This window comes from Staurois parvus, unplaced genomic scaffold (genome assembly GCF_062004578.1).
Source record: "Staurois parvus isolate SC_StPar_1 unplaced genomic scaffold, SC_StPar_1.0 ptg001231l, whole genome shotgun sequence".
NCBI lineage: Eukaryota > Metazoa > Chordata > Amphibia > Anura > Ranidae > Staurois > Staurois parvus.
This window is the reverse complement of record NW_028319027.1, coordinates 5,926-78,014: the sequence shown is the minus strand read 5'-3', so window position 1 is coordinate 78,014 and position 72,089 is coordinate 5,926. Positions and strand designations below refer to the sequence as shown.

The window sequence follows — 72,089 nt, the reverse complement described above, 5'->3', positions numbered from 1 at the left end:
AACATTCTTCCCTCTGACCATCACACGGATGTATAATGAGCTGTAGGTACAGTCATTCTTAGCAGGGATTCCCCAAGACCAAAAAGTCATTTCAAGGGTTCCTCTTTGTTGAAAAGGTTGAGAAAGGCTGCATTAGATCCTATTCCTATGAACTATCAATTACTGAAGACTGCTCAGAGAGCGTGCAAATTAGCTTTAGTTGATAAAACTAAGCGACATATCGGCATGGATGTCACTCCACTTCCTCAAACTCAATCTTTCCAAAACTGAGCTCTTAGTATTCCCCCCCAGCCCGTGTCCCCCCTGACTTCTCCATCAAGATCAATTACACAACCATCAGTCCCTCCCCTCATGCCAGGGTACAAGGTGTAATCCTAGACTCCCATCTGTCCTTTCACCCCCAAATCCAATCACTGTCCAAATCTTATAGACTTCACCTTCGCAACATCTCCAACCTCCGCAACATCTCCAACCTCCGCAACACCTCCAACCTCCACAACATCTCCAACCTCCGCAACATCTCCAACCTCCGCAACACCTCCAACCTCCGCAACACCTCCAACCTCCAAAACATCTCCAACCTCCAACACATCTCCAACCTCCGCAACACCTCCAACCTCCGCAACACCTCCAACCTCCAAAACATCTCCAACCTCCAACACACCTCCAACCTCCGCAACATCTCCAACCTCCACAACACCTCCAACCTCCACAACATCTCCAACCTCCGCAACACCTCCAACCTCCGCAACACCTCCAACCTCCACAACATCTCTAACCTCCGCAACACCTCCAACCTCTGCAACATCTCCAAGATACGCCCGTTCCTAACCTCGGAAACCACTAAGCAACTTATTCACTACCTTGTTATATCTCACCTTGACTATTGTAACTCCCTCCTCATTGGCCGACCTCATCGCAGGATATCCCCTCTTCAGTCTATCATGAATGCTGCTGCCAGACTCATCCACCTTACTAACCGCTCTGTGTGGCCTCCACTCAGTGTCCTCCACCCCTCTCTGCCAATCCCTCCACTGGCTTCCCATTGCCCAATGGATAAAATTCTAAACATTAACAATAAAATATATAACTCCGCCCCAAATTACATCACCAATCTTGTCTCCAAATATCACCCAAACTGTCCTCTCCGCTCCTTCCATGACCTCCTGCTCTCTAGCTCCCTTGTCTCCTCCTCCCATGCTCATCTCCAGGACTTCTCCAGAGCTTCCCCCATCCTCTGGAACTCTCTACCCCAATTTATCAGACTGTCGCCTACTCTGCTCACTTTTAGGCGATCTCTGAAAACCGATCTCTTCAGGGAAGCCTATCCTGCCCTCAGCTAACAATGGAATCTTCTACTCTTCCAACCAGTCCATCCCCCACAGTTACTACCTTTTGTACCACTAGCCCCTCCCTCCTAGATTGTAAGCTCCGAGGAGCAGCTCCTAACCCTCTTGTATTGAACTGTATTGTTGCTGTATTGTCTCCTGTTATATTGTAAAGTTCTGAGCACACTGTTGGCGCCATAAATCCTGTATAATAATAATAATAATATAATAATAATAATAATAATAATAATAAAACCGAAAAGAGGCTTTTATATCAAGCACAAAGGATATTTGAATCGGGGGATAGGAATGGCCATCTTCTAGCCTTTCTGGCCAAACCAACATCTGTCCCTGTTACTATTTCTTGTATCTATGATGGTGCTGCCATCCTCCGTTCCTCACAGGAACAAATTATGGATTCATTTGTCCAGAACACATTATACCCGGCCTGAGCTTTATGAATATGTGGACTCAATCCCGTTTCTCCGACACAAAGATTGACCCTTGATGCACCAATTACTATAGAAGAGATTGAGATGGCTATAAAAACCTTTGCTAAACATAAAACCTCGGGGCCTGACGGGTTTCCAATAGAGTGGTATTTAGCGCACCGAGACTCCCTTCTCCTTAGGTTACTTTCTCTTTACAAATCCATCTTTGAGGCACGAGCACTTCCCTCTTCTCTCCGAGAAGCCCTGATAGTTCTGCTCCCCAAGCCTAATAAGGACCCTTTATATTGTGACTCCTAAAGACCAATATTGCTAATAAATACGGATCTGAAACTTCTTTCCAAAATATTAACACTACGACTAAATTCAGTGATTACTTCTCTAATTAGCTCAGATCAAACCGGCTTTATCCTTGGCCGTCCTACACATATTAATATCCTAGATTGTAAGCTCCCAGGATCAGCCCCTCCCTCTTAGATTGTAAGCTGCCAGGATCAGCCCCTCCCTCTTAGATTGTAAACTGCCAGGATCAGCCCTTCCCTCTTAGATTGTAAACTCCCAGGATCAGCCCCTCCCTCTTAGATTGTAAGCTCCCAGGATCAGGGCCTCCCTCTTAGATTGTAAACTCCCAGGATCAGCCCCTCCCTCTTAGATTGTAAACTCCCAGGATCAGCCCTCCCTCTTAGATTGTAAGCTCCCAGGATCAGCCCCTCCCTCTTAGATTGTAAACTGCCAGGATCAGCCCCTCCCTCTTAGATTGTAAACTGCCAGGATCAGCCCCTCCCTCTTAGATTGTAAACTCCCAGGATCAGCCCCTCCCTCTTAGATTGTAAACTCCCAGGATCAGCCACTCCCTCTTAGATTGTAAACTGCCAGGATCAGCCCCTCCCTCCTAGATTGTAAACTCCCAAGATCAGCCCCTCCCTCTTAGATTGTAAGCTGACAGGATCAGCTCCTCCCTCTTAGATTGTAAACTCCCAGGATCAGCCCCTCCCTCTTAGATTGTAAACTGCCAGGATCAGCCCCTCCCTCCTAGATTGTAAACTCCCAAGATCAGCCCCTCCCTCTTAGATTGTAAACTGCCAGGATCAGCCCCTCCCTCTTAGATTGTAAACTGCCAGGATCAGCCCCTCCCTCTTAGATTGTAAACTCCCAGGATCAGCCCCTCCCTCTTAGATTGTAAGCTCCCAGGATCAGCCCCTCCCTCTTAGATTGTAAACTGCCAGGATCAGCCCCTCCCTCTTAGATTGTAAACTCCCAGGATCAGCCCTCCCTCTTAGATTGTAAACTCCCAGGATCAGCCCCTCCCTCTTAGATTGTAAACTCCCAGGATCAGCCCTCCCTCTTAGATTGTAAACTCCCAGGATCAGCCCCTCCCTCTTAGATTGTAAACTGCCAGGATCAGCCCCTCCCTCTTAGATTGTAAGCTCCCAGGATCAGGGCCCTCCTCTCCCTCTTGTATTGAACTGTATTGTTGCTGTATTGTCTCCCGTTATATTGTACAGCGCTGAGGACACTGTTGGTGCCATAAATCCTGTATAATAATAATAATAGGTTATTTACTCATCTTTAGGCTCAGGACACTCATGAAGTAGAGTGATAATGGTTCTTGACACACATAAACCTTTTTTATACCATTGAACGGCCTTATGTGCTTTATGTACTGGAAAGATTTGGTTTTGGAGATGCTTATCTCACCTGGGTTTGTATTTTATATGACCATCCGGAGGCTCGCCTCTATCAGTGGTACAATAATAAAAACATTCTAAACAGGAGCCGCCTAGGAGTCGTTTCCCAAGAACAGCTCTAGGAGGCAGAACAATACAGTCTATAAGTCGCTCAGAGAAACTCTGGGAACAGTAGAGTACAAGTGACTGCTTAGGGTTCCTTTGCAGCAACACCTCTCACAAAGGGGTAGAAGGTCCCTGACAGTCCAGGGGGCCGCTTGGAGGGTTCCTCAGATTTTTTCCACAGCAAATGGCATGAAGAGTCTCTGGCTTGGACACCTAAGTAAATGGCTGTAGACGTAGGACCACCTCACTGGGAATCTCAGCAACCTGGAGGAGGTTGAAGTATTGTCCTCCGCAGTGACTGGGTCTCCTGCAGATGCTATTGTGCCCTAAACTGGCTGCCTGCACACCGGATAAACTATGGTGGACCAGACACCTGGTGAAGGATCTCATGCCGTCTCCTCTGTCTCCTCTGTCATCTGTGTCTCCTCTGTCTCCTCTGTCATCTCTGTCTCCTCTGTCTCCTCTGTCATCTGTGTCTCCTCGGTCTCCTCTGTCATCTGTGTCTCCTCTGTCTCCTCTGTCATCTCTGTCTCCTCTGTCTCCTCTGTCATCTGTGTCTCCTCTGTCTCCTCTGTCATCTCTGTCTCCTCTGTCTCCTCTGTCATCTCTGTCTCCTCTGTCTCCTCTGTCATCTGTGTCTCCTCTGTCATCTGTGTCTCCTCTGTCTCCTCTGTCATCTGTGTCTCCTCTGTCTCCTCTGTCATCTGTGTCTCCTCTGTCATCTGTGTCTCCTCTGTCTCCTCTGTCATCTGTGTCTCCTCGGTCTCCTCTGTCATCTGTGTCTCCTCGGTCTCCTCTGTCATCTGTGTCTCCTCTGTCATCTGTGTCTCCTCTGTCTCCTCTGTCATCTGTGTCTCCTCTGTCTCCTCTGTCATCTGTGTCTCCTCTGTCATCTGTGTCTCCTCTGTCTCCTCTGTCATCTGTGTCTCCTCTGTCTCCTCTGTCATCTGTGTCTCCTCTGTCATCTGTGTCTCCTCTGTCATCTGTGTCTCCTCGGTCTCCTCTGTCATCTGTGTCTCCTCTGTCTCCTCTGTCATCTGTGTCTCCTCGGTCTCCTCTGTCATCTGTGTCTCCTCTGTCTCCTCTGTCATCTGTGTCTCCTCTGTCTCCTCTGTCATCTGTGTCTCCTCTGTCTCCTCTGTCATCTGTGTCTCCTCTGTCTCCTCTGTCATCTGTGTCTCCTCTGTCTCCTCTGTCATCTGTGTCTCCTCTGTCATCTGTGTCTCCTCGGTCTCCTCTGTCATCTGTGTCTCCTCTGTCTCCTCTGTCATCTGTGTCTCCTCTGTCTCCTCTGTCATCTGTGTCTCCTCTGTCTCCTCTGTCATCTGTGTCTCCTCTGTCTCCTCTGTCATCTGTGTCTCCTCTGTCTCCTCTGTCATCTGTGTCTCCTCTGTCTCCTCTGTCATCTGTGTCTCCTCTGTCTCCTCTGTCATCTGTGTCTCCTCTGTCTCCTCTGTCATCTGTGTCTCCTCTGTCTCCTCTGTCATCTGTGTCTCCTCGGTCTCCTCTGTCTCAAGTGGGCTCTCTTAGGACCAGGGGCGGACTGACCATTTGGAAACTCGGGCACTGCCCGAGGGCCCGGGGTCAGTAGAGGGCCCCATGAGATGCCCCTGGTACCTTTTTCATAGGCTTTTTTGAGTTTGGGTAAGGACACAGGGGCCCCATGATCCCCTATTGCCCGGGGGCCCCATGAGTTGTCAGTCCGCCCCTGCTTAGGACTAATGAGGGCTGGAATTACACTTATACAGAGCATCCAGAAAGTATTCCCGGTATATACAGAGCATCCAGAAAGTATTCCCGGTATATGCAGAGCATCCAGAAAGTATTCCCGGTATATACAGCGCATCCAGAAAGTATTCCTGGTATATGCAGAGCATCCAGAAAGTATTCCCGGTATATACAGAGCATCCAGAAAGTATTTCCGGTATATGCAGAGCATCCAGAAAGTATTCCCGGTATATACAGAGCATCCAGAAAGTATTCCCGGTATATACTATGTATCCAGAAAGTATTCCCGGTATATACAGCGCATCCATAAAGTATTCCCGGTATATGCAGAGCATCCAGAAAGTATTCCTGGTGTATACAGAGCATACAGAAAGTATTCCCGGTATATACTATGTATCCAGAAAGTATTCCCGGTATATACAGCGCATCCAGAAAGTATTCCCGGTATATGCAGAGCATCCAGAAAGTATTCCCGGTATATACAGAGCATCCAGAAAGTATTCCCGGTGTATACAGAGCGTCCAGAAAGTATTCCCAGTATATACAATGTATCCAGAAAGTATTCCCGGTATATACAGCGCATCCAGAAAGTATTCCCGGTATATACAGAGCATCCAGAAAGTATTCCCGGTATATACAGCGCATCCAGAAAGTATTCCCGGTATATACAGAGCATCCAGAAAGTATTCCCGGTATATACAGAGCATCCAGAAAGCATTCCCGGTACATACAGAGCATCCAGAAAGTATTCCCGGTATATACAGTGCATCCAGAAAGTATTCCCGGTATATACAGAACATCCAGAAAGTATTCCCGGTATATACAGAGCATCCAGAAAGTATTCCTGGTATATACAATGTATCCAGAAAGTATTCCCGGTATATACAGATCATCCAGAAAGTATTCCCGGTATATACAGAGCATCCAGAGAGTATTCCCGGTACATACAGAGCATCCAGAAAGTATTCCAGGTATATACAGATCATCCAGAAAGTATTCCAGGTATATACAACATCCAGAAAGTATTCCCGGTATATACAGAGCATTCAGAAAGTATTCCCGGTATATGCAGAGCATACAGAAAGTATTCCCGATATATACAGAGCATCCAGAAAGTATTCCCGGTATATACAGCGCATCCAGAAAGTATTCCCGGTATATACAGCGCATCCAGAAAGTATTCCCGGTATATACAGAGCATCCAGAAAGTATTCCCGGTATATACAGAGCATCCAGAAAGTATTCCCGATATATACAGCGCATCCAGAAAGTATTCCCGGTATATACAGAGCATCCAGAAAGTATTCCCGGTATATACAGCGCATCCAGAAAGTATTCCCGGTATATACAGAGCATCCAGAAAGTATTCCCGGTATATACAGTGCATCCAGAAAGTATTCCCGGTATATACAGAGCATCCAGAAAGTATTCCCGGTATATACAGAGCATCCAGAAAGTATTCCCGGTATATACAGAGCATCCAGAAAGTATTCCCAGTATATACAGAGCATCCAGAAAGTATTCCCGGTATATACAGAGCATCCAGAAAGTATTCCCGGTATATACAGAGCATCCAGAAAGTATTCCCGGTATATACAGAGCATCCAGAAAGTATTCCCGGTATATACAGAGCATCCAGAAAGTATTCCCGGTATATACAGAGCATCCAGAAAGTATTCACGGTATATACAGAGCATCCAGAAAGTATTCACGGTATATACAGAGCATCCAGAAAGTATTTCCGGTATATACAGAGCATCCAGAAAGTATTCCCGGTATATGCAGAGCATCCAGGAATGTACATAAGTATTCCAAGCCCCCTCCCCCCATGTACATAAGTATTCCCGTATTCCCAGCCCCTCCCCTCATGTACATAAGTATTCCCAGCCCCCCCCTCATGTACATAAATATTCCCAGCCCCTCCCCTCATGTACATAAGTATTCCCAGCCCCCCCCCCCCTCATGTACATAAATATTCCCAGCCCCTCCCCTCATGTACATAAGTATTCCCAGCCCCCCCCCCCCCTCATGTACATAAGTATTCCCGTATTCCCAGCCCCTCCCCTCATGTACATAAATATTCCCAGCCCCTCCCCTCATGTACATAATTATTCCCAGCCCCTCCCCTCATGTACATAAGTATTCCCAGCCCCCCCCCTCATGTACATAAGTATTCCCAGCCCCTCCCCTCATGTACATAAGTATTCCCAGCCCCCCCCCCCCCTCATGTACATAAGTATTCCCAGCCCCCCCCTCCCCTCATGTACATAAGTATTCCCAGCCCCTCCCCTCATGTACATAAGTATTCACAGCCCCCCCATGTACATAAGTATTCCCAGCCTTTGCTCAATCCTTTGTTGAAGCCCCTTTAGCCCCCATTCCAGCCTCCAGTCATTTGGAGTATGATGATACAAGCTCGGCACACCCATTTTGGGGCGATTTCTCCAGTTTTTCTTTGCAGTACCTCTCCAGCTCTATCAAGTTGGATGGGGGGCGTCAGTGCAGAGCCATTTTCAGATCTCTCCAGAGATGTTCAATTGGGATCAAGTCTGGGCTCTGGCTGGGCCACTCAAGGACATTCCCCGAGTCGGCCCGTAGCCACTCCTTTGTTATGTGGGCTGTGTGCTTAGGGTCGTTGTCCTGTTGGAAGATGAAAAGTCGCCCCAGTCTAAGGTCCAGAGCGCTCTGGAACAGGTTCTCATCAAGAATGTATCTGTACATTGCTGCATTCATCTTTCCTTCCATCCTGACTCGTCTCCCAGTCCCTGCCTCTGAAAAACATCCCCACAGCATGATGGTGCCACCACCATGCTTCACTGTAGGGATGGTATTGGTCAGGTGGTTAGTGGTTCCTGGTTTCCTCCAGACATGACGCTTGGCATTCAGGCTAAAGAGTTCAATCTTTGTTTCATCAGACCAGAGAGTTTTATTTCCCATAGTCTGAGAGTCCCTCAGGTTCCTTTTGGCAAACTCCAGGCGGGCTGCCATTTGCCTTTTACTGAGGAGTGGCTTCCGTCTGGCCATTCTACCATACAGGCCTGATTGGTGGAGTGCTGCAGAGATGGCTGTTCTTCTGGAAGGTTCTCCTCTCTCCACAGAGAAATGCTGGAGCTCTTTCAGAGTGACCATCGGGTGCTTGGTTACCTCCCTGGCTAGGGCCCTCCTCCCTCGAACGCTCATTTTGGCCCGGTGACCCGCTCTAGGAAGATTCCTGGAGGTTACAAACTTCTTCCATTTATGGATGATGGAGGCCACTGTGCTCATTGGGACCTTAAATGCTGCAGCGATGTTTCTGTACCCTTCCCCAGATCTGTGCCTTGATACAATCCTGTCTCGGAGGTCTACGGACAATTCCTTGGACTTCATAGCTTGGTTTGTGCTCTGACCTGCACTGTTACCTGTGGGACCTTCTATAGACAGGTTTATGCCTTTCCTAATCATGTCCAATCAACTGAACATCCCACAGGTGGACTCCAATCCACTGAATGTCCCACAGGTGGACTCCAATCCACTGAATGTCACACAGGTGGACTCCAATCGACTGAATGTCCCATAGGTGGACTCCAATCCACTGAATGTCCCGCAGGTGGACTCCAATCAAGTTGTGGAAACATCTCAAGGATGATCAGTGGGAACAGGATGCACCAGAGCTCCATTTTGAGTGTCATGGCAAAGGCTGGGAATACTTATGTACATGGGGGGTTTTTCGTTTTTTATTTTTAATAAATTGCAAAGATGTCCAAATGAACTTCTTTTGTGTTGTCATTATGGGGTATTGTTTGTGGAATGTTGAGGAAAAAAAATAATTTAATCCATTTTGGAATAAGGCTGTAACATAAAATGTGGAAAAAGGTAAGCGCTGGGAATACTTTTTGGATGCTCTGTATTTCCTGGACATGTCCAGGAGCCCAGGGAGTTGCATGAAAAGAAATTAAAGGAGCCTGCACACAACAATATACAAGGTGGATAAAGAGGGACTCCAATACATCTCCACTCAGGGCTACCAACCCAACAAATCTGACCTCGGCTTGCCTCTGACTATTCTCTGCCTGATCTCCTGGCGCTGACCTCGGCTCTCCTCTGACTACTCTCTGCCTGACCTCCTGGTGCTGACCTTGGCTTGCCTATGACTACTCTCTGCCTGATCTCCTGGTGCTGACCTTGGCTTGCCTATGACTATTCTATGCCTGACCTCCTGGTGCTGACCTCGGCTCTCCTCTGACTATTCTCTGCCTGATCTCCTGGTGCTGACCTTGGCTTGCCTATGACTATTCTCTGCCTGACCTCCTGGTGCTGACCTCGGCTCTCCTCTGACTATTCTCTGCCTGATCTCCTGGTGCTGACCTCGGCTCTCCTCTGACTATTCTCTGCCTGATCTCCTGGTGCTGACCTCGGCTCTCCTCTGACTAATCTCTGCCTGATCTCCTGGTGCTGACCTCGGCTCTCCTCTGACTAATCTCTGCCTGATCTCCTGGTGCTGACCTCGGCTGTCCTCTGACTATTCTATGCCTGATCTCCTGGTGCTGACCTTGGCTTGCCTATGACTATTCTCTACCTGATCTCCTGGTGCTGACCTCGGCTCTCCTCTGACTATTCTCTGCCTGATCTCCTGGTGCTGACCTCGGTTGCCTCTGACTATTCTCTGCCTGATCTCCTGGTGCTGACCTCGGTTGCCTCTGACTATTCTCTGCCTGATCTCCTGGTGCTGACCTCGGTTGCCTCTGACTATTCTCTGCCTGATCTCCTGGTGCTGACCTTGGCTTGCCTCTGACTATTCTCTGCCTGACCTCCTGGTGCTGACCTTGGCTTGCCTATGACTATTCTATGCCTGACCTCCTGGTGCTGACCTTGGCTTGCCTATGACTATTCTCTGCCTGACCTCCTGGTGCTGACCTTGGCTTGCCTATGACTATTCTATGCCTGACCTCCTGGTGCTGACCTCAGCTCTCCTCTGACTATTCTATGCCTGATCTCCTGGTGCTGACCTTGGCTTGCCTATGACTATTCTCTACCTGATCTCCTGGTGCTGACCTCGGCTCTCCTCTGACTATTCTCTGCCTGATCTCCTGGTGCTGACCTCGGTTGCCTCTGACTATTCTCTGCCTGATCTCCTGGTGCTGACCTCGGTTGCCTCTGACTATTCTCTGCCTGATCTCCTGGTGCTGACCTTGGCTTGCCTCTGACTATTCTCTGCCTGACCTCCTGGTGCTGACCTTGGCTTGCCTATGACTATTCTCTGCCTGACCTCCTGGTGCTGACCTTGGCTTGCCTATGACTATTCTATGCCTGACCTCCTGGTGCTGACCTCGGCTCTCCTCTGACTATTCTCTGCCTGACCTCCTGGTGCTGACCTTGGCTTGCCTATGACTATTCTCTGCCTGACCTCCTGGTGCTGACCTCGGCTCTCCTCTGACTATTCTATGCCTGATCTCCTGGTGCTGACCTTGGCTTGCCTATGACTATTCTCTACCTGATCTCCTGGTGCTGACCTCGGCTCTCCTCTGACTATTCTATGCCTGATCTCCGGGTGCTGACCTCGGTTGCCTCTGACTATTCTCTGCCTGATCTCCTGGTGCTGACCTTGGCTTGCCTCTGACTATTCTCTGCCTGATCTCCGGGTGCTGACCTTGGCTTGCCTATGACTATTCTCTGCCTGACCTCCTGGTGCTGACCTTGGCTTGCCTCTGTTTATTCTCTGCCTGACCTCCTGGTGCTGACCTTGGCTTGCCTCTGTCTATTCTCTGCCTGACCTCCTGGTGCTGACCTCGGCTTGCCTCTGACTATTCTCTGCCTGATCTCCTGGTGCTGACCTCGGTTGCCTCTGACTATTCTCTACCTGACCTCCTGGTGCTGACCTCGGCTTGCCTCTGACTATTCTCTGCCTGACCTCCTGGTGCTGACCTCGGCTTGCCTCTGACTATTCTCTGCCTGATCTCCTGGTGCTGACCTCGGCTTGCCTCTGACTATTCTCTGCCTGATCTCCTGGTGCTGACCTCGGTTGCCTCTGACTATTCTCTACCTGACCTCCTGGTGCTGACCTCGGTTGCCTCTGACTATTCTCTACCTGATCTCCTGGTGCTGACCTCAGCTTGCTACTGGAACTCAATCTGCTTGCTAACCTGGTACCGACACCAGCCTGCCTCCTGACCACACTGCTGTCTCACTGTGTATGACCCTGGCTCACCTTGACTACATCCCTGACCGTGGCAGTCACCTGCTATCAAGCTACCGGCACCCGTACTTCTATGAGCTTTGTATCTCTATCACCACATTCAGGGGTGCTCGGACCAGAATGGGAATGGAAACCCTCTTGTCAACCCGGCCTCCAACCTAGGTACATAAAAATGACACTGGCTGGGAAGAGGTTAGCATCAAGGGGAAATCAAGGGGTTAAATGTGTGCTGCTATTACTAATTACTATTGCTTGTCAGGGAGAAGAAAAAGCCAGATTGCTAATTTGTGTGCAGAGCCCTCTGTGTTTGTAAACACAGGGCTCTGTGCTGTGATTGGCTACAGCCCATCAGCAGGTCTCAGCCATAAATCATTGCCCTGGACCAGGGGCGGACAGACAATTCATGGGGCCCCCGGGCAATAGGGGATCATGGGGCCCCTGTGTCCTTGCCCAAACTCAAAAAAGCCTATGATAAAGGTACCAGGGGCATCTCATGGGGCCCCCTACTGACCCCGGGCCCTCGGGCAGTGCCCGAGTTTCCAAATGGTCAGTCCGCCCCTGCCCTGGACCTGCTGACTAAAACACGCAGTAGCCAGTGATGGCGGGGGCAGCAGGGGGCGTGCACATGCGCACCCCGGACTTTGAATGTGCATGTACGTGATCCCGTCTGCCTGTGCTGCCCGCCTGCAGCAAATGTACTGTGTGTGGGCAGCAAGCGGTTCACACGTATGATGAAAGTTTTGCAAAGAGTCTCTGCTAAGATAAAAGATTATGGTTAGCAATGGCTATGCATTGAAGGGATCTTCCATCAAACTGCAGGAAAGAATGCACTGGCGCCGCGCAGTAAGTTCAAAGGCTAACTCAAGTTTTCATTTATTTATTTAAATAAATAGTTCTGCCGGGTCTGAAAAATAAAACTCAGCAATTGGCGCAGTACTGGCCACATCTATGTCACAGATTCCACATTAAATCTTCTCCACCACTAGATGGTGCTGCTGTTGTGGGTTGAATGATGCCTAGAGTCGTCCAACCCTCTTCCTATGGCCCCTTCACACCATTGCAGTGGCTATGCATTAAGACAGCTCATGTATTTCAAGCTGCTTCCATCACACCATGAACTGGACAATAATGTTTTTTAAACACACCGACCACAACGCACACATTGTTCCCAATTGGGCAAAAGTTGTGAAGCTGGATTTATACTTCCTCCCCATGCCTGTGTTCTTTGGCTTTCTTCCTTGAGGAGCCTTACTGTATTAGAGGTTGAGGGTCAGGTGGTCGGGAGCTGTAGTGATCATTCCGGAAGCGTGGAAGACAGTTGTCCCACCCTATCGCCCTCATTTCTTGTACATCAAGTGGGTCATGGCAGCGTGGTGGGTGCGGGGTCTATGGAAGTCTATGGAAGAGTGGGAAGGTTACAAAATGTGATACCCATCTGATGACCCTTCCACTACTGGTATTGGTTGTCTATATTAGGGTTTGATCTCTAGGGAAGGGAAAGAAAAGTCCATTTAGAGATGTCCTTGAGCCGGTGGGGTGCGGCTGGGGACATCAGTGTATCACAGCCTATACCTAGACCAATGGACACTAAGGGCCCCATCTTAGAATCCACCAGTAGTCATGGTTTATTCTGTTTTTGGTTATTTATTGAATTATTGTTTCATTGGTTAAATAAAAAGTGTTCCCCATGACAGTACAGATCACTGGACCCCATGACAATATCTTCATCTGCTCTTCTCTCCAGTTTCTGTGTTGTATTAGTAGTGCAGATCCCAGGCCAGTCTTGCAGATTTGTCCCAGGCTCTATGTCCTATTGGGGGCACAGCAGCCAGGCACACAGCAGTTTCCCAGTCTCACAACACAATAACCAGGCAGCAAGTGTCTATTTGAAGTTTCAAGTGGAACTTTAGTCAGAAAACGAAGTCCTGCTAGATGACTTCAGGCTGGCCCCTTTTGCAGGTCTAGCTATTTAAAACATTAAAAATAAGTGCCTATACTGTGTACAATCCAGCAATACACAGGCTGTCCCTGCTCTGCACATGCTCAGTTGCTCTCTATTTTTAGACACTGTGCTGAATTTCTAGAGGCCGATCTGCTGAGAGCCTAAAGATTTACTTCTGCTCAGGGGCTCTGGGCTTCAGCAAAATGGCCACCTCCAGCAAGAAGAAACAGGAACAATGCTGCAGGCAATTTACAGCACACGCTGATTTTAGTAGCAGAATTAATAATCTAGAATGTATGTTTCTTGCTGAGGAACAATATTTTTTATCCAATTGTCATGGGTAAAGTTCCACTTTAATGCTGGTTAAACATGAATTGGGTGTGGGACAGGGGCGGACTGAGCATTCAGGCACTGCCCAAGGGCCCGGGGTCAGTAGGGGGCCCCATGAGATGCCCCTGGTAACTTTCATTGGCTTTTTCATAGGCTTTTTTGGGTATGGGGGAGGACATGGGGGCCCCATGATCCCCTATTGCCCGGGGGCTCCATGAGTTGTCAGTCCGCCCCTGGTGTGGGGACAGCCTTGGGATGCTGCAAATGTAGTGCAAACTGCAACAGAGGACACTCTGGTAGTAGCTAAACTCTTCAATATGGACCTCTTGTTGTAAGTAGTGGACATACAGCTTAGGGGACTCCCACTATAGAAGCAGCCCTAAGCAGGGGCAGACTGACCATTTGGAAACTGGAGCACTGCCCGAGGACCCGGGGTCAGTAGGGGGCCCCATGAGATGCCCTTGGTACCTTTTTCGTAGGTTTTTTTGAGTTTGGGCCAGGACACAGGGGCCCCATGATCCCCTATTGCCCGGGGGCCCCATGAGTTGTCAGTCTGCTCCTGGCCCTAAGCCAACAACTCTTCAGTCTTCAGCTGACTTGCCCAGGGGGGGAAGCTTCCCTTCAGGCTGGGTCCTTTTCCTCCAAGACAAAGGCCCTGCTGTTCCAGGCCCACAAATGGTCATCCCCTTGACTAGGGATTGGCTGAGAATGAATACTCAGCCCAGGACCTGCCTCTTCCAACCCACTGTATTCCAGAACTTACTAGAAGGCAGGGGGAAGTAGCTGAACCTGCAAGCAGAAGGACCCAGAACATCCAAAAACAATCAAACTTCTCTCCATTAGCTACAGAGGAGCCAAAATGAAATTTACCTAATTGCACCAGAAACCTAACTAGGAGGAGGCTACATATTGATCGGTACCAGAATGTCTTTTTTTACGTATGCTGACACTTAGTGGCTTAGGAAAAATAAAATGTGATGCAATGGAAACACAGAGAGGATTTTGTGAGCAAATAATTCCATAACAGGAGGCGGAGATGCATGGGCACAATGGACCAAGATGGCTGCAGCCTGAACCCTCTCAGCTCTGCCCATGGAAAAGATTGATAATTCCATTGATCTCACTTATACCACTATTTGGGCAGCACACTGGCTAAATGGTTGGCAGTACTCGGGTTATTGGTTCAAATCCCAGCCACGGCACCTTCTGCCTGGAGTTTGCATGTTCTCCCTGTGCCTGCGTGGGTTTCCTCTGGTTACTCCGGTTTCCTCCCACACTCCAAAGACATGCTGGTAGGTGAATTGGATCCTGTCTATATTGGCCCTAGTATGTGTATGTATGAATGTGAGTTAGGGACCTTAGATTGTACACCCCTTGAGGGTTAGGGACTGATGTGAATGTACAATATATATGTATGGATGTGAGTTAGGGACCTTAGATTGTACATCCCTTGAGGGTTAGGGACTGATGTGAATGTACAATATATATGTAAAGCGCTGCGTAAATTGACAGCGCTATATAAGTACCTGAAATAAAATAATATTTGGCTACCCAACAATTGGGAACACGTAACAATGTAGGAGAGTGTAGTTCCCATGGCCACCAGAAGTCACCATGATAACTGTGAGAGGTTTGGGCAGTAATTGTAATAAAGCCCTTATAAATGGCCCCCGCCTTATCTGGGAAGTCCCTGGAGGGCTATATTGGTGGGTTAGTGTAAGATGCCTGAGGGAAGTCTGAGGGAAGAAACAAACGGTATTTCTGAGGACCATCTTGTAAGGACAATGTAGCCAGAAGTCTTTCCACAAAACTTCCTCTTCAATTACTTTTCCCCAGTTGTTGAGGTACGACTGATTGCATTCCTCAATTGGTGTTCTACCATCTGCTGGGGTGTGAGTCCCCCTCTCTGTCTCCTGATCCTTATTACAGGAACTGCTGCAATCTATTTAAGTATGGTACCACTGTGCCAGACCCAACCAGGACAGTGTTTTTTGAAGGGGAGTAGGGGCTAGTCTTCTACCCACTGATTATGGCCCATGAAGAAGATCGAGGATTTTGTCTGCTTCTCCCGGTCAGAGCGTGAAAAACAGCTGAGTTCAGCCTCTGACCATTAACCTGTACAAGAATATCATTAGACCTTTCCATCCACTCCAGCAGGGAAGCTTTATTGTCTTTACTCAGGGAATTCATCCAAGCCTCGCTCTCAGCGTTCATCAGTTTATTATCCAACAACACAGACTGATCTGCTCTCTCCATGTGATCGGAGACCAAGCTCTTTTCCATCTCTGACTGGGAAAAGCAGACAAAATCCCTGCTCTCCTCCATGGGCCATAATCAGTGGGTAGAAGGCTAGCCCCTAGTCACCTCCAAAAAATCCCTGCCCTGGAGGAGTCTTTCACAACCGCCATTATCCAATATGGCTGACTGTTCACTTAACATTCTTCAGTAAAGAGCAGCCTTGTGTGGAATCTTTTTAATCTGTTACAGTGAGGACCTACTCCTGGGCATCAGCATATGCCCAGGGGGCCAATGCCGTGAGAAAGAGAACTTCAATTGTCAAAGATGTCAGGCTCCGCAAGAGTCCAGCAAGCACAGTCTGTGTTCAGAATGGTACAGAGATACTTTTAGGGGGATTCAGAAAAGATTGGAGTCTAGCCTGGTGTAGGAGACCACACACATTTTGGTGATGTTGTGATCTACACCTGACCCCCCTTCCCATATTGCCATTTACAATAAACCAGTTCTTGTTTTGAGCCCACAAACTGGCACCCGTCTTTATTACACCCTGAGATTGGATGTGAGTCTGGGATCTGTGACTGGCCTATAAGAATACTTAGGACATTTGTAATGCAGCTGGTGGTCCGATAAAGATTAATAATGTATACTTATTGATGTCTACTCTTGGGCATGAGCTTGTGCTCAGGGAAATGCGAGGACCAATGCCGGGAGGACAAGATAGACACTTGAACCTCAATTGCCAAGGAGCCTGAGCTCTTCAACAGTCCAGCCAGGACAGTCTGTGTTCAGAATGGTAGAGATACTTTATGAGGGTTTCAGTGGAGATTACAGCCTAGCCTGGTATTGAAGACCATCCATGTTTTGAAGACATCCTGGTCTACACTGGACCCTCCTTCCCATATTCCCATGTGCAATAAGCTAGTTTTTGTTTTGAACTCTGTAACTGATGCCCATCTTTCCACCATGAGAAACCCACTCCCAAGATTGGATGTGATCCTGGAATCTTTTTGGCCTACAAGAATACCTAGGACATTTGCAATGTAGCTGGTGGTCAGGATCAATAATAATTTATAGTTATGGAGCACCATCAACAAAAGCTGTGCACAAAAACAAGTTAACCCTTTCTATCAGGAGAATAGATACACCACCCTCCCTAGTGGAGACAACCAGGATTCAACCCCAAAAATCCCAAAATATTACCTGCTCACACCTAGGGATTAGGGATGAGCTCAAGGTACAGTCAGAACACAAGTTTGGACTGAACTTTGGCTTTTTGGACATACGTCATGTACGATTACACATGACAGCTCCCCTCTATCGATGGTTGTTAAAGTGGAACCTAAGGCAATATAATTAAAATGGTGGATAGGTAGGATTTGTAATGTAGAAGAGACAATCTTTGTCCCTTGTGCATTAAAACTACTTATCTGCCTGTCCTCCCTTGTACAGTGAGCTACACATGGGCACCTCACTGTACAAATTTGACAATGCCAAATCAGTCTGAACTCCCATGCATGCGCGGGAGTGACGTCATCCTCTCCCGGCCAATGACAGCGGATGGTAAGCAGGACCCAGAAGCTTTCCAGCTGAAGGTTTAAGCGGACAGGCGGGGAGCTCAAGGACAACATATTGCTGAAGCTAAGGTGAGTATTGCTCCACTATAAGGACTCCAGCAGGTGCAGGCACCATTGAGTCCTTTACATCTAGTGAGGTTATCAGCCCCATTGACTTACATGGCCAGGAATCTATAGCCATGTAAGCAAAGGGGGGGGGGGGGGAATCCCACTAACATCATTGACCATTTATGGTCAATGATGTCACCAGGAGACCCCATCTTCTTCTATATAACAGCAGTCATCAACCAGACTTTCCATTTGGCAGGTGAGAAGCAAACTAGTGGGGGGTCTCTTGGTGGTGGCGTTTTTTTTTTTATTATTATTATTTCTGTGGGTCAGTGGCCATCGGGTGTCATGATTGAAGTGGATCTGCATCTCTGGATGACGTGATTGACTATAGATTTGCAATGAGGAACATTTTTTGGAATTACATTTTTCTTTTAAATGGACTTGTTAAATGTTTGGTTGTCTTTAATTCGTGATTGGCGACCCCCCTCTGAAGACGTGCTGGAGCACGAAACGCGTCAGGAGGAGCCACACCATGCCGTGACGTCACGCCGCCGGAGCAACGTGGAGCTCCGGTGGCCATTGTTTACTACCAGCTGGTCAGTCCTCTTACAGACTACTGTCTGCAATGTTTTACACATTTTATGTGATGCACTTTTCTGAATAAAAGTCTTTGTTTAACCTACTACACTATGGGAGTGTCCTTGTTGCCCCCTGGGGGAGTGTTCTAGCCTGCAGACCCACTACTAGGACGGATCACCACCTACCACCCAGGCCATTCGGAGTGACAGCACCCACTAGGACCATACAGGTGTATCTTAGTAAGAAGGACAGCTCCTCTGGGTTCCGATAGAAGGAAGACCTCCTACCACCTGGCATCAGGATAATTACATACAAGGCGCATTTAATATGCGCGTCCGGTGAGTGCGCATTTCATTATCACCTCTATCCGGACAACGAAGTCACCTCTATTATCCATATTTACTTATATTTATGGGACTACTTCTTATCCTTCATTTGAATTTAATTTGATTTATTTTATTGTATTTTATCCATTCACTTTATTGGTTACGAGCGCTGCACTTGTCACATACATTGTCTCTTCCATAGGCTATTGGTACCTAATTCTGTGCGTAGCAGCTTGTTTATTTATACTAAGGCACTTTCTACTACTCTTTGTACGTTTAATTCTAGTTACAACTTGTGAACGAGTAGGGGAAGTAAGTACCTTATACTTACTCACATAGGGGGAGCAGTATCTTGGGGCCCCACTGTTTTAAAGGGGGGGTCCCAGATTCTGAAAAGCATCCTGCCTGCAGACCCCCATAAAAACTGTGCTTTTGGGGAAGAGGCCCTTGTTCTCATAGACATGTGCTGGAGGGGATGCAATCACATGACCACTTCCCACTGGTTCTGGTGAACTGGGTTCAGACCAGGTTCAGACCGAACCCAGCTCACCCCTGCTTTCAACATCTGACAGTTTGAAACCATTCACACTCTCATACAAATGACATAGGTCCTCTTATTTTTCTATTCTATATACATCTTTCATTACAGAACTCATCGCTGAATCATGGCTGCCTCTGCTCTGTATCATTCATTACACAACAGAAAGCTTTCTAAACAGAAGAATGAGTCACCCTCCATTGCTACAAAACACCTATCCAGCCTTTATCTACGGACTTCTGTAGGAACCTTCCTTAGTCCCCAGTTACATTTAGTGCCTTTTGTTGCTTGGCTGTAGCCAACCTGTGCTCTTTAAATTATCTTGGTTCATTGGGTTTCAACTAAGCTTAGGACATTGATTATTTCTGTCTGCTGCTGTTGGGTTATCTCCAGTAATTAATGTAAGTAAGAATGTATGAGTGATGGATATTTATTGGTCTTGGCCAATCATTGATAGATTTGTTCCAGTGATGTGAGCCGAGGGGAGGAGATAAATATTTGGAGAAACCTTCTAGAGGGATATTCCATCCCAGGCTGCTGCCTGCAGAGGATACCACTGTTAGGACATTTTTTTCTTTGGGGCCTAAACTGGTATCTAAGCTAGCCTGTGTTAGGGTCTGGAGAACCAAGGAGATTGCTGCTTGATGGAGAGCCTTCAGAGGAGTCTGCTATGTAAAATTATGGTCACTTTGGGGCCATTGTGAGGATGTTTTGTTTTTTGGGCCCTTAGTCAAGGTATCTAAGCTGGGCTTCGTTAGGGTCTGGGGAACCAGGAAGATGACTGTCTGAGAATCTTCAGGAGAGTCTGCTGTGCAGAATAATTGTCAGGAGAATTTGGGGAAAGCTGCTGCCCAGGAGAGGATGTCATTGTGAGGATTGTTATGTGTCGTGGGGCCTGAGCCAAGGTATTTATGCTGGCTTATTTTAAGGTCTGGAGAACCAGGGAGATTGCTGCTTGTCAGAGAATCTTCAGAGGAGTATGCTGTGCAAAATTATGGTCAGGACAACTTTGGGGGAAGCTGCTACATGGAGAGGATGCCATTATGAGGATTGTTGTGTTTTTTGGGGTCTGAGCCAAGGTATCTAAGCTGCCTTGTTTTAGGGTCTGGAGAACCAGGAAGATGAATGCCTGTGGAAGAATCTTTAGGAGAAAAATTATGGTCAGGAGAACTTTGGGGGAAGCTGTAGAGGATGCCACTGTGAGGACATTTTGTTCCTTGGGGCCTAAGCTGGTATCTAAGCTAGCCTGTGTTAGGGTCTGGAGAACTAAGGAGATTGCTGCTTGCTAGTGGATCTTCAGAGGAGTCTACTGTGCAAACCTATGTTCAGGAGACCTCATTATTCAGCTCTTTACAGTTTTGGTCTTTATTGGCATGTAACATGAAAGCCATTTCCTATTGGGCGGCTGCCACTTAAACAGCAAAGCCATTGTTCACTTTGATATAACCAGGAGGCTTCTACTCAAGAAATCAGAGCCGCCAGCTATTTTTGCTGCTGATATAAGAAGACCTGAGACACTTTGTTGTTTTGTGGTATTCTGTACCGCTTACTGTCTCTACAAAAGTTTATTGCGCAAACAAACTACATAAAGACTAAAGTGTCTGAAGCCTTATTGTTTGCTGTTGGAGTGTCACCAGGGGGCAGGGTAGGAGAGCTCATACAATTCCAGCAGCTCCTTTGGGGCTGAGCACTACATTTCTATTTAGCTTTGATGGCAGCATTTTCTCAGAGCAGACACATGCTAACCTCACCAAATCTCTGCGTTTTCCCTACGAATTGAGACCCTACATACCCACACATGCTAGACCAACCTTTCTCAAGCTTTTTACCACAAAGGAACCCCTAAAATAATTTGTAGGTCTTGAGGAACCCTTACTAAACCCAATTCATTGATTGGGAAAAATGTCTTAAATTAGTGCTCAGTAGGAGGAATACAAACCTACAGTAGTGGTAATAATGCCAAATTTACGAGCAGTCAAAATGATAATTGCTGTTATGCTGCTAGCTGTGCCAAGGGGCAATGACCCTAGAACAAGGCAGGCACCAACAGATGGGAGGTCAATCAGCCCCAACTTGAGGAACCCTTAGCAACCTCTGGAGGAACCCTGGGTGAGATATGGCTGCCTTAGACTGCAAATCATTACAGATTCTCTCTTACTCATTGTCCTTTCTTACCATCTCTGCACTCTTTCACCTGCTCCTCCCCCTTTCTCCCCCATACAAACCATTGTATGATTGTAACACCTTTGCTGTCTGTGCATAGTGGAGCCATGCTACCCTTGTGTCTTGTCATGTGACCTGTGATGCTGAATAACCAAGTGCAGAGGGCATGTGTGGGAATGTCATTGAACTGGCGATAGAGACAATAAAAACCTGACAAAGGATCTGATCCTTCTTGACTCGATTAGTAAAGTTTATTTTATTGCTATGTCCCCTTAAGGGAGATTTTGTCTCACTTCCTGAATGGTCACTGGCACAGGAAGTGATTGGTAAACCTACCCAGCAAGGGCACTGACAACCATAAAAAAAACCCAACAGAGGACCTCACTTTTCCTCATTCAAAAAAGTTGAAAGTTTTAGCTGGACCACTATAACGATGATCTACACATTACCCCAATAAACAAAAGACGAGTATAGTATAATAAAAAGTTTATTTACCCAAAGTAACAGCATAAATCTGTATAATGTACAGTATAGATACAATATATCTCTTCATACATGTAAACCAAGGCTTGTTCGGCTCACAGCTCGGTATATACAGGGTTAAATACAGCTATGTACATACAAGTCAGGCGTGAGAACTCTGCTATGGAAAGACCAGAATGGTGACATTCCTTCGTACTGCATGCCGGAGGACAGAGCTTCTCTACCTGACATTACCTATCACCTATCCCACACCAGTGCATGCTGGGAGTAGCACTTCTCCCTGAGAGTAGTTTTAAAACAGGCAACTCAACCATCTCTGTGTTTTTTAAAAATACTTAACTCCATGATTGCACATAAAAAATACAGTATGTGGTATCACACCTATCAATAGGGCCAAAGGATGAGGACCCCCCTCCCAATGGAGTTCAGATGTCCCCAGTAAAGGGTCCTGGTAATACTCCATCATAAAAAGACATTGTAGACAATGATGCTTTCCCAACCTCGTGGTAACAATTTGGAGAAGACCCAAAAATGGGGAGCTCCATAAAGACATGGTTTGATAAGTTCAGTGTGGAGAACTCAAACGACCTCCACAGAGCCCTGACCTTATGGTTTTTCAATAAGTAGTCCATCAAGGTGTGATGGTCAGGTGTCCAAAAACTTTTGGCCGTATAGTGTGTGATATGATCCCTGAAGAAAAGAAATCAGAACACTGTAAGCAGACTATCTACATATGTATACGTTCCTCTCAAGTGAACGCTCCTCAACCCCACTCTGTAACAGTCTCTTCTAACGGGAACTAAATCACCGTCCATAAGATGTTGGCGAGCGTTACACCAGACTCAACATGACTATGACAGTTTGATCTTTAGGCGGTAAAGTAACTAACACTGGAAAGTCCTTCACTAATTATGAATGAGCCCATATTATTAGAGCTCTAGTGCCCAACCTGTGGCCCTTTGGGGTTTGCCATGAGGCCCTTGGACATCGGCTGGAGTCTTGGTTTTCTAAAGCAGCTGTAATGACAGTGATCTCTATCAGTCCCATGTAACATGTCCACAGTCTCTGACTGTCTTCTGCAAAATGTCTTCAACCACATGTGTAACATGTCTGTAGTTTCTGGCTGTTCCCTCTAGTAAGATTACATTCTCTGACAGTCTACTGTAGCATTAGATATACTGAAAAATGTGTGAAGCCCTTTGGGAGGATATCAGGTGCTGCAGTTGAGACATCCTATATCTCACAAGTTGAAAACCAGTGTCCTTACACCATCGTCCACAGCAGATGCTGCCAGATCCATGTTGGGTATCATCCATCGCCCATACTATATAAAACAAGGTTTATGTAGGGTACCATTCATTGTCCATAATAGATGATGTCAGGTGTATGTTGGGTACCATCCATTTTCCATTGAAAATTATGTCAGGACTATGTTGGGTACCATCCATTGTCCTTGGTAGATGATGTTAGGGCTAAGTTGGGTGCCATCTATTGTCCATGGTAAATTATGCCAGGTTCATGAGTTATACCATCCATTGTCCATAATAGATGATGTTAGGGCTATGTTGGGTAATCCATTGTGCATAGTAGATGATGTCAGTCCCATGAGGGGTACCATCCATTGTCCATAGTAGATGATGTCAGGGCTATGTTGGGTAATCCATTGTGCATAGTAGATGATGTCAGGTCTGTGTTGGGTACCATCCATTTGTCTGTGGTAGATGGCGTCGGGCCCATGAGGGGTACCATCCATTGTCCATGGTAGATGGTGTCGGGCCCATGAGGAGTACCATCCATTGTCCATAGTAGAAGATGTCAAGTCTACATTGGGTATTATCCAACACATCTCCTCCCTCTTAGTCTTGGAAAGCCTTCATACTATTCCGGAAAACCAATGAGTCAATGAAAATCCATCATGGCTACAATCAAGTCCAGCTTGCATCATGAAGGATTTGAAAAGAGTTTCAAAATCATGGCCTCCAGTCAAAGGACATCAGAAGTCCAGAATGCAAAACACAAGGTGACCAGCACCCCCAGAATCTCATGACCTTCCACAGAAGATTCTATTTCTGTCCTTGTCCATAATTCTCCACCTGTGGGGAATTCCAGTAAACAGAACTATCATCTAGACAATCCAGGAACTCTGCACTAGCTTCTGGTGCTATTCTGTGCAGACAGCAAGTTTAAATTGCTCTCCGAGCAGGAAAAACCTTCAGTCAGAAGACCTTGAATGTCCCATCAGTGAGGGTGTGGGCGCCGCAGGACGTAGCGGGAAGCGGCCTCCAAGTTCCACTTGCATTTATCCAGGATGCGCTGGCATTCTTCTTTGCTGAAGCGGCAGATGTTGTAGAGCTGCTCCACCTGGAGAAAGGACATAATACGCAACATAAGAACCCAACTCAAAAGGTGGAAATCTAACTCCAGTACTAAATTATACTCGAGGAACCCTCTGGGTGACAGGGACACCTTGGATTAAAGCTTCCCTACAGTTGTACCGGCGCCTCTCCTGGATTGAAATGGATTATTCTGATTTCACTGCACACTGTGAGCTTCTCACAAAGTGTACATTAGAAGCTGCAACCAGTCAGATAGACCTCTGCCTCATTTCCTGGCTGGAGGACATCCAGCATCATCTAGCTTATTCCTCCTTGGAATGACTATCCTTGGCCTGCCCCTTTCATTCAGTGAAGTTCAGCTCTTATAATCATGAAGGCGTAGCATGTGGGTGTTACCGGGAGCAATCTGTTACTTCCAAATTTTTCTGCCTAGGAACTCCCACTCCTCCACACTAACATCCACCCACGAAAGCATGTTATTTATTATAGTTCCTTCCAAGACCCAACCCACTGCTTGCATCAGGGCTGAGGCTGCTGGGAGTAGTACCCTGGAACGGTGCTTTCAGGAAGCTATGTAAAGCACCTTGTTGGCTCCCCCAATCAGCCATGGTCTGCTGCATTGCATAGAGAAGCACAGAAACCTAGTGGAGTCACTGTACTGGGTCTAAAATAACATACCAATGGAAAGGTTTAATTTAAAAATGTCATTAGTGGGTTGCTAAGGGGAGAAAGGGGACCTGGGGAGGGGGAGGGGGGTATAAGCAGATTAAAGTTCAGCTTTAGTTTATTGGGAGCATGGCTGCAGTTTACCCTCAGACATTTTTGAAGTGGTTCTCCTTACAGTTAGTTCCATAACCTTGCACTGAAATGAAAACCTGCAGATGGGACACATATGAATGACCCCTACAGCGAAAAAGACCAGCATGGGGGGCATTTAATATATCCGCACCTTTAAAGACTGCACAGCCCGTGTTACGTCCCCTCCGTAGTTGCGCAGCGCCTCGCGGCTCTCTTCTGTCGTCACTCCATGTACACACTCCTCCACCTGAACAACGGAAAACAATAGTAAGCAAATATACACCTACGTTCAGGGTGTGTGAAGTGTGATTGATCGATGGTTACCATGGATGTCTGAACTCTGAATTAGATCTTACAGAGCGCTGTACACCTGAATTCACTAAAAGTCAACAAGAAATCTGTATTCGCGGCTATTGTTACCGTATGAAACTTTGTATTGTGTGATCGGTAATGTTGAACAACCAGCTCTGTTTTGTTATAGCTACAAGTATTCCCAAAAAACAGGTCAACGGGAAGACAAAGGAAAGCTTCTCAAGCATCTCAGAAGCATTTCAGTTGAGTCCCTGATCTCCATCCAGGCACCTAGAAGAAAGCTGCATCTGACTTGTCTCTGAGTCTGGAGCATCAAGTTCACCCTCAAAGTGAAAACTTACACTCCATTGGACTCAAGCCAATCCAGAGGAAGACAAAAGCCCTCAAAAACTAAGTTCAGTCTGCAACAACAGACTACCAAAACTCCTTCCAGACCTCTAATGGCAGTTTTCAGACACACATCATAATATATATGATAGTCAAGGTCTATTTTATGTTGAGAAATCCTCCCTAAGTGACAGAGCTCTGAGCCTTGGGAAGGAGTTAAGTTAAAAGATCTGACACCACAATCTCCATCTTTAAACTACCATAAAGTGTACATCGCACTATGTTTTCGTCCAGCCAGATCTGATGGTCTTGGCCAAAAATGCACAAGGAGCCTTTGCCCATACCAGCTACAGCCAGCAAGTGGCCTCCAGGACCGATGGAGGAGAAAGTTCTTGGGACATGACGGCAGATTAATTCAGATCACCATAAGTCTACATTGTAGTTTAAAACACATGGACCTCCCAGTCTCCTCACCTCTTTAATCCTCCTTTGAAGATCACCATCTGCAGTAATGGCTCTGTACCCTGCGGATTTACTTTCTGGCGGCAGACGAGACACCGGATGTGTCTCCCCTGGAACCATGACCGGAGAAGGTGGGAATTTATCTTTAGTGCGACTCATCTGCTGCAAGGGGTGATCCACTGTAGGAGGGGCGAGAAACCGATCCTTAGGAGCTGATACTTTTGGTTTGGGAGGAGGTAGGGGTCGGAGATTGGCAGGTATACGTCGCGGGGGAAGGTCACTCATTCTTCTTGGTGATGGCTCACGAGGTGGTGATGATATGCTCTCAAGATCTCGCCCGCGGTGCTTGGGTGTGTGGTGGCTTTGTGGCTTGCTGTGTATTAGGTCAAAGTCAGAGAGAGACTCCAAACTTCGAGACAGACCTGTAGGTGGAATACAGAGCAGGTGAGAGGAGAGAAACGAGGGGAGAATGGGAGAAAATAAGAACTGCAAAGTTATAGAAAGGGAGTGAAGGATGGAAAGGATGACAGTAAAGAGAGGATGGTTGTGGGCATTCAACAGACGTGTCTATTATTAACCCAACAAATGACTTAACTATAAAAGCAAAAGACAAAAAAGGGAATGAGGGAAGCAAAGGATGGAAGGAAGGGTGACAAGGGGAGAAAAGTGAAAGGATAAGGAAGATGGTTGCTACCAGGAGACACCTACGTTGCATACGAATCATCATCTCCTCTGCTTTGATACGACTAGCACCGGCACCTCCTGGTCTCCTTTGACCTTCTTTTACTCGTATTCTTTTGCTGAAAGAAACATAAGTTCATGAGTCTGTGATGGGAGGGGATATGTATTATTATCTCCTTGGTCCTGAGGCTTTGAGGCACTTACTTATTCTCTGCATCCACAAGAGATATCTTCCCAAGATTGCTTGACAAGTTCCCAGAGCTACGGGTGCGTGCCAAGTCCTCCGGAGATATGACAGCAGAGGGGAATGGTCCAATCCTAAGAGTCCGCTGGTTCTGTCCTCTCCAGGGCTGAGAGTCAGACCTAGGGGAAGAAAATCAGAGCCTTGTATTCTATCACTACCAAGTAGATGAGCCATTTTGTCTCAATCAGATAACAATGCCCCTGGGAGTCTGCCATCTCCAAGCTTACTAAACTGGAAGGAGGCCAAAGGACAAACCCAAAATAAGCTAGAGGGATTTTACTTGCAGGTAATGGACAGAATCTTTTGGGAAGAGCTGAAATAGGTGGGCAGAAAAATAGACGTTGGGGTTTATTAGCCTGTAGCCCTCATATCCGATGATGCATAAGACATAATAAACAATGGATGAATGGTCAGCTTTTAAAATAAATAATAGAAGACTGGTCATGACTTCTAGACCAATGAATGACCAATAATGAACTGTTCTTGGCATCAGATGAATGATGAATTACAGGACATAAACAATGGATGATGAAGGTACATGGGAATGAGTTTTAATTCTTTCTTACCCAACATCAATGACAGTGACAACGTCCCCAGCATCCAGCGGCAGCCAGGAGGGATTGTTCACATCTTGGAGAACACGAACCTCTAGTGGTTTTACCTGAAGAAGAGATAAATTGTCCGTCAGGTGATGAACTGAGAACAGAGGTCAACTAAAAGGTGGGCTAGATGGAGAAATAGGAAATTTTGAACCTTAGAACCATAGACAGAAAAGTAGAAGAAATTTGCTGATATCTTCAGATATAAGCATGATTGGATTATTAAGATGTTCTAAAAGACTTTATTGGGGCACATCTCTGGAATTTATTGCAGGGGACAGGAATGCAGATAAACTATATGGCCAAACATTTTGGACAACTGGGCCAAAACGCCTGCATGATCTTGATGGACATCCCATTTCAAAACCAAAAGGACAAATATGGAGTTCCCTCCATCTTTGCAGCCACAACAGCTCTTCTGGGAAGACTTTCAAACAAGATTTTGGAGGATGGGGATGGGAATCGGTGCCCATTTGTGAGGTGAGGTGCTGATGTTGGATGAGAAGACCTGTCTCACAATCAGTATTCAATTCATCCCAAAGGTGTTCAGTAGGGTTGAGGTCAGAGCCCTGTGCTAGACACTTTAGTTTTCCAGGACCTCAAACCTGCTAAACACCTTTTGGATGAGGTCTTCTCATCCATAGGGTGAGGGGCAGGAACTGATGTTGGATGCCTGGATAAAAATACCCTACACCAAAGGTCTTCCAGGGTTGAGGTCAGGGCTCTGTACAGGACACTGGAGTTCCTCCACACCAAACTCTCAAACCATGTCTATATGGAGCTGGCTTTGTATACAGGGGACAGTCATGCTGGAACAGAAAAGTGTCTTCACCAAACTGTTACCACAAAGTTGGAAGAGTACCATGGTCTACAATGTCTTTGTATGACGTAGTATTACCAGGACTCTTCACTGGAGACACCTGAACCCCATCATTTGGCCATAAAGTGTTTGAAGTGCATTGTAGCAGGGTGTAAGGATGATATTGGATACATATTTTACTTACATCTTGAAGGAGGCTGATGAGATTAGAGAAAGTTGGCCTCTGCTCAGGTTTGTGTGCCCAACACTTCATCATGATGTTGTATAAAGCAAGAGGACAATCATCTGGGCGTTCCAATCGCTCACCTTCTCGGTCAATCTTCATTAAGATCTGGAGACATACAATGTACAATGTTATACAATGTTCAGTTCTGTGAGACTTAGGGATGGATATTGACACTGAGACCCTATGAGAGCTCTAAGCTACCTGTCTCCCGGCCAGGCCCAACCAGGGCTCTTGTCCATAGGTGAACATTTCCCACATGGTGACCCCAAACATCCAGACATCTGATGGGTGTGAGAAGGTGCCAATCTTCAAGCTTTCTGGTGAACACCTGTCACAAAGAAGGCAAATAGTGGGTAGGTTAGTGTTTTAGGATTCTCAGATATCACCCACCATTAGTTCTAAAAAGCATCCACACCCTTCCACCACAGACCTAATCCACTACTACCCTATAATGTTCTAACTCCCATCCTTACCATGCAAAGGGTATCCTGCGGTGAGCAGACATGATGTAATGTTCATCGTTCGCCCTCAGTGCTCTTGTCAAGCCAAAATCACCGATCTTTACCATTTCTTCGTTCACCAGCAAGACATTCCGTGTTGCCAGGTCCCTATGGATGAACTTCTGGTTTTCAAGGTAGCTCATCCCTGAGGCAATCTGGATGCAGTATAACCACAAGAGCTGCAGAGGATATGCGCCATAGCGAGAACGCAGAGCATCATGTAGAGATCCGAGAGGTGCCAGCTCTGTGACCTGAAATGTAAGAAAGACATGAAAACTTAATTATCCAGATTCACACACCACACACCCAGCCCACTGCTGGAGGGAGGGCAAACTCAAGGCCCCCTTTTTGTCACCCTGCTGCAGGAGGGACCAACTCCTTTTTGTGTTGCCTTGCTGGAGAAGAAACAGAGGTCCATTTTGTGTTACCCTGCTGGAGGGGGGACAGAGCCAGAGGCCCCTTTTGTGTTACCCTGCTGGAGGGGGGACAGAGCCAGAGGCCCCTTTTGTGTTAACTTGGTGTGGATGAAATGACCCAATTGAATAGAACTAAGCACTCACCATTTTCATTGGCTGGGTCAGAACCACTCCATAGAGACGAATGAGATGTGGGTGATCCAGGGAGTACATGGCATTCACTTCTTGAAGGAAATCCTGAAGAATTTCAGGGTCAGAGCTGGCATCTGTACGTAGGGTTTTCACTGCAACATTCACCTGGAAAGACAAAGAAGGTGAATGAGACCGCTAGAGAGTGGCAGGACATGACAGGGGGGCCGAGAGCTCAGGGAACCGGCAAAATAAAGTAAGGGGGTACTCACGGTCCTTCCACTGGGAATCCTCCACTCCCCTTTGCGGACCACTCCAAAGCAACCATCCCCCAGACGCTCCATCAGGTGCAGGTCTCGGTCATTGATCAGACACTTCAAGGAGCAGTCACTTTCCCCACGATGGGAGGAGGGTGACACAGAAAAGGGCATTGTCAAGGGGGATGAGATATTGATGTCCACATCTGGGGGTGATTCAGGGCTCTCGGAGCCTCTGTTTGCGAACATCTAAAAAGTAAAAAAAGAAGACAATAATTAGACCAGGCTCTGAATGTGAGTCATTCAGTACTTTGATTTCTCCAAGGATTTCCTGACAGTAGTTTGTGTCTCTGCCCCTCCCACAATGGTGAGATCAGTAATTTGTATCTTTGCCCCTTCCACAAGTGTGAGATTTCCTCCCGGAAGTTTGCATCTCTTCCCCTCCCACAATGGTGCGATTTCCTCCTGGTAGTTTGTGTCTGTGCCCTCCCACAATGGGGAGATTTCCTCCCAGCAGTTTGTGTTTCTGCCCCTCCCATAATCATGAGATTTCCGCCCAGTAGTTTGTGTCTCTGCCCCTCCCAAAATGGTGAGGTTTCCCTGCAGTAGTTTGTGTCTCTGCCCCTCCCACAATGGTGAGGTTTCCCTGCAGTAGTTTGTGTCTCTGCCTCTCCCACAATGGGGAGATTTCCTCCCAGTAGTTTGTGTCTCTGCCCCTCCCACAATGGTGAGGTTTCCCTGCAGTAGTTTGTGTCTCTGCCCCTCCCACAATGGGGAGATTTCCTCCCAGTAGTTTGTGTCTCTGCCCCTCCCACAATGGGGAGATTTCCTCCCAGTAGTTTGTGTCTCTGCCCCTCCCACAATGGGAAGAGAGAGTGCTCACCTTGTACATCCATGTTTTGGGGCGGATGGGTGGTTTCCTTCTCTTCAGAGCTTCAAGGAGTCTTCTCTGAGCTGAAAAACGTAATGTGGAATGTCAGGATGAGACACGGGGTACTGTAGCACCTCTAAATTCATTTAAAGTGACAGGTAACTTGGAGATCTTGCCCTAACTGGTAACTTGGAGATCTTGCCCTAACTGGTAACTTGGAGATCTTGCCCTAACTGGTAACTTGGAGATCTTGCCCTAACTGGTAACTTGGAGATCTTGTCCTAACTGGTAACTTGGAGATCTTGTCCTAACTGGTAACTTGGAGATCTTGTCCTAACTGGTAACTTGGAGATCTTGCCCTAACTGGTAACTTAGAGATCTTGTCCTAACTGGTAACTTAGAGATCTTGCCCTAACTGGTAACTTGGAGATCTTGTCCTAACTGGTAACTTGGAGATCTTGTCCTAACTGGTAACTTGGAGATCTTGCCCTAACTGGTAACTTGGAGATCTTGTCCTAACTGGTAACTTGGAGATCTTGTCCTAACTGGTAACTTGGAGATCTTGTCCTAACTGGTAACTTGGAGATCTTGTCCTAACTGGTAACTTGGAGATCTTGTCCTAACTGGTAACTTGGAGATCTTGTCCTAACTGGTAACTTGGAGATCTTGCCCTAACTGGTAACTTGGAGATCTTGCCCTAACTGGTAACTTGGAGATCTTGTCCTAACTGGTAACTTGGAGATCTTGCCCTAACTGGTAACTTGGAGATCTTGCCCTAACTGGTAACTTGGAGATCTTGCCCTAACTGGTAACTTGGAGATCTTGTCCTAACTGGTAACTTGGAGATCTTGTCCTAACTGGTAACTTGGAGATCTTGTCCTAACTGGTAACTTGGAGATCTTGTCCTAACTGGTAACTTGGAGATCTTGTCCTAACTGGTAACTTGGAGATCTTGTCCTAACTGGTAACTTGGAGATCTTGCCCTAACTGGTAACTTGGAGATCTTGCCCTAACTGGTGTCAGCAGATAAGATCCATGATGTGCCAGCAGTGTGACATAACTCTTTCCCCAGCTCCGAGAGACCCCAAATCTAATGCCCCAACAATGACCAGTATTCCACAATGCTACACTGACATCTCCTTGACCTGGGTAGAGGTGACAGCACTGCATTGTGGGAATTGAAGGGTCTAAGCTACAACTGCCGATATATTGTCATTGCAGAATCTCCAACAGAACCTCCAGCAGAAGCCACCTTCTGTTCTGTAGGCACTAAGCACAACCATGGCAGAGCTGCTTGCTGGAACTCCTCAAACTGAGAGCCAAGTGGGAGGTGATGCCCTGCCAGATGGTGATAGGTGACTCTGTCCAGGTTCCATCCACCAAGGATTCGGCAACTATTGTTTAAAATTTCACATACTAGAACTTAAAGGCAAATCCCATAGAAGTCTATGGGGGGCTACAGGAGGGGTGCAAATTTTGCTGCTAAATTTGGCAATTTGTTCATCAAAAGATGACATTTGTATAGTTTTGCCAATTTTTTTAAGCAATTTTGTTTCCACCTCTCGCCATCTTTTGTCTCGATCACTGGTGTTCTAACGTGATACATTGAGGGAAGACCAATGGAGGGAATTTAGACCATGAGAATGGAGATGACATCTTCCTGTGTGTGGCTGGGCAGTACGAGGTGATGACACATCCAATCCATCAATACCTCACTATAAGCCAAGCGGTGACCTCATTCCTGGAGGAAGCAGGTCATGTGGCACACGTTATTCACCAGGTACACGTGAGGACGTACAGTCACAACATGCAGAATAACAAACACACATGGGGGGACATTATGTAATGTACAGTATGAAGACAACTTTCCTAACCACAGTCCAACACCCATCCATGTTCCTGGAGAACCTATTATTGTTATGAGTCACCAGAAACCGGGCGCAGGGTGCAGCATGGGGACACCATGAACTCAGCTACCTGGGGCAGACATGATAATGTTTACTTCAGGGGGGGTCAGGAACATTAGGGGCGTCCTACTGAATTATTGCTGGGGGTGCCATACTTCATACAACAGACTGCATGGGAACAGACCAGGAAATCAGTAAACAAGTGACAGAGTACTCTACATATGGCCGGCCAGTGACCAGGCTCCACATACAGTGCCGGGACAAGGTCATCTACAGCCAGGGCAAACACACTAAACTGTGCCCCCCCCCCAAGATGTATGAGCATTATGTGTCAGCAAAAATCCCCCCTCCAAAAAAAATCTAGATCTAATTTGCATGCTTAACCCCTAAGCATAAATTCCCTACTCCCAGTACAAATCCCCCCCCCCCCCCCCCCGGGAGCACAAATGCCCACTCCCCCTCAAAAAAAAAAAAACCCCTTCTAGCAAAAATCCGCTCTACCATATTACTTTTCTAGCACAAAACTCTCAAATCCCAACTTCTAGCACAAAACCTTTTCCCCCATCCCATCGCAAATCCCCCAAACCACCACTCCTAGCACACCTCCCCAAATTTCCCCTCCTAGAACAATTTTTACTCCCTGCCCTCCCCTAAATTTCCCCTCCCAACTCAGTGCCCAGGGCCGCTTCCTCTCCTGCCCACCCCTTGCCCTGTGCACATATGGCCAGCCAGTGACCATACTCTACATATGACCGGCCAGTGACCGTGCTCCACATTTGGACGGCCAGTGACCGTGCTCTACATATGACTGGCCAGTGACCATGCTCCACACATGGTCGGCCAGTGACCGTGCTCTACATATGACCGGCCAGTGACCGTGCTCCACATTTGGATGGCCAGTGACCGTGCTCTACATATGACTGGCCAGTGACCGTGCTCCACACATGGTCGGCCAGTGACCGTGCTCTACATATGACCGGCCAGTGACCGTGCTCCACACATGGTCGGCCAGTGACCGTGCTCTACATATGACCCGCCAGTGACCGTGCTCCACACATGGTCGGCCAGTGACCGTGCTCTACATATGACCGGCCAGTGACCGTGCTCCACACATGGCCGGCCAGGGACCGTGCTCTACATATGGCCGGCCAGGGACCGTGCTCCACATATGGTCGGCCAGTGACCGTGCTGCACATATGGTCGGCCAGTGACCGTGCTGCACATATGGTCGGCCAGTGACCGTGCTGCACATATGGTCGGCCAGTGACCGTGCTGCACATATGGTCGGCCAGTGACCGTGCTGCACATATGGTCGGCCAGTGACCGTGCTGCACATATGGTCGGCCAGTGACCGTGCTGCACATATGGTCGGCCAGTGACCGTGCTGCACACATGGTCGGCCAGTGACCGTGATCCACACATGGTCGGACAGTGACCGTGCTCCACACATGGCCGGAAAGTGACCGTGTTCCACATATGGCGGGCCAGTGACCGTGCTCCATATATAGCGGGCCAGTGACCGTGCTCCATAAATGGCCGGCCAGGGACCGTGCTCTACATATGACCGACCAGTGACCGTGCTCCACATATGGCCAGCCAGTGACCGTGCTTTACATATGGCCGGCCAGGGACCATGCTCTACATATGGCCGGCCAGGGACCATGCTCTACATATGGCCGGCCAGGGACCATGCTCTACATATGGCCGGCCAGGGACCATGCTCTACATATGGCCGGCCAGGGACCATGCTCTACATATGGCCGGCCAGGGACCATGCTCTACATATGGCCGGCCAGGGACCATGCTCTACATATGGCCGGCCAGGGACCATGCTCTACATATGGCCGGCCAGGGACCATGCTCTACATATGGCCAGCCAGGGACCGTGCTCTGCATATGGCTGGCCAATGGCCGTACTCTGCATATGACTATCCAGTGACTGTACACTACATATGACCAGCCATTTACCGTAATCTACATATGGCCAGCCAGTGACTGTAAACTACATATGACCAGCCAGTTACCGTACTCTATATATGATCAGCAAATGTCAGAATTCTACATAAGACTGGCCAATGACCATACTCTACATATGACCCTCCAGTGACCGTAATCTACATATGGCCAGCCAGTGACCGTAATCCACATATGGCCCTCCAGTGGCAGTACTTTATATATGACAGGCCAGTGACCTTACTCTACATATGACCCTCCAGTGTCAGTACTCTACATATGACCATCCAGTGTCAGTACTCTACATATGACCATCCAGTGTCAGTACTCTACATATGACCATCCAGTGTCAGTACTCTACATATGACCATCCAGTGTCAGTACTCTACATATGACCATCCAGTGTCAGTACTCTACATATGACCATCCAGTGTCAGTACTCTACATATGACCATCCAGTGTCAGTACTCTACATATGACCATCCAGTGTCAGTACTCTACATATGACCATCCAGTGTCAGTACTCTACATATGACCATCCAGTGTCAGTACTCTACATATGACCATCCAGTGTCAGTACTCTACATATGACCATCCAGTGTCAGTACTCTACATATGACCATCCAGTGTCAGTACTCTACATATGACCATCCAGTGTCAGTACTCTACATATGACCATCCAGTGTCAGTAGTCTACATATGACCATCCAGTGTCAGTACTCTATATATACCCAGCCAGTGACAGTACTCTACATATGACCATCCAGTGTCAGTACTCTACATATGACCATCCAGTGTCAGTACTCTACATATGACCCTCCAGTGTCAGTACTCTACATATGACCCTCCAGTGTCAGTTCTCTATATATACCCAGCCAGTGACAGTACTCTACATATGACCATCCAGTGTCAGTACTCTACATATGACCATCCAGTGTCAGTACTCTACATATGACCATCCAGTGTCAGTACTCTACATATGACCATCCAGTGTCAGTAGTCTACATATGACCATCCAGTGTCAGTAGTCTACATATGACCATCCAGTGTCAGTAGTCTACATATGACCATCCAGTGTCAGTACTCTACATATGACCATCCAGTGTCAGTAGTCTACATATGACCATCCAGTGTCAGTACTCTACATATGACCATCCAGTGTCAGTACTCTACATATGACCATCCAGTGTCAGTACTCTACATATGACCATCCAGTGTCAGTACTCTACATATGACCATCCAGTGTCAGTAGTCTACATATGACCATCCAGTGTCAGTAGTCTACATATGACCATCCAGTGTCAGTAGTCTACATATGACCATCCAGTGTCAGTACTCTACATATGACCATCCAGTGTCAGTAGTCTACATATGACCATCCAGTGTCAGTACTCTACATATGACCATCCAGTGTCAGTACTCTACATATGACCATCCAGTGTCAGTACTCTACATATGACCATCCAGTGTCAGTACTCTACATATGACCATCCAGTGTCAGTACTCTACATATGACCATCCAGTGTCAGTACTCTACATATGACCATCCAGTGTCAGTACTCTATATCAGATCTCTGAGTATACACAGTATCTCTATGGTAAGGCTGATCCTGCTCACCTGGCCTCCCCATGCCGATGTGGTCCAAGTCGATGGGTTTGACAAAGTCGAAATGTCCCGGTCGGGTGACATTGAGTTCATCGCGGATCTTCTGGTAGAACTGCTCAAGCTGGACCTCCCGTAGCAGTTGGATGAGCCAGTCGCTCCCCTCTTCGGTTACCATCTCCACACCTGACACCAGAAAGATACAGAGAGACGTCAGTGCAGGTCTATGGTGGCGTGGAGTTCTGCTGTCTCATGTGTGAGCGCCGCGTCTTCTATAGACACATGTGTACAGTCAATACATCCGCAGCGCTGTATACACACAACACACGATACGCCACGCCCGCTCTCTGTACTGCACCTCATGTACACGCTCACGTGTGGAATGTCTATGGACGACATGTTCCAACATGACAGGAATGAGGAAGACTTTGAGGAGAAAACAAAACACTCATCGTGTTACAGAACGCAAAGTCAGACTTCTACAGATCACTTGGGGAACACAAAACATTGCCAGGACTAGCTCTGAGATAATGTTCCTAGGATGGGCAGTGAGATAATATTCCCGTCACCACCAAGCAGATAACATTCCTGGCACTGCCATATTATTATCATTGCCCTATGAGTGTTCCCAACATCTCTGAGCAGATAACAAGGCCCCATACCCATTGCCAGCCCCACCACGGAGACAATATTGTCCCATCACCAATTCTGCCACCAAGTAGACAGTATTTTCTGTCACCATTGACTGGAACACCAAGCTGATAACATTCCTATGTCATCATTCCCAGCACCGAGGAGCAAATAGCATTTCCCCATCTTCTTTTCCAGGACCACCAAGCAGCTAACAGTCCCTAATCACCATTCCTGGGACCACCAAGCAGATACCGTTACCCTATTACCAAAACTGGGACCACCAGCCAGGTAACATTACCCCATTACCAGCACTACCGAGCTGGCAACATTTTGACCATCGCCAATACTGAGACCACTGAGCAGATAATAATCCCCCATCACAATTCACAGGACCACCAAGCAGATACCATTCCCCCATCACCATTCCCAGGACCACGAAGCAGATACCATTCCCCCATCACCATTCCCAGGACCACCAAGCAGATACCATTCCCCCATCACCATTCCCAGGATCATGAAGCAGATAACATTCCCCCATCACCATTCCCAGGACCACCAAGCAGATACCATTCCCCCATCACCATTCCCAGGACCACCAAGCAGATATCATTCCCCCATCACATTTCCCAGGACCACCAAGCAGATACCATTCCCCCATCACCATTCCCAGGACCACGAAGCAGATACCATTCCCCCATCACCATTCCCAGGACCACCAAGCAGATATCATTCCCCCATCACAATTCACAGGACCACCAAGCAGATACCATTCCCCCATCACCATTTCCAGGACCACCAAGCAGATATCATTCCCTCATCACATTTCCCTGAATCACCAAGCAGTGGCTAAATGGTTAGCACTTCCACCTGGCAGTACTCGGGTCATCGGTTTGAATCCCAACCACCGCACCATCTGCCTAGAGTTTGCATGTTCTCCCTGTGCCTGCGTAGGTTTCCTCTTGGTACTCCTATTTCTCCCACACTCCAAAGACATGCTGGTAAGTTAATTGGCTCCTGTCTAAATTGTCCCTATAATGTGTATGTATGAATGTAGGTTAGGGACCTTAGATTGTACACCCCTTGAGGGCAGGGATTGATGTGAATGTACAATATATATATAAAGTGCTGCGTAAATTGACGGCACTATATAAGTACCTGAAATAAATAATAACATTCCCCAGCGCAATTTCTGAAACTAATGAGCAGATAACTTTCCCCTATCGTTATTTCTGAGACCACTGGGCAGATAACATTCCCCATCACCACATCTATGACCAGCTAGCAGATAATATTCTCCTGTCACCATTTCTAAGACCAAGCAGATAACTTTCTCTAATTGCCCAATCACAAATTCTAAGACCACGGAACAGAAACCTACCGCCGTTACCATTCCTGGGACCACCAAGCAGATAACATTCACCCGTCACCACCATGCAAATACAATTGTACTGTCACCATTCCAAGCACCACTGAGCAGACAACAATGCCCTGTCACCCATCCCAGCACCACCAAGGAGATAACATTCACAAATCACCATTGACTGGACCACCAAAAGATAACATTGCCAATATCACCTAGCAGATAGCCTTCCCATTCACCATTCCCAGGACCACCAAACAGGTAACATTACACCATCACCATTCCCAGGACCACTGAGCAGGTAACATTACACCGTCACCATTCCCAAGACCACCAAACAAGTAACATTACACCGTCACCATTCCCAAGACCACCAAACAAGTAACATTATACCATCACCATTCCCAGGACCACTGAGCAGGTAACATTACACCGTCACCATTCCCAGGACCACTGAGCAGGTAACATTACACCGTCACCATTCCCAGGACCACTGAGCAGGTAACATTACACTGTCACCATTCCCAGGACCACTGAGCAGGTAACATTACACCTTCACCATTCCCAGGACCACTGAGCAGGTAACATTACACTGTCACCATTCCCAGGACCACTGAGCAGGTAACATTACACCGTCACCATTCCCAAAGTCCACCAAACAAGTAACATTACACCATCACCATTCCCAGGACCACTGAGCAGGTAACATTACACCGTCACCATTCCCAGGACCACTGAGCAGGTAACATTACACCGTCACCATTCCCAAAGTCCACCAAACAAGTAACATTACACCATCACCATTCCCAGGACCACTGAGCAGGTAACATTACACCGTCACCATTCCCAAGACCACCAAACAGGTAACATTACACCGTCACCATTCCCAAGACCACCAAACAGGTAACATTACACCGTCACCATTCCCAAGACCACCAAACAGGTAACATTACACCGTCACCATTCCCAGGACCACCAAACAGGTAACATTACACCGTCACCATTCCCAGGACCACTGAGCAGGTAACATTACACCATCACCATTCCCAAGACCACCAAACAGGTAACATTACACCATCACCATTCCCAAGACCACCAAACAGGTAACATTACACCATCACCATTCCCAAGACCACCAAACAGGTAACATTACACCATCACCATTCCCAAGACCACCAAACAGGTAACATTACACTGTCACCATTCCCAGGACCACTGAGCAGGTAACATTACACCATCACCATTCCCAAGACCACGAAACAGGTAAAATTACACCGTCACCATTCCCAAGACCACCAAGCAGGTAACATTACACAGTCACCATTCCCAAGACCACCAAGCAGGTAACATTACACCGTCACCATTCCCAAGACCACCAAGCAGGTAACATTACACAGTCACCATTCCCAAGACCGCCAAGCAGGTAACATTCCCCAGTTACTATGCATGGCACCACCATACAAATAACATTGCCACATCACAATTCCCAACATCATAGAACAGATAATTGTGCCCCAACACCACTCCCTGAACTCACAAAAGGGATAACATTCTCTTGTCACCAATTTTGGCACCTCCAATTAGACATTTCCCCATTACCACTGACTGGACCACGAAGCGGATAACATTCCTATGTCACCATTCCCAGTACTGCTGAGCAAATAAAATTGCCCCATGTTCTTTCTGAGGTCTACTAAGCAGATACCATTCGTCCATCATCTTTGCTGTTACCACCAAGTAGACAACATTCCTCTATCATCATTCCCAGGTCCCCCAAGTGGATACCATTCCACCATCACCTTTCCCAGGACCATCAAGCAGATAGCATTCCTCCATCACCAATCCTGGGACCATAAAGCAGATAATCTTCCCCATCACTAATATTGAGACCACTGAGCAGATAACATTCCTCCATCACCATTCCTGGGACCGCCAAACAGAAAATATGCCCCTACCACCATTCTTGAACAGTTAACATTCCCCCATCACATTCACTATTCCTGAGACCACCAAGCAGATAACATTCCCCCTCACCATTGGAATCACCAAGCAGATGACATCTACCCATCACACTTCTGAGACCACAGAACAGATCACAATCCCCCATCGCCATTTCTGAGACCACCAGGCAGATAACATTACTCTATCACTATTTCTAAGACCACCAAGTAGATAACATTTCCCCATCACAATTCCCGGGACCGCAAGGCAAAAAACATTCCCCCATCACAATTCCCAGGACTGCCAAGCAGAAAACATTCCCCCAACACAATTCCCGGGACCGCAAGGCAAAAAACATTCCCCCATCACAATTCCCAGGACTCCCAAGTGGATACCATTCCACCATCACCTTTCCCAGGATCATCAAGCAGATAACATTCCTCCATCACCAGTCCTGGGACCAAAAAGCAGATAATCTTCCCCATCACTATTATTGAGACCACTGAGCAGATAACATTCCTCCATCACCATTCCTGGGACCGCCAAACAGAAAATATGCCCCTACCACCATTCTTGAACAGTTAACATTCCCCCATCACATTCACTATTCCTGAGACCACCAAGCAGATAACATTCCCCCTCACCATTGGAATCACCAAGCAGATGACATCTACCCATCACACTTCTGAGACCACAGAACAGATCACAATCCCCCATCGCCATTTCTGAGACCACCAGGCAGATAACATTACTCTATCACTATTTCTAAGACCACCAAGTAGATAACATTTCCCCATCACAATTCCCGGGACCACAAGGCAAAAAACATTCCCCCATCACAATTCCCAGGACCGCCAAGCAGAAAACATTCACCCAACACAATTCCCGGGACTGCAAGGCAGAAAACATTCCCCCATCACAATTCCCAGGACCGCCAAGCAGAAAACATTCACCCAACACAATTTCCGGAACCACCAAGCAAAATCATTCCCCCGCCACCATTTTTGGAACCACCAAGTGAACTATATTCCCGTCACAATCCTTGGCACTGCCCCCACCCCCTTCCCCATCCCATTTAAAGCATAAAATCATCGTTTTCATCTTCCATGCTTGCTGGTGCATATTTCTTGTCTTGCTTTATACATCCAGTTGATCTAACGGTAATCATTCCACATCCCTGATTGGAGGACCTGGACTCACACAGTATGCAAATATCTGCTTTAAGCCGGAGCTCAGTCCCTCCCCCTCTGCATCCAGCAATGCCATGTGAGCTCTTCAGTGAATGCATTGCACTGTTGAACGTGTGGGCGTGGCTACATTTCCAGGAGTTTGCCCACCAAGCCAGGCAGCCGGCCTCAGAGGTGCTCACTGCTCTAAAGTCTCACCACAGTAGATATATTGGGGACAGAAACACCTACATCTTATATTATGGTAAAACGCTAAGACATTTCCTGGTTGTGTCACCGGAGGGGAGCAATGGGGTGGGAGGGGGGAACAATATCAACCCATCGACTGTTCCTCTGAGGTTAATCAGCCAGAATATATCTGCAGGACTCATACATGGAATTTGCATCATATCCTTCTGAAAATGCCCAGATTGGGTGATGGTTACCTCGCTATAAAATCAGGCAAAGTTTGCCGAGTCTACAGATTGGGTCACCTGACCACATGTTACAATCTGATTGTACAACCTTTAGATGAGACAGCTGGCCTGTCTGGATACACATTGGATGGATGGTTAGGGCCACTGCCAAGGTTTGGTCACTCTGGAGGACATTGTACAATGGGAATTTGAATTTCTGGCAGAGGAGATATTTCCATAGACCAGTTTTGGGTTTTTTTCACACGGTGTAGTGATCACATTCACAAAACTAGCACCCAATGCAAAAAAAAAGTGAGCACACAAAAAAGTGCACAGGGTGTACGTCTATCCCTCCTCCGAAGAGAAAGGGCCCTAGCCAGGGGCGGACTGACCATTTGGAAACTTGGGCACTGCCCGAGGGCCCGGGGTCAGTAGGGGACCCCATGAGATGCCCCTGGTACCTTTTTCATAGGCTTTTTTGAGTTTGGGCAAGGACACAGGGGCCCCATGATCCCTTATTGCCCGGGGGCCCCATGAGTTGTCAGTCTGCCCTTGGCCCTAGCCCTGATCCCCCGGGGCGCAAGGCTCCTGACAGGGACTGAGGCACTCACTGGTCCACCTGGCTGAAACCAGGCGAACCCCTTTCTTCAGAAGACTTGTCGAAGCCAGGCCCCCCCCGTGTACTTAGTGGGGCTCCCCCAAAGGGAGACCCCATGAGAGGAGGAGACCCTGACCAAAAGGCCACATGCCTCCCCCCCATCCCCCAAGACTTTCAGGGCAGGCCCTCCACCCTACTAATCAGGAAAGTGAAAGTGTGTCCTGTGCTAAGTGACAAAATATACATAAAAAAAGGGAAAAGGGAAGTGGATAGTGTAATATTATGGTGGGCCGTTCGGCTAGGAATAAAAAATTCTTCTGGTCCTGACCAAAAGGCCCGGCCCTAGAGGCAGGTGCGAAAAAAAAGCCTGACTGGTGTAGTGACCAAGGTGCCCCTCACCCGGAGAACTTCAGCACCCCTGGACTGCCAATCCAGGAGCGCATACATCACAGGCTTCTTTATCAACCCAGCCTTTGGCCGGACCAGAGCAGCCCCATCCCCACCAGGAAGGCGTTAGAGCTTAGGGAGTCCTGCCATCACTGGGGACAAGCCTGTGGAACTCAGGTCAGAATCAACCCAGGAGGAAAAGGAACTCACCCACCGCTCCATACACCGCTCCATACACCGCTCCATACCCAATTACATCAGAAGAGGTACTAACCAGCGCCCCGAGCCAAGAAGAGACACCGGCATTCCCTCTTCCGAAAACTGATAAGAACAGATACTACACTTGATCTCAGCCAAACAGCCGAGAAGCGATAGACCAGTAATGAACCTCCAGAAGTTTGGAAGGCCCAGGGGCGGTGGTGGGGCCCAGGTAGCTCTAAATAGATTGCATGGAGGGCAGGGTGGGAGGAGCCTTATTATAATAATGGGCTTGCATTAATTATCATCAATTAGTCAGAGATGAGTCAGTGCCACCCGACTTCTCACACCTCAGGGTGCCAGCCTCGCCCTCCACTCTTCATAAACAGGATATTGCCCATAAACCCGGCCTATCATTATCCCGGCTGCCTGGAGTGCAGGGACTGTCTGGGCGGATTTGAGGCCGGGAGCGGCCTAAATTGTGCTGGAGATCTAAAAATAACAGAGGATCATCAGGGAAGTTGGAAATGTAACCATTAATGTGTTTACTGCGTTCAGAATTAGAAATCATTTGTATAGCGTAGTTCAGGTTATCTTAGGCTGTGGGTTCTTTTTACTGCCTCCAGACAGAAACTGAAGATCAGGGGAGATCAGAATATACGCAGTGCAGACTGACTCACAGGTGAAAACCCTTCTCCCATTTCTATCAAAGATGAAACCATCTGGATTGCTCAGTTGTACACAGGCAACCAACAAGCATGCAGGAAAAACGCTAGACTTTCTCCTATCAGAAATCCTTGCAACCGGAGCATGATGGGTGACCCACATGAAATGTTGAAAAATCTATTTCAGCAGCTAAAAATCATGTAAGGGTTGAAAAAACGGGCAAACCTTTTGCATTCAAAGCAAGAAATACGTCATATTTGTGCTTGGGTGTTAAAGGAACCTGTTCTGTGGCCAATGATGGGATCACCTGCCTGGTTAACATCAATGGGGCCCCAGCCTTGTCCTGGGAGCTCCAAGAGGTTCTCTGTAGATCTGGAGCTTTCAGAAAGTGGAGTGTCGGTCACCCTCACCACATCCCACAATGCACTGCAATGGGTGCCACTTTGCAGGTCTCCCTGGTCCTGCATTGCATTGTGGGGATGTGCATACGGTTCAGTGCCCCATCACCACGTTGCATGGAAACATGGGATCTGCTGGCAGCAGGTGGTCTGTGATATCACAACTACTGGAAATTAAAAGTCTACGTAAAGAAACGTTTTTAGATGGAGGTCAGATCCCATCACGTTTTTTTCTGTCGGTGTCTAAGTTGGGAAGTTCACCCTTCTATATCTGTCCTGGTGACCATTGTCTCTGGTACACAAAGTGGTGGGAAATCTAAAATTTTAGAGTCGTCACCATAGGTGGGGTGAGGGGCAGGGATGGAAATTGGGGTTCAGGTCAGACCTGGCAAGCCCAGCCTATTCATGGAACTACCTAACTATTTTCAGGTGTTGACCCACCCAAACTCCCGAGACTGCTGTAATGTAAACCCAGCGCTGGGGATCCCAGGAGACACATTGACCAAACATCTGGTCATTGACATCTCCTGGTATCTCTGGCCAATTATTAACATGGGGATCTGTCATTTAGCAGCAGGTGTGTGGCCGGAAAATGTCAGCAAGTGTCAGGTTGTTGCATTTCATCACCTTTTTCTTATTGGGGCTTGCCACTTCTCCATGCAAGGTACCCCCCCCCCCCCCCAAATGTTGGTCTTGTACAGGATGGAGGAAGGGGGGACTCATCCTTGCTGCCCTTTATTTTTCCCATCTCGTTCCTAAGAGAACCTCCATCATCCTGACACCCAACAATTAGACAGACAAGGACTGAGGGACGGAATTCCACCACATTGGTTCTGGAGATTGCTGGGTGTTCAGTCAGGATTCATGTTCCCCATAGAAAACAGAATGACCTCCCCCCCCCCATACGTGATATGTGACCAAACTAGGTGCTAGATTCAGGGAAGAGTCTGCGGCTGGTATGTTGGCGAGGACTGAGTGATGGAATTCCACCATTTTGTCCCCTGAAATTTCTGGGAGTTCAATCAGGAATCGTATTCCCCATAGAAAACAGAATGACCCCATACTGGACACGTGACCAAGCCAGGCGCTAGATTCAGGGAGGAGTCAGCGGCATGTGTTTAGCGAGGACTGAGTGATGGAATTCCACCATTTTGGCCCCTGAAATTGCTGGGCGGTCAATCAGGAATTGTGTTCCCCATAGAATACATAATGACCCCCATACTGGACATGCTGGCCAGGCACTAGATTCAGGGGAGAGTCTGCAGCAGGTTTAACAAAGGACTGAGTGATGGAATTCCACCACATCTATCCCAAAGATTTCTGCGTGTTCGTTCAGGCATCATCTTCCCCATAGAAAACAGAATGAGCCCCATACTGGACATGTGACCAAGCCAGGCACTGCATTCTGGGAGGAGTCTGCGGCTACTTTGTTAGCAAGGACTGAGCGATGGAATTCCAACACATTGGTCCCTGAAATTGCTGGGTGTTCAATCAGGAATTGTGTTCCCCATAGAAAACATAATGACCGCCATACCAGTCATGTGACCAAGCCAGGTGGTAAATTCAGGGGAAAGGCTGCGGTTGGTTTGTCAACAATGACTGAGCGATGGAATTCCACCATTTTGGTCCTGGAAATTGCTGAGATTTCAATCAGGAATAGTGTTCCCTATACAAATCATATGTGACCACCATACGGGACATGTGACCATGCCTTGCTCTATCTTCAGGGGAAAGAACACGGTCTGTTTGTTAATGGGGACTGCGTGATGGAATTCCATCGCAATGGTCCCAGAGATTGCTGAGTGTTCAATCAGGAATCGTGCTCTCCATAGAATGCAGAACGACCTCCGTACTGGTCATGTGACCAAGCCAGTTGCTAAACTCAAAGGGAAGGCCATGGCCAGTTTGGTGGCTCAGCAGACATGAGGACATTCCGGTTTCTCTTGTTTTGACTTGCAGTGACGACAGATCGGCCTCTCCTCCAGATGATCATGGAGGGTAAAATGAAAGGCTGAGACTTGTGAGGCCTGGAGGTGGGGGGTGGGGGGGTTGGATAGGAAATACAATCTATACACTATACAGAATTTGGCCAGACAAAACCGAGATGGAGCTGGATTCGGGACAAGACCGAGATGGAGCTGGATTCGGGACAAGACCGAGATGGAGCTGGATTCGGGACAAGACCGAGATGGAGCTGGATTCGGGACAAGACCGAGATGGAGCTGGATTCGGGACAAGACCGAGATGGAGCTGGATTCGGGACAAGACCGAGATGGAGCTGGATTCGGGACAAGACCGAGATGGAGCTGGATTCGGGACAAGACCGAGATGGAGCTGGATTCGGGACAAGACCGAGATGGAGCTGGATTCGGGACAAGACCGAGATGGAGCTGGATTCGGGACAAGACCGAGATGGAGCTGGATTCGGGACAAGACCGAGATGGACCTGGATTCGGGACAAGACCGAGATGGAGCTGGATTCGGGACAAGACCGAGATGGAGCTGGATTCGGGACAAGACCGAGATGGAGCTGGATTCGGGACAAGACCGAGATGGACCTGGATTCGGGACAAGACCGAGATGGAGCTGGATTCGGGACAAGACCGAGATGGACCTGGATTCGGGACAAGACCGAGATGGACCTGGATTCGGGACAAGACCGAGATGGACCTGGATTCGGGACAAGACCGAGATGGAGCTGGATTCGGGACAAGACCGAGATGGAGCTGGATTCGGGACAAGACCGAGATGGAGCTGGATTCGGGACAAGACCGAGATGGAGCTGGATTCGGGAATACCAACGAACCATCAGCAGCTCCACTCAATGCCAAGCAGCAGTCACAAAAGCTGACAAAGTCTCAGAATGGAACCCCAAGTCCGTACACATCGTCCCATAGGGGCCCTACGTTTTATTGACAAGAACACACAGACAGCCGTCTGAGGCTGCTATTACAAAACCACGGGGCCCCATATAGTCAACCTTATAGCCCCCGCTACAAAAAAAAACACAGTCTACTATGCTTCAGTTGTGACCACAGTGACTGATCGGTACCGATCACTCATTGTATTCATTCAGGAAAGGAGGGGGCTGGTAAATGTGACATGGTAATATATGTATGAACCCCGATAGAGCCACATCCCGAATACGGGGCCCGGGGTTGTGATATATGTATAAACCCCGATAGGGCCACATCCAGAATACGGGGCCCGGTGTTGTGATATATGTATAAACCACGATAGGGCAAAATCCAGAATACGGGGCCCAGGGTTGTGATATATGTATGAACCCCGATAGGGCCACATGCAGAATAGAGGTTTCGGGGTTGTGATATGTGTATGAACCCCGATAGGGCCACATCCAGAATACGGGGCCCGGGGTTGTGATATATGTATGAACCCCAATAGTGCCACATCCAGAATACGGGGCCCGGGGTTGTGATATATATATGAACCCCGATAGGACCACATCCAGAATATGGGGCCCGGGGTTGTGATATATGTATGAACCCCAATAGAGCCACATCCAGAATACGGGGCCCGGGGGTTGTGATATATGTATGAACCCCAATAGAGCCACATCCAGAATACGGGTCCCGGGGTTGTGATATATGTATGAACCTAGATAGAGCCACATCCAGAATACGGGGCCCGGGGTTGTGATATATGTATGAACCCCAATAGAGCCACATCCAGAATACGGGTCCCGGGGTTGTGATATATGTATGAACCTAGATAGAGCCACATCCAGAATACGGGGCCCGGGGTTGTGATATATGTATGAACCTAGATAGAGCCACATCCAGAATACGGGGCCCGGGGTTGTGATATATGTATGAACCTAGATAGAGCCACATCCAGAATACGGGGCCCGGGGTTGTGATATATATATGAACCCCAATAGGACCACATCCAGAATATGGGGCCCGGGGTTGTGATATATGTATGAACCCCGATAGAGCCACATCCAGATTCCGGGGCCCAATGTTGTAATGTATTTATATGTATGAACCCCGATAGGGCCACATCCAGAATCCGGGGCCCGGTGTTGGAGATCTGGAGAGATGAGAGGAGACAAGGAGAAGAATGAAGGATAATAATTGGTTATGTAAGATTCCCTCGTGGCAGGAAGAGTAGAAATCTGCGGTGAGTCTGCACAGCCCACTATTACCGCAGCCGCGCCCCTCGCCTGTCTTCACGTGTGGAGGGTGTGATTGGAGCTGCGCCCAGCTGGTTCACACGTGTGTTCTGTGCTGTCCCGGGATCTCCGTGTTTTGTGCCCTGTGTGTGGCTGCACACGTGTGTACTGATCCCCCCCATCACAGACCTCGGAGGTGGAGTGACTGGAAGGAGGACGGGTGGTGGGGGGTATTATGTAAGAACGGACGCAGGTCAGACGTATTCTTTGGTGGCGGTTCAATCCCCACACGCCTGACACACACGGTGAATTATGAGCACGCACACGCACGCACACACATATTTACACTGCGATGGGTTTCAGTAATTGTGCCAAAAGATGTCCTTATTGCAGCATCAGCATCCTAACACACCGAGAGCAGGGGTCAGGAGTAAGGAACGCACCAAGAGCAGGGGTCAGGAGTAAGGAACAAACCAACATCAGGGGTCAGGAGTAAGGAACGCGCCAAGAGCAGGGGTCAGGAGTAAGGAACGCACCAAGAGCAGGGGTCAGGAGTAAGGAACGCACAAAGAGCAGGGGTCAGGAGTAAGGAACAAACCAAGAGCAGGGGTCAGGAGTAAGGAACGCACCAAGAGCAGGGTTCAGGAGTAAGGAACGCACCAAGAGCAGGGGTCAGGAGTAAGGAACGCACCAAGAGCAGGGGTCAAGAGTAAGGAACGCATTCAAGAGCAGGGGTCAGGAGTAAGGAACGCGCCAAGAGCAGGGGTCAGGAGTAAGGAACGCACCAAGATCAGGGGTCAGGAGTAAGGAACGCACCAAGAGCAGGGGTCAGGAGTAAGGAACGCACCAAGAGCAGGGGTCAGGAGTAAGGAACGCACCAAGATCAGGGGTCAGGAGTAAGGAACGCACCAAGAGCAGGGGTCAGGAGTAAAGAACGCACCAAGAGCAGGGGTCAGGAGTAAGGAACGCACCAAGAGCAGGGGTCAGGAGTAAGGAACGCACCAAGAGCAGGGGTCAGGAGTAAGGAACGCACCAAGAGCAGGGGTCAGGAGTAAGGAACGCATTCGAGAGCAGGGGTCAGGAGTAAGGAACACACCAAGAGCAGGGGTCAGGAGTAAGGAACGCAGCAAGAGCAGGGGTCAGGAGTAAGGAACGCACCAAGAGCAGGGGTCAGGAGTAAGGAACGCACCAAGAGCAGGGGTCAGGAGTAAGGAACGCACCAAGAGCAGGGGTCAGGAGTAAGGAACGCACCAAGAGCAGGGGTCAGGAGTAAGGAACGCACCAAGAGCAGGGGTCAGGAGTAAGGAACGCACCAAGAGCAGGGGTCAGGAGTAAGGAACGCACCAAGAGCAGGGGTCAGGAGTAAGGAACGCACCAAGAGCAGGGGTCAGGAGTAAGGAACGCACCAAGATCAGGGGTCAGGAGTAAGGAACGCATTTGAGAGCAGGGGTCAGGAGTAAGGAACGCACCAAGAGCAGGGGTCAATAGTAGGGAACGCATTCGAGAGCAGGGGTCAGGAGTAAGGAACGCACCAAGAGCAGGGGTCAGGAGTAAGGAACGCGCCAAGAGCAGGGGTCAGGAGTAAGGAACACGCCAAGAGCAGGGGTCAGGAGTAAGGAACACGCCAAGACCAGGGGTCAGGAGTAAGGAACACACCAAGAGCAGGGGTCAGGAGTAAGGAACGCGCCAAGAGCAGGGGTCAGGAGTAAGGAACGCACCAAGAGCAGGGGTCAGGAGTAAGGAACACACCAAAAGAAGGGGTCAGGAGTAAGGAACGCACCAAGAGCAGGGGTCAGGAGTAAGGAACGCATTTGAGAGCAGGGGTCAGGAGTAAGGAACACACCAAGAGCAGGGGTCAGGAGTAAAGAACGCACCAAGAGCAGGGGTCAGGAGTAAAGAACGCACCAAGAGCAGGGGTCAGGAGTAAAGAACGCACCAAGAGCAGGGGTCAGGAGTAAGGAACACGCCAAGAGCAGGGGTCAGGAGTAAGGAACGCACCAAGAGCAGGGGTCAGGAGTAAGGAACGCACCAAGAGCAGGGGTAAGGAGTAAGGAACAAACCAAGAGCAGGGGCCAGGAGTAAGGAACGCATTCGAGAGCAGGGGTCAGGAGTAAGGAACACACCCGAGAGCAGGGGTCAGGAGTAAGGAATGCACCAAGAGCAGGGGTCAGGAGTAAGGAACACACCAAGAGCAGGGGTCAGGAGTAAAGAAACACGCCAAGAGCAGGGGTCAGGAGTAAGGAACGCACCAAGAGCAGGGTCAGGAGTAAGGAACGCATTCATGAGCAGTGGTCAGGAGTAAGGAACGCACCAAGAGCAGGGGTCAGGAGTAAGGAACACGCCAAGAGCAGGGGTCAGGAGTAAGGAACACGCCAAGAGCAGGGGTCAGGAGTAAGGAACGCGCCAAGAGCAGGGGTCAGGAGTAAGGAACGCGCCAAGAGCAGGGGTCAGGAGTAAGGAACGCGCCAAGAGCAGGGGTCAGGAGTAAGGAACGCGCCAAGAGCAGGGGTCAGGAGTAAGGAACGCATTCATGAGCAGGGGTCAGGAGTAAGGAATGCTCCTGCTTTGGGTACCTGGTACCTCCGTGCCAAGTACCAGCAACTGTGCTGTACCACGGACATTCTGGGGAGGAGCTGTGGACCCCCCTATCCCCCTCCTTGTTTACGCCCCTGACACCTTCAGTACTCTGAGTCAGAGACCTTCACCTGAGGGACTAATAGAAGTTCATCTCGGGATACACCCACAGGTTGAAGGGTTGGATTGGGCGGAGAGCTGACACTGCAGATTTGTATTTCATCTGATGTTCGACCAAACCATCCAATGAGCAGAAATCGGGGGGTACGGCGGGACAATCCTTCTCTGCCTGGACATGGAGGCAATGGCTGGCTGGCTGGGCAGAACTACAGACAGAAGGGCAGACACTTCAGTAGATACTCAGCACCCCCCCCCCCACATTGCAGAATGTCGCAGCACAGGGCGGTACAATTGCGTCTCATCTTCAATCCCTGTCTGGGAGATTTCCCTTCACTTCCTGTCCTGGTGAGTGAGGGAAAATCAAGGACACCTGACAGGGGTTCTCCGTTCTCCCCTCCCCTTTGCCGGGGGGGGGGGTGTGGGGGACAGAGAACCAGTGCAGGCGCCCCCACCCTCCATACAAACCGCTCATACCTACTCACCACACTCACACTCACACCAACTGCTCCTAGGTAACTGGCAGAGGGTCAGACTAGGGTGGAGAGCAGAGATGGGATCTGCAGGGGAGGGGAGACCAGGCAGAGCCCACCCAACACAGCAATATAAGCCCCTCCCCCACAGGGTGTATTACAGAGGAGCTCTGATAGATTGTACTATCCAGTCTACAGATAACCAACCATCTCAGTGATGTCATCCAGAGATCATCCAGCATGCTGGGAAATATCCACACTGCCCCCACCCAACCCACATTTCACGAGTGATGGGGGAGTGTGTGGAGATGCTCCTGATTGTCTCATCACCCATATTAGGGTGGAATGGTTAGGGGTGATATCCAGCATGCTGGAAAATATTCATCAGTGATGAGGACCAAGACGGGTCTACAGCAACACAAATGTCTATAAATACATCCCTGTCCTTACAGTGAGAGCACCAGACTCCCTCATAAACTATGTGCCTGGAGGACTACGGGGCCCGGGTGATAGGAAGGGCCCCAGACTGTCAGCCTGCAGAGCCCCTATTATGGGATTACGGGACAGGAAGTCAGCTGTGTGCAGAATACCTTCCCTCTACAGCAGAACATAATTCCAGAATATTCCCTGCAGAGTGTCCCCGGGTGGTTCAGGGGCCCCTCACACATAAGATTCAAGACTGAGTGCTGATCTGATGTCTGGTTCATCAGGGGTAATAATATCTGATGTCTATGGGGCCCCGCTGGTTCATCAGGGGTAATAGTGATCTGATGTATATGGGGCCCCGCTGGTTCATCAGGGGTAATAGTATCTGATGTCTATGGGGCCCCACTGGTTCATCAGGGGTAATAATATCTGATGTCTATGGGGCCCCGCTGGCTCATCAGGGATAATAGTGATCTGATGTCTCTGGGGCCCCGCTGGCTCATCAGGGGTAATAGTGATCTGATGTCTCTGGGGCCCCGCTGGCTCGTCAGGGATAAGAGTGATCTGATGTCTATGGGGCCCCGCTGGCTCATCAGGGGTAATAGTATCTGATGTCTCTGGGGCCCCGCTGATTCATCAGGGGTAATAGTGATCTGATGTCTCTGGGGCCCCGCTGGCTCGTCAGGGATAATAGTGATCAATCAGGTTGTAAAGTTCAGTCCAATCAATCTGATATTGGTCCCCTCCCCCATCTCCATGGGATAAACAGGAACGCTCAGTCACCCACAGTCTGCAGATACCTGTGTAGGGGCCCCACAGTGTGCAAATAGGAACTGATACACATAGGCACCCCTCCCCCCTCCATACAATTCAGGAGGAGGAGTGAGACTCCTGTTCATTATCCTCACAATGAGGTGAGGCCACCCCCTGGGGGGGAAATCCAATCACCCCAAACATGGCTCCTCCCCTACAATTATCACTCCTTATCCATTGTATTCCACCCCCACCCCCTCCACACACAACCATGGGGGGGTGCACCCCGGAATAAAGTCCCCCCACTTTCTGCCTTTTACATGACCAGCACATTCCGGGAAAAGATCACAATGACCGATCGCTACATGACATTTCCCTCCAGTAACCCCTCCATGGCGGCAGTCCATGGATGGATGGTGGGGAATGTGCCGAACATTTCCCTCCAGTAACCCCTCCATGGAGGCAGTCCATGGATGGATGGTGGGGAATGTGCCGAACATTTCCCTCCAGTAACCCGTCCATGGAGGCAGTCCATGGATGGATGGTGGGGAATGTGCCGAACATTTCCCTCCAGTAACCCGTCCATGGAGGCAGTCCATGGATGGATGGTGGGGAATGTGCCGAACATTTCCCTCCAGTAACCCCTCCATGGAGGCAGTCCATGGATGGATAGTGGGGAATGTGCTGGAAATTTCCCTCCAGTAACCCCTCCATGGCGGCAGTCCATGGATGGATGGTGGGGAATGTGGTGGAAATTTCCCTCCAGTAAACTCCCGCCCAATCCACCTTCCTACCTGGCCGCCCGCTGTCCTCCTCGGCCCCCCTTTCAGCGGCGGCGGATCTCATGGCTTCGCCCGCAGTGACTCCACGGCTCTGTCACCTGTCTGCGGGAACACCCTGATCCCTACCCTGCCGCTGTCATGTGACCCGGTGACGCCTCCTCACTATCAGACTTTTACTGACAAGCTGAAATTCCAGCAAGTTTCAGGCTGACAGTTAATATCCTGCATACTGACACACATGGATACAATGTACAGTACTACGGGGGAGGGGTGGTGGTGGAGGGTGGGCACACACAGACCGGACACAGGGGGTGGTGGTGGAGGGTGGGCACACACAGACCGGACACAGGGGGTGGTGGAGGGTGGGCACACACAGACCGGACACAGGGGGTGGTGGTGGAGGGTGGGCACACACGGACCGGACACAGGGGGTGGTGGAGGGTGGGCACACACAGACCGGACACAGGGGGTGGTGGTGGAGGGTGGAGGGTGGGCACACACAGACCGGACACAGGGGGTGGTGGAGGGTGGGCACACACGGACCGGACACAGGGGGTGGTGGAGGGTGGGCACACACAGACCGGACACAGGGGGTGGTGGTGGAGGGTGGGCACACACGGACCGGACACAGGGGGTGGTGGAGGGTGGGCACACACAGACCGGACACAGGGGGTGGTGGTGGAGGGTGGAGGGTGGGCACACACAGACCGGACACAGGGGGTGGTGGAGGGTGGGCACACACGGACCGGACACAGGGGGTGGTGGAGGGTGGGCACACACAGACCGGACACAGGGGGTTGTGGAGGGTGGGCACACACAGACCGGACACAGGGGGTGGCAGTGGAGGGTGGGCACACACAGACCGGACACAGGGGGTGGTGGAGGTGGGCACACACGGACCGGACACAGGGGGTGGTGGAGGGTGGGCACACACAGACCGGACACAGGGGGTGGCAGTGGAGGGTGGGCACACACAGACCGGACACAGGGGGTGGCGGTGGAGGGTGGGCACACACAGACCGGACACAGGGGGTGGTGGAGGGTGGGCACACACGGACCGGACACAGGGGGGGTGGAGGGTGGGCACACACAGACCGGACACAGGGGGTGGTGGAGGGTGGGCACACACAGACCGGACACAGGGGGTGGCAGTGGAGGGTGGGCACACACAGACCGGACACAGGGGATGGTGGAGGGTGGGCACACACAGACCGGACACAGGGGGTGGTGGTGGAGGGTGGGCACACACAGACCGGACACAGGGGATGGTGGAGGGTGGGCACACACAGACCGGACACAGGGGGTGGCGGTGGAGGGTGGGCACACACAGACCGGACACAGGGGGTGGTGGAGGGTGGGCACACACGGACCGGACACAGGGGGTGGTGGAGGGTGGGCACACACAGACCGGACACAGGGGGTGGTGGTGGAGGGTGGAGGGTGGGCACACACAGACCGGACACAGGGGGTGGTGGAGGGTGGGCACACACGGACCGGACACAGGGGGTGGTGGAGGGTGGGCACACACAGACCGGACACAGGGGGTGGTGGAGGGTGGGCACACACAGACCGGACACAGGGGGTGGTGGAGGGTGGGCACACACAGACCGGACACAGGGGGTGGCAGTGGAGGGTGGGCACACACAGACCGGACACAGGGGGTGGCGGTGGAGGGTGGGCACACACGGACCGGACACAGGGGGTGGTGGAGGGTGGGCACACACAGACCGGACACAGGGGATGGTGGAGGGTGGGCACACACAGACCGGACACAGGGGGTGGTGGTGGAGGGTGGGCACACACAGACCGGACACAGGGGGTGGCGGTGGAGGGTGGGCACACACAGACCGGACACAGGGGGTGGCGGTGGAGGGTGGGCACACACAGACCGGACACAGGGGGTGGCGGTGGAGGGTGGGCACACACAGACCGGACACAGGGGGTGGCGGTGGAGGGTGGGCACACACAGACCGGACACAGGGGGTGGCGGTGGAGGGTGGGCACACACAGACCGGACACAGGGGGTGGCGGTGGAGGATGAGCACACACAGACCGGACACAGGGGGTGGCGGTGGAGGGTGGGCACACACAGACCGGACACAGGGGGTGGCGGTGGAGGGTGGGCACACACAGACCGAACACAGGGGGTGGCGGTGGAGGATGGGCACACACAGACCGGACACAGGGGGTGGCGGTGGAGGGTGGGCACACACAGACCGGACACAGGGGGTGGCGGTGGAGGGTGGGCACACACAGACCGGACACAGGGGGTGGCGGTGGAGGGTGGGCACACACAGACCGGACACAGGGGGTGGCGGTAGAGGGTGGGCACACACAGACCGGACACAGGGGGTGGCGGTGGAGGGTGGGCACACACAGACCGGACACAGGGGGTGGTGGTGGAGGGTGGGCACACACGGACCGGACACAGGGGGTGGTGGTGGAGGGTGGGCACACACGGACCGGACACAGGGGGTGGTGGAGGGTGGGCACACACAGACCGGACACAGGGGGTGGTGGAGGGTGGGCACACACAGACCGGACACAGGGGGTGGTGGAGGATGGGCACACACAGTCCGGACACAGGGGGTGGCGGTGGAGGGTGGGCACACACAGACCGGACACAGGGGGTGGCGGTGTAGGGTGGGCACACACAGACCGGACACAGGGGATGGCGGAGGGTGGGCACACACAGACCGGACACAGGGGGTGGCGGTGTAGGGTGGGCACACACAGACCGGACACAGGGGGTGGCGGTGGAGGGTGGGCACACACAGACCGGACACAGGGGGTGGCGGTGTAGGGTGGGCACACACAGACCGGACACAGGGGGTGGCGGTGGAGGGTGGGCACACACAGACCGGACACAGGGGGTGGCGGTGGAGGGTGGGCACACACAGACTGGACACAGGGGGTGGTGGTGTAGGGTGGGCACACACAGACCGGACACAGGGGGTGGCGGTGGAGGGTGGGCACACACAGACTGGACACAGGGGGTGGTGGTGTAGGGTGGGCACACACAGACCGAACACAGGGGATGGTGGAGGGTGGGCACACACGGACCGGACACAGGAGGCGGTGGAGGGTGGGCACACACAGACCGGACACAGGGGGTGGTGGTGGAGGGTTGGGGGGGGGTGTGGAAGGTTGGGGGGGATGTGGAAGGTTGGGGGGGTGAAAGGTTGGGGGGGTGGAAGGTTGGGGGGAATGTGGAAGGTTGGGGGGATGTGGAAGGTTGGGGGGATGTGGAAGGTTGGGGGGGTGTGGAAGGTTGGGGGGGGTTTGAAGGTTGGGGGGGTGTGGAGGGTTGGGGGGGGGGTGGAAGGTTGGGGGGACATTATCAGACACTCACCTGAGAGACGGCCGGAGAGGAGGACAGCGGCGCTCTTAATCCAAACCAGGGTGACTACCTGCGAGATCCCCCCCGAGACCTCCACACTCTCTCTCTGGATGGAGATACAATGTCGCTCACAGTGTGCACAGCGCTCTCTCTGGATGGAGATACAATGTCGCTCACAGTGTGCACAGCTCTCTCCCTCCACATACAATGTTGGTGTTTCTGGTGTCAGTGTGCGCTGGTCTGGCTGACTCACCGGTTTTATACTGGGATGTCTCCTGTTATTATGATGATGACGCGGTCTCTCCTCCCTCCACCTTCTCCATGCGGTCTCTCCTGTAGCTGGGCGCACTGTAATGAGCGCTCTACAGAACACGGCAGTCTCTCCTCAATTCCTGTGCCGTCACTCAGTGATCCTGTCCTGGCAGTCTCTATAGCTGGGATCAGTCTCTCTGCAGTCCCCCCCTCAGGCTCCCCTGTGCAGTCTCCCCCCCTCAGGCTCCTCTGTGCAGTCTCCCCCCCTCAGGCTCCCCTGTGCAGTCTCTCCACAGTCTCCCCCCCTCAGGCTCCCCTGTGCAGTCTCTCCACAGTCTCCCCCCCTCAGGCTCCCCTGTGCAGTCTCTCCACAGTCTCCCCCCCTCAGGCTCCCCTGTGCAGTCTCTCCACAGTCTCCCCCCCTCAGGCTCCTCTGTGCAGTCTCCCCCCCCTCAGGCTCCTATTTGCAGTCTCCCCCCCTCAGTCTCCCCTGTGCAGTCCCCCCCCCCTCGGGCTGCTCTCTGAAATCTCCCCCCTCAGGCTCCTCTGTGCAGTCTCTGTACCCGGGTCCGGTCTCTGTGTAGTCTCTATAGCCGGGTTCAGTCTCTATAGCCGGGTCCGGTCTCTGTGCAGTCTCTATAGCCGGGTTCAGTCTCTATAGCCCGGTCCGGTCTCTGTGCAGTCTCTATAGCCGGGTCCGGTCTCTATAGCCAGGACCTGTCTCTGCACAGTCTCTATAGCCGGGTTCAGTCTCTATAGCCAGGTCCAGTCTCTGTGCAGTCTCTATAGCCGGGTCCAGTCTCTGTGCAGTCTCTATAGCCGGGTTCAGTCTCTATAGCCCGGTCTGGTCTCTGCAAAGTCTCTATAGCCGGGTCCGGTCTCTGTGCAGTCTCTATAGCCGGGTTCAGTCTCTACAGCCTGGTCCGGTCTCTGCAAAGTCTCTATGGCCGGGTCCGGTCTCTGTGCAGTCCCTATGGCCGGGTCCGGTCTCTGTGCAGTCCCTATGGCCGGGTCCGGTCTCTGTGCAGTCCCTATGGCCGGGTCCGGTCTCTGTGCAGTCCCTATGGCCGGGTCCGGTCTCTGTGCAGTCCCTATGGCCGGGTCCGGTCTCTGTGCAGTCCCTATGGCCGGGTCCGGTCTCTGTGCAGTCCCTATGGCCGGGTCCGGTCTCTGTGCAGTCCCTATGGCCGGGTCCGGTCTCTGTGCAGTCCCTATGGCCGGGTCCGGTCTCTGTGCAGTCTCTATGGCCGGGTCCGGTCTCTGTGCAGTCCCTATGGCCGGGTCCGGTCTCTGTGCAGTCTCTATGGCCGGGTCCGGTCTCTGTGCAGTCTCTATAGCCGGGTCCGGTCTCTGTGCAGTCCCTATGGCCGGGTCCGGTCTCTGTGCAGTCCCTATGGCCGGGTCCGGTCTCTGTGCAGTCTCTATAGCCGGGTCCGGTCTCTGTGCAGTCTCTATAGCCGGGTCTGGTCTCTGTGCAGTCTCTATAGCCGGGTCTGGTCTCTGTGCAGTCTCTATAGCCGGGTCCGGTCTCTGTGCAGTCTCCTGTGATCCTGACCTCTGTACTCTCCCCCCCTCAGGCTCCTCTCTCTGTTTGTCTAGTTGGGTCACCTGAATGTACCTGGCTGTCCCCTCCCTGATAGGTGACACTGCAGAGACCCCCTCCCCCTCCTCTGTATTATCATCTCATGAGGCTCCCAGTGCAGGGACTGGAATGACACCACACACTGCACACCCCGCACAGCCCACACACTGCACACCCCACACACTGCACACCCCACACATCGCACAAATCGCACACACTGCACACCCCGCACATCCTTCACACACTGCACACCCCACACACTGCACACCCCACACACCCCACACATCGCACACACCACACACACATCGCACACACTGCACACCCCACAAATCGCACACACTGCACTCACTGCACACCCCACACACTACACACACACCGCACACATTACACACACTGCACACACTGCACACACTGCACACCCCACACACTGCACACATCGCACACACCCCACACACTACACACACTGCACACTACACACACACTGCACCCATTACACACACTGCACACATCGCACACACCCCACACACTACACACACTGCACACTCTGTACACACCGCACCCATTACACACACTGCACACCGCACACACACACTGCACACACCATACACACACTGCACACATTACACACACACTGCACACACCACACACACTGCACACACTACACACACCGCGCACACTACACACTACACACCACACACTACAAAAACTGCACACACTACACACACCGCACACACTACACACACCGCGCACACTACACACACCGCACACACTACACACACCGCACACACTACACACACCGCACACACCGACACCTGGATGGTTGCTATGAGTTACTGTAAAGCCCCAACTGTAATGATAACCCCTCTACTGCCAGTCCAGGATCCTGGACCCCCCCAAGAGACCCCAATATGACCGACATCTCCTGCACATGGCTGATATTCACTTTATTCACAATGTCTGGAGACTCCGACTGACCCCCCCACCCCACCCCATAGGGAAAAGTCATCCTGAGTCAGGGGGCTGGTTACCCCTCAAAGGGCCACTTTATTCTGTCTTCTTGTTCTCAGCCGCCCCCTCCAATCTCATCACATCTCTCCAATACCTGAAGAAGAAGAATAGAATGTAAGATAACAGATGGATCTATACAGTCTATAGGGTTACAATGTATCCTCCGATGATGTCCATATAATAATAACAGATGGATCTATACAGTCTAGAGGGTTACAATGTATCCTCCGATGATGTCCATATAATAATAACAGATGGATCTATACAGTCTATAGGGTTACAATGTATCCTCCGATGATGTCCACATAATAATAATAATAACAGATGGATCTATACAGTCTATAGGGTTACAATGTATCCTCTGATGATGTCCATATAATAATAACAGATGGATCTATACAGTCTATAGGGTTACAATGTATCCTCCGATGATGTCCATATAATAATAATAACAGATGGATCTATACAGTCTATAGGGTTACAATGTATCCTCCGATGATGTCCATATAATAATAATAATAATAACAGATGGATCTATACAGTCTATAGTGTTACAATGTATCCTCCGATGATGTCCATATAATAATAATAATAATAACAGATGGATCTATACAGTCTATAGGGTTACAATGTATCCTCTGATGATGTCCATATAATAATAACAGATGGATCTATACAGTCTATAGGGTTACAATGTATCCTCTGATGATGTCCATATAATAATAATAACAGATGGATCTATACAGTCTATAGGGTTACAATGTATCCTCTGATGATGTCCATATAATAATAATAATAATAATAACAGATGGATCTATACAGTCTATAGGGTTACAATGTATCCTCTGATGATGTCCATATAATAATAATAACAGATGGATCTATACAGTCTATAGTGTTACAATGTATCCTCCGATGATGTCCATATAATAATAATAATAACAGATGGATCTATACAGTCTATAGGGTTACAATGTATCCTCCGATGATGTCCATATAATAATAATAATAACAGATGGATCTATACAGTCTATAGGGTTACAATGTATCCTCTGATGATGTCCATATAATAATAACAGATGGATCTATACAGTCTATAGGGTTACAATGTATCCTCTGATGATGTCCATATAATAATAATAACAGATGGATCTATACAGTCTATAGGGTTACAATGTATCCTCTGATGATGTCCATATAATAATAACAGATGGATCTATACAGTCTATAGGATTACAATGTATCCTCTGATGATGTCCATATAATAACAGATGGATCTATACAGTCTATAGGGTTACAATGTATCCTCCGATGATGTCCATATAAAAATAACAGATGGATCTATACAATCTATAGGGTTACAATGTATCCTCTGATGATGTCCACATAATAATAATAATAATAATAATAACAGATGGATCTATACAGTCTATAGGGTTACAATGTATCCTCCGATGATGTCCATATAATAATAACAGATGGATCTATACAGTCTATAGGGTTACAATGTATCCTCCAATGATGTCCATATAATAATAACAGATGGATCTATACAGTCTATAGGGTTACAATGTATCCTCCGATGATGTCCATATAATAATAATAATAATAACAGATGGATCTATACAGTCTATAGGGTTACAATGTATCCTCTGATGATGTCCATATAATAATAATAATAACAGATGGATCTATACAGTCTATAGGGTTACAATGTATCCTCCGATGATGTCCATATAATAATAATAATAACAGATGGATCTATACAGTCTATAGGGTTACAATGTATCCTCTGATGATGTCCATATAATAATAACAGATGGATCTATACAGTCTATAGGGTTACAATGTATCCTCTGATGATGTCCATATAATAATAATAACAGATGGATCTATACAGTCTATAGGGTTACAATGTATCCTCTGATGATGTCCATATAATAACAGATGGATCTATACAGTCTATAGGGTTACAATGTATCCTCCGATGATGTCCATATAATAATAACAGATGGATCTATACAGTCTATAGGGTTACAATGTATCCTCCGATGATGTCCATATAAAAATAACAGATGGATCTATACAATCTATAGGGTTACAATGTATCCTCTGATGATGTCCACATAATAATAATAATAACAGATGGATCTATACAGTCTATAGGGTTACAATGTATCCTCCGATGATGTCCATATAATAATAACAGATGGATCTATACAGTCTATAGGATTACAATGTATCCTCCGATGATGTCCATATAATAATAATAATAACAGATGGATCTATACAGTCTATAGGGTTACAATGTATCCTCTGATGATGTCCATATAATAATAATAATAACAGATGGATCTATACAGTCTATAGTGTTACAATGTATCCTCCGATGATGTCCATATAATAATAATAATAACAGATGGATCTATACAGTCTATAGGGTTACAATGTATCCTCCGATGATGTCCATATAATAATAACAGATGGATCTATACAGTCTATAGGGTTACAATGTATCCTCCGATGATGTCCATATAATAATAACAGATGGATCTATACAGTCTATAGGGTTACAATGTATCCTCCGATGATGTCCATATAATAATAACAGATGGATCTATACAGTCTATAGGGTTACAATGTATCCTCCGATGATGTCCATATAATAATAATAATAACAGATGGATCTATACAGTCTATAGGGTTACAATGTATCCTCCGATGATGTCCATATAATAATAATAATAACAGATGGATCTATACAGTCTAAAGGGTTACAATGTATCCTCCGATGATGTCCATATAATAATAATAATAATAACAGATGGGTCTATACAGTCTATAGGGTTACAATGTATCCTCCGATGATGTCCATATAATAATAACAGATGGATCTATACAGTCTATAGGGTTACAATGTATCCTCTGATGATGTCCATATAATAATAACAGATGGATCTATACAGTCTATAGGATTACAATGTATCCTCTGATGATGTCCATATAATAATAACAGATGGATCTATACAGTCTATAGGATTACAATGTATCCTCTGATGATGTCCATATAATAACAGATGGATCTATACAGTCTATAGGGTTACAATGTATCCTCCGATGATGTCCATATAATAATAACAGATGGATCTATACAGTCTATAGGGTTACAATGTATCCTCTGATGATGTCCATATAATAATAACAGATGGATCTATACAGTCTATAGGGTTACAATGTATCCTCTGATGATGTCCATATAATAATAACAGATGGATCTATACAGTCTATAGGATTACAATGTATCCTCTGATGATGTCCATATAATAACAGATGGATCTATACAGTCTATAGGGTTACAATGTATCCTCCGATGATGTCCATATAATAATAATAATAACAGATGGATCTATACAGTCTATAGGGTTACAATGTATCCTCTGATGATGTCCATATAATAATGATTGTACAATCTTTATAAAACCTCCTTGGGCAACCCATACACTTTACAATCTGTCCCCTAATAACAATCTTGTAATGCAGGCCATAGATGGGTCATTTAACGGCCGAATTTTCGTCCACACGAAAAAAATCGGCCGATATTCACGCCGTTAGTGGGGCCAGCCCGTCGGCCATTTTTCACGGATTTTCTCGTTTAGTATTATCAGTCATGCTGGAAAATCCACGAAAAACGGACATTGGTGGCAGCATCGCTGCCAGCAACAACCAATTTTTTGTTTTTTATCGGCCGAAGATTCGGCCGATAAACGAATCATCTATGGCCAGCCTAATCCCCGCACAATCGGTTGGCAGATTTATCTACAATCCCCCCAGCCATCTCTGGGCTCTCGGGACACTTCCAGGCTCTGGAAATGGCCACACATCTTACAATCTGATTGTGCAACCAATACACAATCGTCTTTACAAAAACTCAGTCCTTTCGATTTGTATCCAGGAGGACCCTCACATCCAGGGGCGAACTAAACATTTGGAAACTCGGGCACTGCCCGAGGGCCCGGGGTCAATAGGGGGCCCCATGAGATGCCCCTGGTACCTTTTTCATAGGCTTTTTTGAGTTTGGGCAAGGACACAGGGGCCCCATGATCCCCTATTGCCCAGGGACCCCATGAGTTGTCAGTCTGCCCCTGCTCACATCACGTCTGAAGCAGGGGCAGACTGACAACTCATGGGGCCCCCGGGCAATAGGGGATCATGGGGCCCCCAGGCAATAGGGGATCATGGGGCCCCTGTGTCCTCGCCCAAACTCAAAAAAGCCTATGAAAAAGGTACCAGGGGCATCTCATGGGGCCCCCTACTGACCCCGGGCCCTTGGGCAGCGCCCAAGTTTCCAAATGGTCAGTCCACCCCTGGTCATGCCCCACCTATCAGACATCTCGGGGGAGGGGGGGTGGGGGGTTAATTTCCCCCCCCCCCCCGTGCAGTCGGTATTACATTGTTCTAGTTATGTACGGTTGTTACAATGTTGCTTTTCCTGGCGGTCATGTGACCGGGCGAAGGGGGAACATTGCGATCTCGGGACGTTGGTGAGTCTTCTCTGCCACCTGAGAACACCCATCATGTGCGGGATGAGATAATAGTACGACGGGCGGGGGACGGGCGAGGGTCGGCACGTTTCTGGGCGCACGAGACACGAGGGTGAGCTGGCAGAACGCGGCGTCTCCGGGTGTGGCACTAATACTGTACTTCCCCGACACTTCCTGGGTACAGCGAGCTCAGAGGATCTACAGTACAGGGAGGGAAGTCCAACCGGACGGACAGGTTCTCCGAGGACCGACATTTCCTGAGGGATCCAACCAGTCACCCCCCCATTGTTGTCCCCGGGGCCAGGAACCGTGAGCGGGGTCACCTGAGACAGATCAAAGGATCTGCTGTGAAGCGTTGGCTCCCGGGAGCTTCTGTACTTTACATCGTGAGCAGAGGAGTGAAGGAACTTAAGAAACAGGTCAACCAACATCAGATTTATCGAGGATTGTACAACTGGGTGATAGAACGAGATTGGATGGGTGTGTCCAGGAGAAAGAAAAGGGCCCCGTGTATGGGAGGAGATGGCCACCGACCACTCGGAGAAAAATACAAACTGTCCAATGTATACAAAAGTCCCAATCAGAGTTGTGTCCATTATAAAAAAAACACCAAAACCACAACCCATCGTACAACGATAACCGAGAATCTACATTGTAATCTAACTGCCATACCAGCCAGAGGTCCACGGAACCCCATCAGGTACAACAAAGGTCCACGGAACCCCATCAGGTACAACAAAGGTCCACGGAACCCCATCAGGTACAACAAAAGTCCACGGAACCCCATCAGGTACAACAAAGGTCCACTGAACCCATCAGTTATAACAATGGTCCACTGAACCCATCAGGTATAACAAAGGTCCACTGAACCCATCAGGTATAACAAAGGTCCACTGAACCCATCAGGTATAACAAAGGTCCACTGAACCCATCAGGTATAACAAAGGTCCACTGAACCCATCAGGTATAACAAAGGTCCATTGAACCCATCAGGTATAACAAAGGTCCACTGAACCCATCAGGTACAACGAAGGTCCACTGAACCCATCAGGTACAACGAAGGTCCACTGAACCCATCAGGTATAACAATGGTCCACTGAACCCATCAGGTATAACAATGGTCCACTGAACCCATCAGGTATAACGAAGGTCCACTGAACCCATCAGGTATGACAAAGGTCCACTGAACCCATCAGGTATGACAAAGGTCCACTGAACCCATCAGGTATGACAAAGGTTCACTGAACCCATCAGGTATGACAAAGATCCACTGAACCCATCAGGTATGACAAAGGTCCACTGAACCCATCAGGTATGACAAAGGTCCACTGAACCCATCAGGTATGACAAAGGTCCACGGAACCCTATCAGGTATGACAAAGGTCCACTGAACCCATCAGGTATGACAAAGGTCCACTAAACCCCAGCAAGTATGACAAAGGTCCACTGAACCCTATTGGTATAACAATGGTCCACTGAACTCCATCAGGTATAACAAAGGTCCACTGAACTCCATCAGGTACAACAAAGGTCCACTGAACTCCATCAGGTATAACGAAGGTCCACTGAACCCATCAGGTATAACAATAGTCCACTGAACACATCAGGTATAACAAAGGTCCACTGAACTCCATCAGGTATAACAAAGGTCCACTGAACCCATCAGGTATAACGAAGGTCCACTGAACCCCATCAGGTATGACAAAGGTCCACTGAACCCCATCAGGTAAAACAATGGTCCACTGAACCCATCAGGTATAATGAAGGTCCACTGAACCCATCAGGTATAACAATGGTCCACTGAACACATCAGGTATAACAATGGTCCACTGAACACATCAGGTATAACAATGGTCCACTGAACCCATCAGGTATAGCGAAGGTACACTGAACACATCAGGTATAACAATGGTCCACTGAACACATCAGGTATAACAATGGTCCACTGAACCCATCAGGTATAGCGAAGGTACACTGAACCCATCATGTATAACAAAGGTCCACTGAACCCATCAAGTATAACAAAGGTCCACTGAACCCATCAGGTATAACGAAGGTCCACTGAACCCATCAGGTATAACGAATGTACACTGAACCCATCAGGTATAACAATGGTCCACTGAACCCATCAGGTATAACGAAGGTCCTTTGAACCCATCAGGTATAACGAAGGTCCTTTGAACACATCAGGTATGAAAAGGTCCACTGAACTCCATCAGGTATAACAAAGGTCCACTGAACCCATCAGGTATAACAATGGCCCACTGAACCCATCAGGTATAACAAAGGTCCACTGAACCCATCAGGTAGAACGAAGGTACACTGAACCCATCAGGTATAACAAAGGTCCACTGAACCCCATCAGGTATGACAAAGGTCCACTGAACCCATCAGGTATAACAATGGTCCACTGAACCCATCAGGTATGAAAAGGTCCACTGAACCCTATTGTTATAACAATGGTCCACTGAACCCATCAGGTATACTGAAGGTCCACTGAACCTCACCAGGTCTGCACCGCTCATTGAATTGGACTCCACCCAGATAGTGGCTAATTAGTGGTGAATAATGAGCTGACGTTCCATCATATGGCCATAAACTCCTCATTAAATCATTCTGGGCATTCTATAAATCTCTGCTGTAAAAGCTTCCAGCCAACCAAGGCAAATCCTGAACAATGCTAAACGGTAATAAACCTCTACGTCACGGATATCCTCATAGTCCCACAATGTGTAATACAGAAAAGGGACATATTATACGTGGCTCTATCTTCTGCTCTTAATAAGGATGGATACATGAAGGTGTCATTGTGGAAGGATCCACCTGAGAGATGACACCCCATAGGAGTATGGCAGCCATGTCTATGTTGGATGTCGGTCTAGTAGACTTCAGCACCTTGTTCTAGTTCTCTTGTTATTTTTATGACACGGAATCATCATTTTTCTGCGTGGATGATCTCCATCTATACGACATTCCGATCTGACACTCCACATATGTATATATAATTCTGGGTTGTGCAATACGATGTGGAAAGCATTTTGTTCTTTGCAAAGAAAGTTTGTGAATCGTCTCTCTACTTGGAGGAGATTAACCTTCACCAACAGACATTGCACAACCTGTACATCTGCAGACCTGAGGCAGGACTCTGGAATTTGGAGAGAATGTTTGTTCTGGATGGTGAATGAGTTGTGTCTGTCAGAAGAACTGAACTCTTCATTGTACATTCTGTAGTATTATGTCATTACCACAGAACTATTGCTGTACATTCTGGAGGATTAGGAGTATCTGGTGACTCTAGAACATTATGAGTGTAGGGGCTCGACCTAGAACTGGGGTGTCCCTACTTTAAATGTAATGCTCGTGGCTTTGTTTGGGGTATCTTTGATTGTTCGGTTTCTCCTAAGTCCAAGGACGATGCTTGTGCTTATTGCTGTTCATTGCTCTCCAGTAGATAGAGAGAGGAGATACAATCTAAGGGGCTATGAATATTTATTCTGATTTCACAATGATGTGAGTTTTAGGGAAGGAGATAAATATTTTGAGAGGGCTTCTAGAGGGAACCTTAGCCTTCCAGTCTTTGCCTGGAGAGGTTGTAGTGGTGAAAGAAGGTTCCTTCCCTCCCAGGGTTTGCCTGGGGGATGTAGTGGTGGAAGGCCTTTCCCTCTAAGTCTTTGCCTGGAGAGGATGTAGTGATGGAAGGAAGGTCCATCCCTCCAAGTCTTTGCCTGGAGAGGCTATACTGGTGAAAGAAGGATCCCTCCCTCCCAGAGTTTGCCTGGAGAGAGTGTACTGGTGGAAGGTCCTTCCCTCCAAGTCTTTGCCTGGAGAGGATGTAGAGGTGGAAGGTCCTTCCCTCTAAGTATATGCCTGGAGAGGATGTAGTGGTGGAAGGTCCATCCCTCCAAGTCTTTGCCTGGAGAGAATGTAGTGGTGGAAGGTCCTTCCTTCCTAGGCTTTGCCTGGAGAGGACGTACTGGTAAAAGGTCCTTCCCTCTGAGTATTTGCCTGGAGAGTAAGTAGTGGTATGAGGTTTTCCCCTATAAGTCTTTGCCTGGAGAAGATGTAGTAGTAAAAGGTCCTTCCCTCCATGTCTTTACCTGGAAAGGATTTAATGGTGGAAGGCCCTTGAATCCAAGTCTTTGCCTGGAGAAGGTGTAGTGTTGGAGGGTCTTTCCTTCTAGACTTTTTCTGGAGAGGTTGTAGTGGTGGAAGGTCCCTCCTAAGTCTTTGCCTGGAGATGATGTAGTGGTAAAAGGTCCTTCCCTCTACCTCTTTGCCTGAAAAGGATTTAGTGGTGGAAGGCCCTTCCCTCCAAGTTTTTGCCTGGAGAGGATGTAGTGCTGGAAAGTCCATCCCTCCAAGTCTTTGCCTGGAAAAAATGTAGTGGTGGAAGGTCCTTCCCTCCTAGGCTTTGCCTGGACAGGATGTAGTGGTGGAAGGTCTTTCCAACCTAGGCATTGCCTGGAGAGGATGTAGTGTTGGAAGGTCCTTCCCTCCACCTCTTTGCCTGAAAAGGATTTAGTGGTGGAAGGTCCTTCCCTCTAAGTTTTTGCCTGGAGAGGATGTGGTGGTGGAAAGTCCATCCCTCCAAATCTTTGCCTGGAAAAGATGTAGTGGTGGAAGGTCCTTCCCTCCTAGGCTTTGCCTGGAGAGGATGTAGTGGTGGAAAGTCCTTCCCTCCTAGACTTTGCCTGGAGAGGCTGTAGTGATAAAAGGACCTTCCCTCCGAGTCTTTGACTGGAGAGGATGTAGTGGTAAAAGGTCCTTTCCTCTAAGTCTTTTCATGGAGAGGATGTAGTGGTAAAACGTCCTTCCCTCCAAGGCTTTGCCTGAAGAGGGTGTAGTGGTGGAAGGTCTTTCCCTCCAAGGCTTTCCCTGAAGAGGGTGTAGTGGTGGAAGGTCTTTCCCTCCAAGGCTTTCCCTGAAGAGGGTGTAGTGGTGGAAGGTCCTTCCCTACGAGGCTTTGCCTGGAGAGGATGTAGTGGTAAAAGATCCTTCCCCCCAAGGCTTTGCTTGAAGAGGGTATAGTGGTGAAAGGCCCTTACCGCCTAAGTTTTGACTGGAGAGGCTGTAGTTGTGAATGGCCCTTCAATCCAAGTTTTTTCCTCAAGAGGATGTAGTGGTGGAAAGTCCTTCCCTCCAAGTTTTTTTCCTGGTGAGGGTGTAATTACAGAGAGGTGCAGTATTTTTCTCCTATGCCCTTTTCCTGGAGGAAGAAGCCAGAACCACGAACGTGCTTTGTTCTCCTTGCTGCCTGTCTGAATTGAATGTGTCCTAACCTTGTCTATGGCAGAGGCTGAAGAAATTGAATAAAAGCCACCCGTCTTGGCCTACAAAATCTACATTGGCCTGTAATGCCTACAGCTGTCCTTCCACAGAAGTCAAAAGGCAGTGGAAGATAGTTGCCTGTCTGGGCCTAAAGAGTTTTTCAAGAGGTTTGCTGTTTGGAGGGATTTTTGCTTCTCGGTATCCTGTGCTCCAAACCTTCTCACCCCAAATCAAGTGAGCCAATAAATTTCAAGAAAAGGGTTGGAGGATCACAAGTCTGTTGCCATCCGTGAATGGCTGGGTGCAGCTAAAGGGCAGCCCACCATTAGGAAAAATAAATATTCAATAGCTTCAAGCATGGCCATTACTACATGAGAAACCTGCCCCAATGTGACCCCAATCATCCCACCTACCGGGGAAGTATAGAAATGCTTGGCATATCAGTACCAATCCCTCTACTCTCATCGAAGCAGCTGTAGTATTCCGGACCTCACTCATTACATCTGGCAGAATCATACTTACTTGGTACAAAAAAAGTGTATTTATAAAATAAATTGTCCTGCGAAGCTGTGTGTACATTCGTTCTGTGTGACATTCGAATGTCATTAGGCTATTCTCTCTGCAGGTCAAATGTTATTCATTCATTAAAAGTAGAGAGGTTTGGGAAAATACCACATTATGGCCACTAGATGGAGCTGACAATCACAGTAAATAAGTATTTGTGTGCTCATTGGCTCCATCTAGTGACCATAAAGGGGTAATTTCCCGATTCACTGTAATTTCATATGAATGATATGAATGAATAACATCAGACCTGGAGAAAAAAAAAATAACAGCCTCATAACATTTGTTTTTCCCCCCATTTGCTCAGAACAAATGTATTACGATGAGTTACTCCCAAATGAAATACACCCAAATGAGGAAGTATCCTATTGGATGTGTTCTATTTTATTTATAATGTTGGGGGTGGAGCCTGGTGATTATATATTTTAACATGGTGGGAGGAGCTTCATCACATATACAATAATATAAGATGTAGGACTTACTCCACGGTGAATACGATGACCCCCAGAGCGATGGAGAGGATGGAGAAGAAGACGACGGTCCACATGGCCTTGTACAGAGCCAGAGTCTCTGCATAGAGAGGGGAAGGGGGGAGTCAGGGGTCTTCCAGCACAATGCAGTCCTATGGGGGGGCTCTAACACAACAATCACATGAGCCGTCATCACCTCCCCCAACACAGATCCAACATGGGGCGGTCCATTCCATCTTCTTCCTAAGTTTGTACCCCACATACCATGATTGTTATTCCTATTGGTTTATATGGCACTGACATCTTCTGTAGCGATGTACAAAGCCGGGACACACAGGTGCAGTATAATAACCCTCTACCTGTAAAACAGGTGAGATCCCGGCTCAGGGCAGGAGGTAGGGGAGGATTTTCCAGGGCGGACACAGACAGCAGTACAAACCTGGCAGAGGGGACAACCCTTCTAATGCTAATTAGAATGAAAAGAACTATTTTTGCTGGAGTTGGGCTGGAGCTGACAGTTCTTCATGCAGACAGGTACAGAGCAGTACAGACAGGTATGGAACGGTACAGACAGGTACAGACAGGTACAGAGCGGTACAGACAGGTACAAAGTGGTACAGACAGGTACAGACAGGTACAGAGTGGTACAGACAGGTACAGACAGGTACAGACAGGTACAGACAGGTACAGACAGGTACAGAACGGTACAGACAGGTACAGACAGGTACAGACAGGTATGGAACGGTACAGACAGGTACAGAGTGGTACAGACAGGTACAGAGTGGTACAGACAGGTACAGACAGGTACAGACAGGTACAGAACGGTACAGAACGGTACAGACAGGTACAGACAGGTACAGAACGGTACAGACAGGTACAGAGCGGTACAGAGCAGTACAGACAGGTACAGAACGGTACAAAGAGGTACAGAGAGGTACAGAGCGGTAAAGACAGATACAGAGTAGTACAGACAGGTACAGAGTGGTACAGACAGGGACAGAGAGGTACAGAGTGGTACAGACAGGTACAGAGTGGTACAGACAGGTACAGAGTGGTACAGACAGATACAAAGTAGTACAGAACGGTACAGAGCGGTAAAGACAGGGACAGAGAGGTACAGAGTGGTACAGACAGGTACAGACAGATGCAGAGTAGTACAGACAGGTACAGAGTGGCACAGACAGGTACAGAGTGGCACAGACAGGGACAGAGAGGTACAGAGTGGTACAGACAGGTACAGAGCGGTACAGACAGGTACAGAGCGATACAGACAGGTACAGAGCGATACAGGCAGGTACAGAGCGATACAGGCAGGTACAGAGCGATACAGGCAGGTACAGAGCGATACAGACAGGTACAGAGTGGTACAGAGTTGTACAGACAGGTACAGACAGGTACAGAGCGGTACAGAGCGGTACAGAGCGGTACAGACAGGTACAGACAGGTACAGAGCGGTACAGAGTTGTACAGACAGGTACAGACAGGTACAGACAGGTACAGAGCGGTACAGACAGGTACAGAGCGGTACAGACAGGTACAGAGTGGTACAGAGTTGTACAGACAGGTACAGAGTGGTACAGAGTGGTACAGACAGGTACAGAGTGGTACAGACAGGTACAGACAGGTACAGAGCGGTACAGACAGGTACAGACAGGTACAGACAGGTAAAGAGCGGTACAGACAGGTACAGAGCGGTACAGACAGGTACAGAGTGGTACAGAGTTGTACAGACAGGTACAGAGTGGTACAGAGCAGTACAGACAGGTACAGAGCGGTACAGACAGGTATAGACAGGTACAGAACGGTACAGACAGGTACAGACAGGTACAGACCGGTACAGACAGGTACAGACAGGTACAGAGCGGTACAGAGCAGTACAGACAGGTACAGAACGGTACAAAGAGGT

General features: G+C 48.9%; 2 protein-coding genes and 1 pseudogene across 3 annotated transcripts in view; all 3 read right to left on the bottom strand.

The window, feature by feature from the left end:
- Nucleotides 1-21,680: 21,680 nt before the first annotated feature.
- LOC149437984 (activated CDC42 kinase 1-like) lies at nucleotides 21,681-56,931 on the bottom strand. 2 transcript variants are annotated; one of them, XM_089660361.1, is made up of 14 exons: nucleotides 56,752-56,931; nucleotides 36,151-36,321; nucleotides 30,685-30,755; nucleotides 29,817-30,050; nucleotides 29,560-29,712; nucleotides 28,973-29,250; nucleotides 28,701-28,827; nucleotides 28,458-28,604; nucleotides 27,421-27,515; nucleotides 26,815-26,973; nucleotides 26,638-26,729; nucleotides 25,942-26,351; nucleotides 24,980-25,075; nucleotides 21,681-24,055 (listed from the first exon to the last, which is right to left on the bottom strand). In XM_089660361.1, exons 2-14 carry the CDS (start codon nucleotides 36,311-36,313, stop codon nucleotides 23,933-23,935), a joined length of 2,148 nt encoding a protein of 715 aa, XP_089516487.1. In that variant the 5' UTR covers nucleotides 36,314-36,321; nucleotides 56,752-56,931; the 3' UTR covers nucleotides 21,681-23,932. The 2 variants fall into 2 exon arrangements, with proteins under 2 accessions (XP_089516487.1, XP_089516486.1); XM_089660360.1 differs by lacking the exon at nucleotides 56,752-56,931 and adding an exon at nucleotides 53,171-53,265.
- LOC149437985 (U2 spliceosomal RNA) lies at nucleotides 42,872-43,009 on the bottom strand (annotated as a pseudogene).
- Nucleotides 56,932-70,191: 13,260 nt separating the features above from the next.
- The window catches only part of TMEM95 (transmembrane protein 95), a gene marked incomplete at its 5' end in the record, with an annotated part of 6,868 nt that continues 4,970 nt past the window's right edge, over nucleotides 70,192-72,089 (bottom strand). Inside the window, one exon of the mRNA XM_089660366.1 lies at nucleotides 70,192-70,283. Coding sequence (XP_089516492.1) covers nucleotides 70,192-70,283 — 92 coding nt within the window. The remainder of the gene's footprint in view (nucleotides 70,284-72,089) is intronic.

Bases quoted from the DNA above. Each gene is read 5' to 3' on its own strand.
- LOC149437984 (XM_089660360.1), bottom strand. From the start codon at position 53,222: ATGAGATCCGCCGCCGCTGAAAGGGGGGCCGAGGAGGACAGCGGGCGG. The intron at 30,756-36,150 runs GTGAGCAGGATC...TACGTTTTTCAG, and splicing joins CATCGGCATGGGGAGGCCAG to CTCAGAGAAGACTCCTTGAA. The intron at 26,974-27,420 runs GTAAGAAAGAAT...TTCTTCCCCTAG, and splicing joins GTCACTGTCATTGATGTTGG to GTCTGACTCTCAGCCCTGGA.